The sequence below is a fragment of the Perca flavescens genome, chromosome 3 (genome assembly GCF_004354835.1).
Source record: "Perca flavescens isolate YP-PL-M2 chromosome 3, PFLA_1.0, whole genome shotgun sequence".
Lineage (NCBI taxonomy): Eukaryota > Metazoa > Chordata > Actinopteri > Perciformes > Percidae > Perca > Perca flavescens.
Genome location: NC_041333.1, coordinates 12,312,208 through 12,373,155, shown reverse-complemented (window position 1 = coordinate 12,373,155; position 60,948 = coordinate 12,312,208). Strand labels below are relative to the sequence as shown.

General features: G+C 41.5%; 2 protein-coding genes across 2 annotated transcripts in view; one reads left to right on the top strand and one right to left on the bottom strand.

Annotated features, from left to right (window-relative positions):
* The first annotated feature begins 478 nt into the window (after positions 1–478).
* Positions 479–32,671, top strand: arhgap32a (Rho GTPase activating protein 32a). Its single transcript, XM_028574499.1, has 22 exons — positions 479–775; positions 6,817–6,930; positions 7,780–7,885; positions 10,690–10,781; positions 11,010–11,094; positions 15,410–15,496; positions 15,611–15,748; positions 15,933–16,025; positions 17,326–17,448; positions 17,900–17,977; positions 19,262–19,343; positions 19,466–19,615; positions 20,653–20,755; positions 21,943–22,087; positions 22,461–22,543; positions 25,121–25,228; positions 25,402–25,547; positions 26,505–26,718; positions 27,969–28,117; positions 28,302–28,376; positions 28,488–29,165; positions 29,344–32,671. Exons 2-22 carry the CDS (start codon positions 6,842–6,844, stop codon positions 31,617–31,619), a joined length of 5,100 nt encoding a protein of 1,699 aa, XP_028430300.1. The 5' UTR covers positions 479–775; positions 6,817–6,841; the 3' UTR covers positions 31,620–32,671.
* Positions 32,672–59,070: 26,399 nt separating this feature from the next.
* Positions 59,071–60,948, bottom strand: part of cadm1b (cell adhesion molecule 1b) — a 168,269-nt gene continuing 166,391 nt past the window's right edge. Inside the window, exons 10-11 of the mRNA XM_028572906.1 lie at positions 59,331–59,459; positions 59,071–59,189 (exon numbers count right to left, since the gene is read on the bottom strand). Of these exons, the coding sequence (XP_028428707.1) occupies positions 59,071–59,189; positions 59,331–59,459 (248 nt within the window). The remainder of the gene's footprint in view (positions 59,190–59,330; positions 59,460–60,948) is intronic.

Here is a 60,948-nt window from a genome sequence, read left to right as displayed (position 1 = left end):
ATTGCCAAAATAGTTGGAGAAGAATTATCTGTCAAGCATTTACCCCCCCCCCCCCCCCCCCCCACCCCACCCCGCCCAAAAAAAAAAAAAAAAAAAAAAAAGCTCCTACAGGGACAATAAAAAAGGTCCCAGTGGCCACCAGCTAAAAGACAAAAAGCTGAATTTCACGTGCTCTCCTTCAGTGAACGGGCACAATAAGATGATGTACTGATTTACCACCCCACCTACACTAGCTGGTTATGTAATTCTGTACCAAGCATTACCTAACACCACACAGCTTGCCAGATGGGGCTCCTCGGGCTGCTGAATATGATTAACATGCATACACTCTCACACGGCTGCCTCATATTCAACTCCTTGTAATAGAAAAGGTCTGGTAACCCCCGGGGCTAAAATATCCAAGGCGCGGGCACGAGATCAGTTGTGCGCGCTCCCGGTGGTGAGTGCACATTGAGATTCGCAGCAGTCAGTCAGACAGCTATAGGCAGCCAGCCAGCCAGCCAGCCAGCCAGCTAGCCCGCCCGCTAGCCGCGGCTCCCCGGAATGACTCCCACTCCCACACACTGCCTCAGCGATGTCGCACCCGAGCATAGTTTTTCTCCTAAAAACCATCTACCTCAGATGATCATCTGTAAGCCCGCATGTGTGTCTCACAGATAAGCGTTTCTGCAGTGCGATGCTGACAACCTGTTTCCTCGTCGAGAAACTCAGCGCTGTGCCGAATAACGTTAGAGGAGGCGGCGGCGGCAGAGTGGAGCAACGTGCACAGTTACAGGTAGGCTGCCACCGAATCACCGAATACCGCGGACTGCATACACACTAGACTGCTGTCACTGCCCTCAAGGTGTCATCTTAACACCTGATCCAGTCTTTTTCTTTTTAACCGATCAGTGTGTGTGTGTGTGTGTGTGTGTGTGTGTGTGTGTGTGTGTGTGTGTGTGTGTGTGTGTGTGTGTGTGTGTGTGTGTGTGTGTGTGTGTGTGTGTGTCTTTATGGCTGCATGAAGGTGATGCATGCCCAACAGGTCAGAGTACACCGGTGGTTAACTTTTCCGGCTGTAGCCTACATTGCTGCGTTGCTCTGTTGAATTGCATCATTGTTTATTGTAAAGCCTGTATCTTAATACTTGTTTGTGTGTTGGAAAGGTGTGGGGACCAAATGATAAGTCATTTGTGTAGACCTGAATGATGTGATAGACGATCAACAGGAAATTAATTGAAATGAGCTATTTTGAGAATCGATTAGACATTTAGGTTGTTTTTCTAAGCATAAACAACATTACGTTTCTGTCATTTTATAGACCAAACGATTAGACGACGAATCGAATCGAGAAAATAATTAGCAGATTAATCTGAAATAGTCATTAGTTGGAGCTACCTACAATATATGTTGTGAAGCCTGTACTCACAGTATAGCCTACAGTTCTTGTATTCTGAAAGGACTGGGGAGTCTTACAGGTTTGGACTGGTTTTGGACCAAACATGGCCTTACTGTACTGAAATGATTGGTCGGTTAGGATTGACAGAAAAGTAATCGATTAATCGTTTCGCTCATTTTTTAACCATAAATTCCCCCAGCTTATCAATTGTGAGTGTGTGCTGCATTACTTTGTCATATGTGACAGTAAACTGAATATCTTTGTGTTTCAGAGTATTTGAGATGAATTGAGAAAATAAGTTTACAGCAAATAATGCAGCCTTACATTATATTGTGAAGCCTTTCCATACACTATGTGTGTAGGGGGAGTGTGCAGGGACAAAATAATAGTTACATGTTTGCAACACAATCACACCCTCAAAATGTATTACCACAGAGTTGACCATGAGCTTTACAAAGGTAGTACTTATTGCAGGGATGTTGTATTGGATTGCAATAGATTGCGCAGGTGACTGTGTTCTTGTATCCCTGTGTAGGAGTTTCTGTGACACCCAGTATTGCGTTAGTGAGCCAGCAGCCTACTGGCATGGCTTTATCCTCCAGAATCCCTTTCATAGTCCTAAAATATTTGTCCCACTCAGTAAAATCTCCTCTTTATTTTTACTCTAATTTGTCTGTTTTAGAGGAAGTAAATTTGGGCTTTAAACATAAAGGCCTGTACTTTACTGTAAGGCTTAGGTGACGGATTCAGCTTGTTGATTAAATATTTGGGGCTTTGTTGTCTACAACTTAATCGCCACCCTGCTGTTCTCGCCGCTTTCTACCGTTCATCTGTGACTCTGATGGTTGCAGGTCAAAGATATAGCCGGGACACCGCCCAGTGTGAGATGAAATAAAGTTAATCTCACTCTGGTAGATGAAGATTATAGGATCAAATGACCCCACCTCCTCCTCTGTTCTGCATTGTGAAAGCAGCGGCACACCGCCTGTCTGAATCCTGCAAAGTAGGAAGAGCAACGATGTCATCGTCTCGGGCAGCTTGTCTGATGATGATGATGATGGTGGTGATGATGATGATGATGGTGGTGGTGATGGTGGTGATGTGTCAAAGCTTTTGGTCAAAGGTTCCTCTAAGGCTTCATTTCCCTCCTTGTGCTAGCTCATCCTCCTGTCTGGAGGAGCTTCAAGTCACACTGGACTGGAGAGAGGTTACCATGGCAACCGCGGGCCTTTCTCCACTGCTTCTCTCTCTCTCTCTCTCTCTCTCTCTCTCTCTCTCTCTCTCTCTCTCATTCTCTCTCGCTTGTGTTGACGGCATTCCAGAGCTCAGAATGAGAGCATGAAACCAACTTTACACGGGCCTGTCACATCCTCTGAAGGGAGACTGTGTTTTTTTGTATTTGCATCAACATCAAGACATGTTGAAGATGCAAACAATGTTGTTATTATTTTGATTTATATTGATAAATGATGACATGACTGTGCGTAATTAAAAAGGATTGCTCGTTGTGAGAATTATCACCCGACTTTACAGCTCCATTCAGCTCTATGGAGCTTTATAGGGTCTTTCAGTTCATTGTTTTGGTTTTCCATTTTGTTTTTTTTTGGTTCACCCTCACAGCTCTCATTTGCATTTTCAGCTAAAAAGCTTGATACAAACTTATAAACTGACTGTACCCTACCTTCCCAGTACCAAACGGCAGACAGACATGGTAAGAAACTAGCTGGTGGACATAGTGGAGCATTTAGCAGCTAAAGAGGCAGATATTTCCCTCAGGAGTTGGTAGAGACCAAAAACAGAGCTAAAAAGAGAGAGTCAATATCGCACTTTCAGTCATCATTCATGACTGCAAATAAATGATAATGTTTCTCTGTAACTGCTGGATGTGTACTAAGCATCTGTTTCGCGAACATAGGCTTACAGCTTGCTTCTTTTGCACAAATGGCAAAAAACAAATCAGTTAGTGCAGGTTTAAGTAATTTGTTTCGCATATTGTAGCATAACAAGACCGCAAGTTACCTGCTTAGGTTTAAAATAAGGTTAAACACTTCAAAGTATAGAAACGTCTGGCCTGTGACTTGTATTTTAGGTTGCAACCAAATTCCTAATCTCTCCCTCCACGTACCGGTATTGGTAGCTGGGTTATAAAACGGGACAGCCAACAGAGATAATGACAAAGCACCCTATTATTACTCACTTTACCACAGTACCGGCTCTTATTAGCTCGCTAATGTTTCAATTATGACAATATGACTTTGTCATGTGTATATCATTTACAGCCCATGTGTACAAACAACATACCAGGGGCCTCCTTAATCACCTTTAGAGGTCCATTAAAGTGTGTGTAATATTCGTATATGAGCTATTTGTGATACCGAAAAAATTGAAATGGCAGTCTCTCCTTCTTCCCCGCTTACTTTGTCCGTCCTCTCATATGTGTAGAAGTGGCTCTGACTCATGTAGACGCATCTGCTGCTGTGTGTTTGTAGCTACAAATATGTAGGCAGCCATTTTTCATGTCAAACGCAGTTGCTGATACAGGTTTCATAAGCAGTGTGCGAGATTGTGTAGGCTGCCCTATTTATATAAAAAAAAAAAAAAAAAAAAAAAAAAAAAACGCCATGTAGGCCATGGGATACCAGGGCAACATCCTTCGGTGCTGCTCCAGTCTCCTGACATCCGAACAACATCTCTCTCTTTACGTGTGACAGGTAGATACAGTTTTGTGTAATACTTTTGGATGTGACTGATAGAGAAGAGTTGGAAAGATGATGATTCTGCCTGATTAACTGTAGCTGATTCCAAGGCCTCCAACATTAAACTGGTGTCAGAGATATTTTAGCTTCTGGTCTGACATTGTTCTATTTTTCCTCGCCCATGATGCAGCACAAAGTGTCAGTATGTGCCACCCATGTTTGTCTGCCATGGACAATGACACATACAGAGCAAGATCACCTCTTAATATCATGACCTTTTTTTTTATTTTCTTCACAATCGTGACAGCTTTCTTTTTATAGCTCAATCTATTTGGGGCATTACCAAAATAGTCTACTTCTCACGTATTGTGGTGCACCGTGCTTGCTATAACAACACTCACATGTTTATATGTTGCTCTCTGTTGTCTTCAGCCCTTCTCCCGCAAAGTATTTCCGATGAAAACAAAAGCCCGCGACTCTTTTTACCAGGCGGGCGAGCTTTTAAAGCATGCAGCCAGCGGGCCTCCTCCGCAAAGTGAAGTACAACATGTTGTTTCACTTGTAAAGACTCACTGATGTCCGATGTGGTTCAATCAGAAAGGTCAGGCATTGCACTGTGTGCCATGCAACATTTGTTTTTATCACGGAGTGCACGGAGCTGCAAGGAATCTCTGCCCTCCATTATAGCCAAAATATTGTAAGCAAGGTAAAGATAATCACCCTATCTCAATGATTGTGCAGTACAGCTTTGTTTTTGTGTTGTGTGTCGTAGGCACTAATCATATTAAATGCACTCCTACTGCTTCCAGTTCTGCTTGATATTGGTGACACACTGCTCATTCACATGACTTTCCCAACACTCCCCCCCCCCCCCCCGTGACCCTTATAAAACAGCAGTCAATTAGTTGGCTTTCTGTGGAATATGTTGTCTCTCCTCTGGCAAGGTTATGTTGTCAATTAGAAAGGAGATATAGCAGGAGATGTGGATAGAGTGGAGTCCAATCTGGCCTCTATTCCTGCCTGCTCACATTCTGCTGAGTCAGGAGGCTTTTGTGGAAGTCAGTCAACAGCAACTCGGTGAGGCTACGAGCCAGAGGGGCTGGTGGGGAAACTGCTACTACAGCCGTGGCCCCGGCTGATGAATCTACTCGTTACTCCAAACTTTTCTCTGTTGATTAGCAGACCTGCTTAGAGAAGAGGTAAAACTGCCTTCTGTTAATCTGAGGGCTTTTTTCTTTTCTTTTCTTTTTTATTATGTTGTAAGACCTCGGAGGTGTAAGGAGTGGCTTGTTTATGTGCCCTTAATCCCCAAAGTCATTGTTTAACGCTAAGCACCGATAAAACTAGTTATGGGAAGATTGTAAAGGAACATTAGGAAGAGTCTAGTTTTGCTTCATCTGCACATTCCTTCAGTTTGTTTACACCACATGAAGACAGGAGTAGTAATACTGAAATCTGGTAGAGTGACCAAGAAAGAGTGGGAGTGACAGGTGCTGTCCCAAGTTTCTCACAGATTGATAATGGTCAAAGCATGTAGGAATAAAGTCATGGATATAGGGGCCTATCCTACCCCTAGCCAAAATGACAGAAAAACATCTGATCATGTCCATATACTGTAGGTAGTACGTCATGTTATGTAGTGCTACACAGGTTTTCTGTGTGCCAGTTAGTTTGTAGCACTTAAAACACAATTATTTAGGAACATGCACAATGTGAGCAGGGTGGCAAGGTGGTGAAGTGTTAGTTGGGATATAACCTTAGAAAGATAATGATAGATAATGTTTAGTTTTTAAAGGAAAGGCAGGCCTAAAAGATTAGGGTAATAATGCAGGACCCACCTCAGTTGATATTAAAGTGGTGCAGGTTTGCAGTAATCACTTCATGTTAAACCATGCAGTTGACATGCAGTAAACCTGTTTTTTTGGGCCTTATTTACATCTATAGATCCAAAAGCTTCTGACTTTTACCAGAATGCAAAAACAACCAGGATTTTCCAATCCATTTTTAGATTATTCATTTTGTATGAAGGTGCATGTTTGGATTTTGTTGAATGAGTAAGAAAATGACAGCATCATCTTGAATAATGAAATATTAAAACCTGAGGTGTACTAACTCTCTGTATGTTATGTTAACAACATATGAAACTCAGTGGGTTTTTGCCTTACATGATACGGGTTGATTTAAAAAAAAATGTGTGTATATATAAAAAAAAGATATTATATATATATATATATATATATATATATACATTCATACACATACACACAGTCTGGAAAACAATCTGAGTTTTAATTGTTCTCATAATGAGAAAAGAAGCAAATGAAATATATTAAAAAATAACGACCCTAAACCTCCAGGGACATGTTCTGAAGCTGCTTTGACAATCTTGACATTTCCTTGAGAAAGATATGAGTATGTATTTGTTTCAAGCTAAAACCTGCCAGTGCTATGTTAAAAAAAAGAAGCTGACGCCGTCGTGAAACCATCCTAAGGATTTGCAGCCTGATGTACAGTATGTTATCACTGAAGCAGCTCCTGGCACTGTAGCATGATGTCATCGCAGATTACAGTCTGGGCTCTGTGGATCGTAGCCTTGAGAGCCGCGCACGCTGCATCCTCAAGTGGTTTGTCATCTGGCGGCTTCATTGCATCGGACTCTTCCTCCCATCCTCCTCCCATATTCTTCTAACCACCCGCCCACTCTCACTCTCTTCTTTCCCTCCCACTCACGTTTCTCTACAGCGGGCTGTTGCAGTCAGGCAGCATCATGGAGGCTGGATGTGTGGTTGCCGCGGTGATTGAGAATGCTGCCTCAGGACCCCGGGGTGAACCAGGAAGTGGTGACGTCCTTGAGGGGTATGTTAACCTCTTTTTTTTCTGCGTTTCATGTTAAGCTGAACAGAATCATGTTAAACCATATAGAAGCATGTGCGAGTGTGTTTGCCTTTGAATGAGATGAAAAATAGCAGTGGGCAGTGTAATGCTAAGGCAAAAACGTGACCCTGTTCTCAGAGTAACGCTCCATTAGGTCCAAAGCTCACTATATTTGCTATGATTTTACATTGTGTCTATGCAATTAGCTCGGTCACTGTGGATCCCATACATTGCACTGTGTGTCCGTGTTCTTTGCCTCATGTCCTGATCTCATTGCGCTGAATCACTGTGACAAATCCAGGGCCTGTCTCTCGCCTCTTTGTTGCTCATAAAAGTTGAGCTGAATGAACCTCACCCTCCACTCCCGAATACATTGAGTCACATTTCAAGTGAAGGTTTTGTGAAGCACTCCCTTGTGGGTAAATTGCCTTTATGGCTCTCTGAATAGACAAGCTTTGCTTTCCGGAGCGCATACAAAAGACACCATGGCTTTTTTGTTGACCCTGCCATGGTCAAAGATGCTTCCATTTTTTTAAATCAGTATGAAGGATTTGTTTCCATCTAGATCTATATGGTAGAATATTAGAGATTCAAGCACCACAGATCTGATACAACATGTTTTTTTTGGGCCATGCTGGTGCAATGTCATGATTTGAGCCCAAGCCACATATTGTGAATTAATCTCCCTCACTTGCTCCCCCTGCTGTATTTAATAAAAAACTGCAAATCTTATTTGAAAACCCCAGACTACATGGATGTGAGCAATATGTCATGCCACTTTTCTTGTGTTTTAATTCTTGTATGTATGTGATTGCCTGTCTGTTTCTGCAGGTATGTCATCCCATCTGCTGACCTGGACAAAGACGATGCCTTACCTCAAGCCACCAACAATAATCCTCCAGAAGAGAAACAGACACAGGAGACATCCACTGCCATGGTATACACCCACACACACACACACACACACACACACACACACGACTCTGACTCATCACTTGTACAAAACAAATACATCAACACACACCAATGGACACGTGATGTCACTTTGGACATATGGCACCCATGTAAGAGTCACAGTGATGGAGGTGAGAGACAGGTGTAAAACTGCATTGAAGGATGTCTCACCTTCAGGTTATGAGTGAGGTGGTGTGTTTGATAAGTGATGCAGTAAAGGTGTTACTACAATATTGTCACAGAAAAGTGATGGAATTACTCCTCCTCTTCAGTTTACCTCTGGTTACTCCAGTATTATGTAAATATCATTCACAGCGGCTCTTTCTTTACATCTTCACCTCTGTTGGAATTACCTTGCTGTTTTTAGACTTGGAGGCTATTGGATGAGTGATCAAACAACTGCAGCTTTTCAATTGTACTTTAAGTAGGCTATGGTTGTTTCTGTTTTTAAGCATACTTTCTAGTCTTTATACGTTTTACTTTTGATTTTCAAATTATACATCATCCTGCACACCTGTCACAAACTAATCCAATGGCAAACTGGACAAAACAGTATAAGACTTAGACATTACCAATATTAATAACAATACTTAAACCACATAGACATGTCTTAAGCGCAACCTTAATATTTACAGATTAATTTATATCAAATAATGACATGACTTGACCTTATATAACATAACATCGCATAATAGAGCATAACATATAACATAACACTAGCATAAGTCAGCATTACATCATATTAGCAAAAAATAACAAAAACATAGCTTAACATTAGCATAATATAACAAAACCGTAGCATAGTGTAAAATAACATAATCTAGGCATGACATAATATTAGCACAACATAACATAATATTAGCATAATATAACTTAACATAGCAAAGCGTAGCAAAACATTACAGTAACATAATCATGAAATAGCGCAACATAGCTTAGCATAGCATAACATAAGCAAAAGATGGCATTAGCATAACATTGCTATGATGTAACATACCATAAGCATATTAGCAACACGGTACTTTTATTCTTATACCAACTTTCAACTTTATTTTGTCCCCGGAAGGCAATTGGTTTTGCAGCAAGGTACAATAGGCAAGGCAGCTTTATTTGTATAGCACATTTCAGCAACAAGGCAATTCAAAGTGCTTTACATGAAACATGAAACATTAAAAACAGAAAACAATTAAAAACCATTTCAAAGCATTAAAACAATTAACAACAATTTAAGATCATTAAAAGACAAGAATAAAATGTACAGTGCAGTATAAGAATTTTAAAGAAAGAGCAGTTAAAAATAGGTTATTTAAAGAAAGGCAACATTAAAAAGATATGTCTTCAGCCTGGATTTAAAAGAACTGAGAGTTGCAGCGGACCTACAGTTTTCTGGGAGTTTGTTCCAGATATGTGGAGCATAAAAACTGAACGCTGCATCCCCCTGTTTAGTTCTGACTCTGGGGACAACAAGTAGACCTGTCCCAGACGACCTGAGAGGCCTGGGTGGGTCATAGTGTAGTAGCAGATCAGAAATGTATTTTGGCCCTAAACCGTTTAGTGATTTATAAACCAGTAAAAGTATTTTGAAATCAATTCTTTGAGGCACTGGAAGCCAGTGTAGAGACTTCAGTACTGGAGTGATGTGATCCACTTTCCTGGTTTTAGTGAGGACTCGAGCAGCAGCGTTTTGAATCAGCTGCAGCTGTCTGATTGATTTTTTAGGGAGACCTGTAAAGACACCGTTGCAGTAGTCAAGTCTACTGAAGATAAAAGCATGGACAAGTTTTTCCAGATCCTGCTGAGACATAAGTCCCTTAACCCTTGAAATATTTTGAAGGTGATAATAGGCTGATTTTTTAATTATGTTAATGTGGCTTTTAAAATTCAGGTCTGAGTCCATGACTACACCAAGATTTCTGGCTTTGTCTGTTGTTTTTAACATTGTCGTTTGAAGCTGAGCGCTGACTTTCAATCGTTCCTCTTTTGCTCCAAAAACAACCACCTCCATTTTTTCTTCATTTAATTTAAGAAAGTTCTGGCACATCCAATCATTAATCTGTTGAATGCACTTATTTAATTGTTGTATTGGGCTATAGTTCCCTGGCGATAAGGTTATGTAAATTTGTGTGTCATCCGCATAACTATGGTAACTTATTTTGTTGTTTTCCATAATCTGAGCCAGTGGAAGCATGTAGATGTTGAATAGAAGAGGCCCCAGAACTGAGCCTTGGGGAACTCTGCACGTCATATTTGTATGCTCAGATGTATAATTACCTATAGACACAAAGTAGTCCCTATTCTTTAAATATGATGCAAACCACTTTAGTACAATACATGAAAAACATCAAAGTCATACAATTCAGAAGGAGATGGGGAGGGGTGGGGGGCGGGGGGTACCTGAGTACCCGAGTACCCAAGTACCACTAGGTACTGGGCTAGAAGATCAACAATAGTCTTTGACATTTCCAAGTGTACAAAGCATAGCATCAATAACATCTAAAAAAATAAAAATAAAATACGGCAAAATGAGGACAAAAGCCCACAATAAAGTGCAAAGTGACCAGACATGTTGAATACATGATCAGCATCTCTTCCATCATAACACAAATTGTCAACATCAGACGGCTACCAGACGTCCAAGTTTGCGTCTTGTGTTTTTTTGTTGCTGCACAACCACTGTGTCATGCTGATCATCATAATCATCATTCTTGACTGTAGTCAAGAATCTTCTCCATCAGTCATCCTGTGACGGACTGACATTTATTGATTTCTGCTTTCCCTGTTTGGCAGGTGAGGAGTGATGACATCACAGAGCACCCAGCTGAGCCCCTCCTGCGCTCCTGCGTCAGCACGGCTAGCATGAAGGTCAAGAACATGAAGAAGTAGGTGACAGTGTTGCTGCTATTATGGGCTGTAAGACAGGGCTCTTATCCAGGCCAGTGAAATGAGGACCTATAAAATGGCGGGCGGCCTGCTGCGTCTCTAACCCTGTTCCCTCACACGTTGGCCTAATCTTTTTTTTCTTGTCCCTCTTTTGCTTTGCTTTTCTCTCCATCATGGCGTCACTGTGTTGAATACTGATGAGGGGCTGTTGTGCTGTGTCTTTTTAGGCTGACGTTTCCCAGAGGTCACTTCCCCAGGTTGGAAGAGTGTGCCCATTTCCACTATGAGACCGTGGACTTTGGCAACGTTCAGGTGAGCCCTAAAAATACTTACACTGTGACTTCTCCAGCAGAGAGTTACTATGTTTAGTAATTGTGTCCTTGGCTCAAGTTCAGTGGCCATTTTGATTAATTGCTCCAGAAATGCATCATTCTTTTATTTTTTTAGATCATTTTTTTATTGATAATAAACAGGTAAACTTCCAATAATAGTACAGTTTTAGACTTTTGAAAACATCAAAAAACCTTATACCTCACAAATACAGAACCAACATCCCCACCCTCCCCCATTCCGTATCGACCCCCTCACCGACACCTGTCCCTGATCTCTCAACCTCATCAAGAAATAAAAAGGAAACCTTGCAAACGTACAGATATATTACCTGACATGATGAAAAAAATTTGTCAACTACATTTATGCTTCATCCCAAGAAATGCGTCGTTCTTGAAATGCGATGTGGCAGTCAAATCAATATCCTTGCGTGTCTTTTCTGGACAGTCCCGCTTTCTTTATTGCATTTTCCTACTTTACCTAAAATGTCACATCACAGCTGTTAGTGTGTCATCTGTATCAGGAGAGCTATAAAATATTTATTGGTCCAGAATAATACCTCGGCATGCATAAATCATTATGTTTTCACTGTTACAGATTTTATTAGTCCCATTCCTATTAAAGCCATGATCCGATTCCAGCAGCGTGTTAATCCTCTGCATTACAGTATATTAATGTCAGACTCATCTGACCTGTTAACCTGTGATCCTTATTAGTTTGACCTAAGCTCATGATGTCAACCAGTGAGTAAATGAGTGGAGACAAAAGCAGTTTCTCATTAACTGTAGGAGGTGACTCATTTTGAATGCCAAAACCTGTTCTGACACAACAATTTGGTTACAGTAAAATAGAGCTGTAGGTAAATGTTGTGCTGTACACTATGTTCATATATTTCCGATCTTTTAGCCATGCAAACGGCACAGCTCTAGGAATGGCAATGTCGCTTTATCTGTGCCAGCTGCAGACTGAACTATCGCAACAACTATTGGATAGATTCCCTAAATTTTCCTGAAGCACCACCATGGTGACATCATTGGTTTGGAGTGAAATGTCTCTAACTATTTGATGGATTGCCATGGCGTTTGGTTACAGATATTCATCTTCCTCCTAAGAATGAATTGCATTGAGTTAAATGTGTCAAAACACCTGCAAGACTAATGACATTCCCATCACCCTCAGCTGTGCTTCATGTTTAGCGCCAATTAGCAATTGTTAGCATGCTAGAAGGTAGAAGGTAAAAATGGTAAACATTATACCTGCTGAACATCAGAATGTTAGCATTGTCATTGTGAGCATGTTAGCATGCTGACATTAGCGTTCAGTTCAAACATTTAGCTCATTACTGGGCCAAACCATAGCCCCACAGAGCCACTTGCATGGCTCTTGGTCTTGTTTTTTTTTATAAACTTCAAAGTGCATTTAGAGAAAATTTGCAAGTTGCAACTGCAGATACTTGATTTGATTACCCTGTGGGCATATACCTAATTAATATGGATATTGTGACTCTCACTAGCCAAGAAATGATTTGGACTTAAAGGTTAAGAAGTATATGTAAGTATATTGGCAGCAGTGATAATGAGAAGCAGTGATGCGCGAGTGGTTGCTCAGTCGTGTGAAAGTGGCTGTTTACCGCCTGGTTAACCTCAGTGCAGTTCAGTTTGCTTGCCAGCAGAGTGCAGCAGTCGTCTCTCCACAACCAGAAGCTGCCAATGGAGCTCAACACAAAAAGAGTGCATGAGCAGTGCATGCATGCTGTGGGGCTGAATCCCTACATGTAGCGTTAATGGACCACAATGCGCGGGCTGGACAGGTCTTAAATCCCAGGATGCTCTCTCTCTGTTGGGTAAATGTCATGCTATGGTTGCCATAACTGTGATGACTCCATTAGCAGAGTGGAGGAAAGGGAAGCAGCACAACAGTGACCTTGAAAAGCTCCACAGGGAGAAGAAAAGCCGAGCTGAGCTGGAAGAGAAAAATCAGTCTGGGGAGACAATGACACTGAAAGCTGTGCACGCTGTCTGCACACACATATACAAACACACAGTGGACACTAGGGCTGCACAATTAATCACAATTTTTATCCAAATCGCAATATGGACTAGTGCAATATCCAAATCGCAATGTTTGTTAGAGGCAAAATATCGGTCAAACCATTCTTAGTTAAATATTGTGGTGCTGCAGAGACGTCCCAGCCTAAAAATCGTATCCCACAGTATAAAGAAAAAAATATTTGTTTGGTACAGATCCTCGCAAAAAAAAAAAAAAAAAAAATGTAAATCTTTTTTTAATGAAAATGAGAATAATGATACAAATATCGTGAATCATATCGCAATCGCAATATCAGTCAAAATAATCGCAATTAGATATTTTCCTCATATCGTGCAGCCCTGGTGGACACATGCCATTATTTCTACTTCGGTTGGTTATTTTTGATTACTTTCTCAACCTAATCTGTGAGATGAGTCTTTGTTGCTTTGTCTCCCATGATGCATTTGCTTGCCTCTGTATTCACAGACTGTGGCGGCAGGAAGGGAGGGTGCTGATCAGGTCTCATGTATCCTAATCGCAGAATAGCACAAGGACACCAGACCGCCTCTGTCTGCAGCCTGTCTGACTGATTCCTCAGCAGATTAGCTTCAGTCTCGGCTTGAGAGTGGAATGAATGAGAATGGTTTTGGAATGAAGAAGGGTCGTCTATTTATCTTGTGCAGCTTTGCCTCTGTGTGATGGATGGGCTTGCGCATCTGTATGTGTGGGTTGAGCCAATTTACTGCCAACACCCCCCCCACCCTTTGTCACTGGAGAAAGGAGAGAGCGGTTAAGAGAGGGGGGGAGGGCGACGGAGGCAGGGTACAGGAGAGGGAGGAGGGGGAAGAGATGGAAAGCGAGAGGCAGGAAGGGGTGGGGGGTAAGACAGGGTGGGAAGCATCCTCTTTTCATATTTTTGGCTTTGAATGGAGCAGTGAGCGCGTGGCCATCCAAAGCCCTGTGAATAAGCATTTTAGTTAAGGCGGCACGGGACGGCAAACAGGCGAGTAAGGAGCAGCATTTTACCTCAGCTGCCGCTCAGCCAAGATTTGGCTTGTTGGAGCAGCTTACTGAGGTCCAGGACTGCGGCTGCACACAAAGGGAGAGCCACCTCCTCCAGCTGCGGATGGATATCTGACATGCCTTAGTGGCAGGTAACCTGGATGTTTATGTATTCATTTGAGCTCCTGGGGCCAGATTTTTTGTTAATAAATGACATAATGCATATGGTAGGTTTCTGCACTAAAGGTTGAAGTCTGAGCTGTGTTAGCATGTTTTATTTTGAAGTAGTGTAGTTGGAGTGTAGTCATGGAGTTGTGAGCTTAGAGGAAGTGATGCCCAGACATACCTCCAATAGTAACTTTCAGATATTTTTATAAAGCTGGTGTTTTATTTCATCATAAAGGAATAGTTGTTGATCTGTAATACTCTTTATGAGCCTACTTCCCATCATGCATTTGGTCTCCTTAGCCCAGCAGTATCATCACTCATTTCAGATGCTTAGTTCAGGCTATTATTTCAAACAAATCCTTGCAGTGAATAAGAGCTCTTTCATCGCGACTTATTCAAGAACAAATTTCTCATTCTGCTTGCTTTGTTAGCCTGGTTTGCTGTATTACCGTTGAGCAGTAACTAGGTCGCTGTGTGTTGTGTAACCGTGTGTCTGGATGAGTTGCTAACAGTTATAAATAACCAGAACTTCCCTTGGCTTCCAAGGTCTTTGAAGTCTCTTTTAACGGTAATGTCTATCAATGTAATCCCAAACTCCTGCAGGGCTTTGATCTATTCAGTTTTGGGGCATATAGAATATTGGTGAGGAGGAAGAAGAAGAAATCTGTGCTAAATCTACACCGCCTCCAAGCGATGACATCTAAGCAGTTTATGTATTATAAATGTCATACTGCAGGATTTATGGTGTAGTGAGAATATGAATCGGGTCTATGTTGGTGGCAAAGGAAATATACTGCACTTTTTTCTCAAATAAATGTTACAGTATCGTGAAGGCTGAATTTGTTCTGTTATTTTATATTATATTACCAATAAAAAATAATTTTTGTTAACATGCATTTTTTCCAGGCATTACTTACCCATAGTTCTCTGTTACTCAAATTTTGAAGGCTGTTTGAAGACTCCAACACACCGCTGAGTATAAAAGTGGTTTTATTATTTAATGGAAAAATGGTGTTCGGACACGGTGCTCTTCTTGCACACAACGTCCCATACAGAGAGGATTTTGTATTATATATTATTCTTTTATCTTCGCTCATAGTTGGACTTCGCTGATGGGCAAAGTGAAGGACCAAAGTCTGGTCTGGACTCCAAAGAGCTGGTCTTTCTGATCCAGATCACTTGCCAGGTAACATTACTTGCTACATCCAGAAAATAGACTACATGTTAAAATATCTTGAACAACTTTTTCCCCTCTCAATCTTACCAACTTTTTTTTATTTTTCCTCTTTCTCTTTGTCAGGCTCGAAACTGGCTTGTAAAGAGATCCTATGAAGACTTCCGAGTGCTGGACAAACATCTGCACTTGTGTATCTATGACCGCCGTTACTCCCACCTCACTGAACTGCCACGACACGACACATTAAAGGACACTGTTGAGGTACCGGAGAGCCACACCTCCACTATCTCTGATGTGTGATAGAAATCACTCACAGATTAGAAATGAAGCGTCATTAACATTTAGGATTGAGCTGGCAATGAAATGAGTCTACTCTGTTGCATGATGTGTGGATAATTGCTCATTAGACTTTTCTAAATCTTGACAATCTTGTGTCTCCATTCAGACAGTAACCAAGATGCTGGCCACCTACCTGTCCCGCTTCTCAGCCATTGCTGACAACAAGATCAACTGTGGTCCAGTGCTCACATGGATGGAGGTATCTTCTTATCAGCTCACGCTCACGCTTCCTGTCAGTTATTTATTAGGGGTGTCATGATTTCAATGAAAAATAGATCAATTTTGCTTATTAAATACCGAAAAGCAGGATGGGTGATTCCCATAGTATTTCTTTTCTCTATCTTCTTGTGCACGTCCAAAGAAAACAACAACAGACGTGGCGTTGTTTACCGGCTGGGAGCATGCAGCTAAAGACACAGGGTAACGCTATCTTACTGGTAGCCTGCAGCTGCACTTTTCCAGACACCGTGGCCATTGCCGGAGTTGGAGATGACAGAGAAACAACGGAACTGGAAAGTCCTCATGCTTCTCTGAAGTCACCGATGTGGCAACATTTTGCCTTCCCCCGTGAGTTCCTACGGGACTTCATGGTGGATTCAAGTGCCCCTTAGTGCATTCAATTGCAACTCCTAAACTCTGAGCAACTCGTACTGTTGTTGTAAAGTATGCTTTTGCCATTTTATCTAGTGGCTCTTATTGTTGCATTGCACCGTCGCTGCTGGGAATCGAAAATTGAATCGAACCGGGACCTTAAAATCGAAAAGGAAAATTGAATCGTGGATCTGGAGAATTGTGACACGTTAATTATTCGATCTCTAGAAATAACTAATAACTAGGTGAATTCAATATTTAATATGCACTATTTATATTTAAATAGTTAAGTTAAAGGAACAGTTAGAATGTTTTTGGGAAAACCCAGTTGTTCCAGAGTCAACTGATGAAAATCTGTATGTATTTCAAGAAATAGGTTTAGGATATTACGGCCGAAGCTCACATTTAACACATGAAAACAAAACAAATGTATTGAACAAATGTACGAACAAGACTGTAGTTTAGGAATAGCTATGTGTTCTATTTCTGGATGAACAACATGCTGTGTATCCTCATATTGATGCCAGGTTTTTTTTAGCACAACACCTGATGATCCTTTTTTTTTATTATGAATGTGGAAGTAGGGTTAAAACACTCTGTGTCCTTTTCGGTGAAATTACTGCTGCAAACAGTTTTTTTAATCCAAAATCCAACACAATTTAATTGTATGATTGGCTAGGGAAGCCTTAAGTAAATACCAGGTAAATTACTGATACTGATGGATTACATTAGTAAAACCACACCACAGTAACATATTGTGTTGCTCATGTGGAAAATACCAGTATTACTGGTCTCCTTCTATCATTTGAAATAAAGCAAGAGCAGCTGCTTCTCCCTGTGTCCAGTCTTTGAGCTAAGCCTTGCCAATTTCTTTACATGTTCCTCATGTCATTATTTTTTTTTTCCAGATTGACAACAAGGGGAACCATTTGCTGGTGTCTGAGGAAGCCTCAATCAATGTCCCTGCTATCGCTGCTGCCCACGTCACCAAACGTTACACAGCCCAGGCCACAGACGAGTTGACTTTTGAGGTAACCTCTCTTATATACTGTAAGACAAATGAGAAAAACATAATCTCACATTAATCAAGGGGGCGGCTGTGGCTCAGTGGTAGAGCGGTCGCCTGCCAATCGGAAGGTTGGTGTTCGATCCCTGGCCCTGCAGTCCAATGTCGAAGTGTCCTTGGGCAAGACACTGAACCCCCGAGTTACCCAATCGGATCGGTGTGTGAATGTTTATCTGATGAGCAGTTGGCACCTTGTACGGCAGCCTTGGCCACAGTGTATTAATGTGTGTGAATGGTGAATGGTTCCTGTACTATGTAAAAGCGCATTGAGTAGTCGTTAAGACTGGAAAAACGCTATATAAATACAGTCCATTTTGCATATGCATATTTATTTATTTATTTATATATTATGCCTTTTAAATGTGCTCAGCTGTGATCACACTTTATTCTCATCATCGCAACTCTTTGTGGCCCAGGTGGGGGACATTGTGTCAGTCATAGACATGCCGCCCAAAGAAGACACAGGCTGGTGGAGAGGGAAACATGGCTTTCAGGTAAATCATCCGCTTTGCTTTTGTTCACATTGATGTTTCATGGAGAACAATGAAATAATGTGTCTCCTCATCTAGTGTTGATAAAAGTATTTGTTAAAGTCACAGTAAAACAAAGGTCAGAGCGTCTAGCTGCAGTTATGTGAATGATTTGTTTTGAGTAAAACGATACGTGGACGGGCTTTAGTTACAAGAGGGGTTTAAGTAAAATCCTAAAGATTTGATTGAACAGCTCATAAGTGAGAGGGAACCGTTGGGGGATACGGAGCTTCGGATCTGCTGAGGATCGTTGGCCTCCACACACTCCTCCCTCACCCCGTTTTGTTAGACCAGGAGGAGGAGGATTAAACTGAAACGATTACACCATATTATTTGGAAGATGGAAGTTTCTGCCAGCTGAAAATCCAAACTCACAAATCCTACTAAGATATTGCTCTGATAGCTGACCACTAGCTAACCGTCAAGTGCTGTTTGATATGATGAGAATTGTTTTGTCGCCCCAAATCACATTTGATCGGATACATTTATGTAACTGCCCCCGAGTCCAAATTGGTTTTAGGATGTACTGAAGATGCCTATACAAAGTATGTCCTGTTGCATGCAGTATGCATACGATTCAGACATACTACTTCTTCATAACAGTGCACCTTGAACTTTGACCCTTTGCTCATATGCCGCGCAAAGCATTGTGGGTCAGAATAGCGCACACTGCAAAATCCGACCGGATGCAGTAGTACATCCGGGTATTTTTGGCATACTGCATTGACATACTATTTATTGGGACATACTTAATCTTTTTCTGGTATACTACGGTGAAGAGTATGGTAGTAGGCTATGGGTATGGGAACGCAGGGTGTGTTTCTGGTTTACAGGATTTTGATACATATTCTCAAAAATGTAGCAAGAGATAAATGAATAATCAACACAGGGTTGAAAATGTTATTTTTAACGTCACTGTCTTTAAGTAAAATGTTTTCTTTATTACATTTTGGAGTCCAGGGAATACTTTTTTTATTATTTTTTAAATCACAATAGCAAAAAGAAGCTAGTTTGTTATTGCTGTTGAGTGACAGCCTGAGACTTTCTGCACAATAAGAATGCAAACCATCTTTTTACAGCCTGAAGCGGCTTGTACCCTCATGCTCACTGACCTATTTCTCCACCTTTAGCCCACTACAGTCTGCCACAGCACTAAACACCCCCCACTGGTCCTTTTAAACTTGCAAGTGCAATCACCAGCTCTGTCTCTCATCTTTTCCCTGTGCATCTTCTTCTCTCTACCTTCAGGTTGGTTTCTTCCCCTGCGACTGTGTTGAGCTGATAAATGACAAGATTCCCCCCAGTGTTCAAAGCTCGGTGCCGAAGCCAGGTACTCTTCAGTGTGTGCCCGTCCTTCTGCTTATGATTCATTCTAGACCTGCTCCCAGGATGTGAGACTGATTGATTTTAAGTGTCTGTTATATGTGTGTGTCTGTGTGTCATCTCAATCAGTGTGTAAGAAGCACGGGAAGCTGGTAACGTTCCTAAGGACTTTTATGAAGTCTCGACCACCGCCTCAGAAGCTGCGGCAGCGCGGCATCCTCAGAGAGAGAGTGTTTGGCTGTGACCTGGGGGAACATCTCCACAACTCGGGACATGAGGGTAAATTATTACTACAACCTCTGCTCTCCCCCCCTATTTTCCATTGTGTAATTCTTACCTGCTGGCAGTTCACACGGAAATGTTTCACATTTCAAACACCCCGTAAATACCCAGATTCACTGGGTAATCCCTGATTACCCAGTGAATCTGCTGCCTGTATCTGGGATTTGTCATACATTGCTGTGATGTTTGATGTGAATTGAGTTGGTGGTGTGAATATCCTGCCAGCCGGATGAGCTTTTGCATAGATTCTTGTTTTGCCAAAATGTGTGTCTTTAGTTCTGTTTTTTTTTCAAACCTGTGGGATGATGAAGGCAAATCTTCCATTAATTTCAACCATTTATGTCATGTCAATGTATACAGTTCATTGGATTAAAGCTGCATGGGTACCTCCACATATTGTCTCAGGTTGTATATGTCTAGGCGGGACTGTAGCTAGCATTGAGGTAGTCATGTCATCTGCATTTCTTCTGGAGTTTATGGTCTACAATTAAAGAGAACTTGGATATTTTATAGGGTAATTCCAGTATTTTCTAGACTCATGAATTTATAATTAAATTATAATATTTTAAGCCCCTGGAAGCCCAGAGATATTTTCACAATTTGTGTGCACAAGATGATAACAAGATGACTTATTTGTAAAATCCTGGCTGTTTTTTGTGGCTCAATTATGAGCTGTAATCAAATTAGATTTTGGGTAATTGTTACAATCCTGAAAAGGTCAACTCAGGCAGTATTCTAAAAATATTATTGTGTGTTGAAGAAATGGTTTTTTTTGTGTTTTTTTCTATGCAATTAATCATCTTCAGATTTATCTTGCAACCGTAATTGATATTTGTTTCCTAAACATGATTTGAGTAGAATTGAAATAGTAATAGAGATTACACATATGTTGTTGTATCATGACACGTTGCAAATGCATAGAGAGAGGAACACTCCTCTCTAAAACATCCTAAATCAATGACAGCGCCGTGATCACAGAGCACTACATCTTGTTCATGGTTCAGCCTCTCGTGACCCTCTACTGCCTCCTGTAGTCCCGCAGGTTGTTAAGAGCTGTGCTGACTTCATAGAGAAAAATGGAGTCGTGGACGGAATCTATAGGCTGTCTGGGATCTCCTCCAATATCCAGAAACTGAGGTTTGTACCCATTTTGTTCATGATATAGATTAGAAATGTAACCTACATATACAGAAAGTATTAATACAATAGCTGTAACTAAGCCTATTATCAACTTGATGGATGCTGTTCTCCAAGTGAGCAGCTTCCTCTGAAATCCATCATATACAATTTGATTTGAGCTGCACAGCTCTGAATGGCTGTAAAGATTTCATCATCTATTCTGTTTGCTCCGAGGAGTTCATGAAACAAACTCATCAGTAGATTTATCGAGAGGCTCATAATCTCATTGACAGCCAGTGGAAAGGGAATTTTTCTCACATGAAAAACTTGACTGTTGCCACACCTAGATGTCTTAAAGTGCTCATAGTATGCTCATTTTCAGGTTCATAATTGTATTTAGAGGTTATATCAGAATAGGTTTACATGGTTCATTTTCAAAAAACACCATATTTTTGTTGTACTGCACATTGCTGCAGCTCCTCTTTTCACCCTATGTGTTGAGCTCTCTGTTTTAGCTACAGAGTGAAGCATCACACTTCTGTTCCATCTTTGTTGGGAGTCGCACTGGCGCTGTAGCTAGGTAAGGACTACTAGCCAGTCAGAAGCAGAGTATGAGGGCGTGCCACGCTAGCAGCTAGGCGAGCATTATAACAAAGTGACGCACGTTCATCACGGAAGTAAAGGCTGGACTACAATAGAGCTGTTTGGAGCAGTTTGTGAACAGTGTTTTCTGTTGGAAGATGGTAAGTCTCTTTGGGGAGGACTTTGGGCTTTTTCACTTTGTAAACCTATAACGTGCATTAAAAAAATATATAACACAAAATAGGAAAGGGGAAAAAGCCAAAAAGCATAATATGAGCACTTTAAGAAATGATAAATACTTTATGTGGTGAATTCTTGTTGTTTCTCACAGTTCATACCCGTTAAGGACTGTCTTGTTTACCTGCATCCACCTCACTATTCAATTGATTGTATTCTTTAGTTTCATCAGTATGTTCGTTTAGTATGGAAGTAAGCCGGAGAATTTACGAAGATATTACAATTTGAAAAATAAATAATTTGTTCACCAAGCAAATTGCCTCGTCAAAAGTAGCTTCTCGTGTTCAAATGTCCTCCTTGCTTTTGTGTTTTTGTACCGACAGATGGGCAAGTAGGATGACTCCCACGCTGTTCTATATCGTCTTCTCCTTTATGTCTCCGTCTAGGCACGAGTTTGACTCCGAACAGATCCCCGACCTGACCAGGGAAGTCTTCAGACAGGATATCCACTCAGTGGGCTCACTCTGCAAGCTGTACTTCCGAGAGCTGCCCAACCCTCTGCTCACCTACCAGCTCTACGACAGATTCTCAGTAAGGAGCAGAGCACTGGAACTGGGGCAGGGACTTATGCTGGGGATAGAGATGGGAATGGAAACTGGCATAGTGGAGAAAAAGCTGCAGAGGACACACATCCTGTTACTCAGTGATGATCAAAGAACTGGAGAAACAATCTAACAGTTTCAGCTCAGTTTGAAGTGCCATTCGAAAATGGGGTCATTGCATTGAGCTGAGCTTTCTAGGAACAGCAGGGGATGTGCCCATAAAACAGAATAGCAGATTAAGTGAGCCAAAACACCGGCTGCTCTGATAAAAAGGGAAAAAGAGAGTGGGACTGTAAAGGCAGCTCCCTCTGCTGTGATTATCAGCCTCTCGGTTATGTGCGCTTTATCCTCTGTTTTCACAGGAGGCCGTGTCTGCAGCCACAGATGAGGAGAGGCTTGTCAAAATCCACAACGTCATCCAGCAGCTGCCTCCTCCACATTACAGGTCAGGTTTAAAGCTCACTGTTGCGCCCTGGTGGCCTGAAGTGGCATTGTTTGATTTCTTGCATCGAAACCAACTGTGAGTGCCGTGATGCTACTTCTAATTGTGTGTTGAAGATAATGTGCCACCAAACACCTTTCTTTCAACCACATATAACATCCTGCTCTGACACGTGAAACCCAGGAGGATAACAGTGATAAATGACCTCAGTGGTTCCCAAAGTAGGGTCTGGGGACCCCCATGGGTCCTTGAGGGGGAATCATTTATTTTCACTATAATTCAGTTCAAAAGTAACACAATGACAGAATGTATAACTATTTGGGTCATGTGTTTCATATGCTTTCCTATCAGATGGGGGACCCTGGGACAAAATCTTATCAAATAGGGTTCCGTGGTCTAATTTGTGTCAGTTTAAGGGTCCTTCACATGAAAAAAGTATGGCAACCACATACGACCCTCTCCTGTGACTCAGGATTGCCCTATTTTAAAGGAACACGACTTATTGGGAATTTAGCTTATTCACCGTAACCCCCAGAGTAAGACAAGTCGATACATACCCTTCTCATCTCCGTGTAACGCTGTCTGACGGCTCCAGCGGCATCAGGCCAGCACAGAACGTGCAGGTGAATGGTTCCAGTAATCCTACTGCTCCGAATAAGTGACAAAATAACACCAACATGTTCCTATTTACATGTTGTGATTTATAGAGTCACAGCGTGTACAAAAAACAACGTAACATGAGACACAGCCATCTTCTAACTGTAAACAAACCGGGAACTATATTCTCAGGCGGAAGAATATAGTACTTGGGCGAAGTGATATGCTCGCAGCAAGCCTGTCTGAGAATATAGTTCCCGGTTTGTTTACTGTTAGAAGATGGCTGTGTCTCATGTTACCTTGTTTTTTGTACACGCTGTGATCAGGAGTGGATTAAGGTGGTCAGGGGCCCCTAGGCTGCTCTTTGTGTGAGGCCCCCCCCTTAATCATTGTGCTTTACTGGAAAAATGTATTCAGTGCCATACATCCACATGCAAATAATAATAATAATAATAATAATAATAATTTTAACTGACACACACACACACACACACACACACACACACACACACACACACACACACACACACACACACACACACACACACACACACAACCACCACACCACATAGGTAAAATGAGTAAACTACATCATAAAACTAACATCAACAGAGATGTAAGTGGAAAGAATACCAGATATTATCCTCTGCCACCACAGCACCAAAACAATTTCAATGAAAATGTAACTAAACAGCAAAGCAGCAGAATTCCCTGGATTCACAGTTCAACAGCAAGCTGGTAATCACTTTTAGCTTTCTAAACCAACAGGTAGGCTACAGCATCTGCAGCAGTGCAGAACACCCAGCTTTACTCAGGCAAAATCACAACATCACTACCAGTGGTGGAAGAAGTATTCAGATCTTTTACTTCAGTAAAAGTACTAATACCATACTGTCCTGCATTGAAAATGTTACTTAAGTAAAAGTATGTAAGTATCATCAGGAAAATGTGCTTGAAATATTAAAAGTTTTAGTACTGAATGTCGAAAAATCCTCATATTTTTTAAACAAACCAAACAGTACTGTCAATCAACTAGTGTTTAATGGTCTATTCATCTCAGCTGACTTGTAGGCCGTTATATTGTTGGCTAGTTTAGTTTAGAATCAAACATCACATTTTATAAATTACATGTGTTTTGTGTGCAGAAATCTTAATGTGTAAAGTAACTAGTAACTAAAGCTGTAACAGATGAATGTAGTGGAGTAACTAAAGTAAGTAGTAACTAAAGCTGTAACTGATGAATGTAGTGGATTAACTAACGTAACTAGTAACTAAAGCTGTACCAGATCAATGTAGTGGAGTAAAAAGTACAATATTTCTCTCTGAAATGTAGCGGAGTAGAAGTAGAAAGTGGCATGAAAAGACTCAAGTACCTCAACATTTGGACTCAAGTACAGTACTAGAGTACATGTACTTAGTTACATTCCACCACTGATCATTACTGAGACACAAACCACTGTGCAATATACTAAACTGTGAATAAAATAAAAATAATAAAAACAGCAGCAGCAGCACATAACACTGTTATTAACAACAATAATGAAACAGCAGCACAACATGTAGGCTACATATTGTTGAAGTAAATTCAAAATAATAATTAATTGTCTGGCTAATCCGGGGCCCCTGCACAGGTGGGGCCCCTAGGCTGCAGCCTCAAAAGCCTGTCCATTAATCCGTGCCTGGCTGTGACTCTACAAATCACAACATGTAAATAGGAACATGTTGGTGTTATTTTGTCACTTTTGTCACAATTGGGAGCAGTAGGCTAGTTGGAACCAGTTACCTGCAGGATCTGTGCTAGGCTAAGCTAATGCTGGAACCGTCAGGCAGCGTTACAGCACGCACGGAGATGAGAAGGGTATGTATCGACTTGTCTTACTCTGGGGGTTACGGTGAATAAGCTAAATTCGGTGTAAGTCGGCGTGTTCCTTTAAGTAAGGAACTCTTTTTAAATGTAAATGAAATCCCTTTCTTTACCTACAGGACTCTGGAGTACCTCATGAGACACCTGTCCCACCTGGCCACCTTCAGCCCCATCACTAACATGCACACTAAAAACCTGGCTATCGTGTGGGCGCCTAACCTCCTCAGGTGACTCTTTGAACTACTATTCCAGATGTACGGCTACACGAAAACCGTTACGTTGGCGCCCATAGCGCCAACATTGCCGTTTTCTTCTCCCGTTTCTGTGGCAGTGAACTGGGGCATGTCTCGGAGGTCCAGAGCTGTGAAATAGGTTGTGCTGTTCTGTAACTTTGTTTCAGGTCCAGACAGATCGAGTCGGCCTGTTTTAGCGGCACAGCAGCGTTCATGGAGGTGCGCATCCAGTCGGTGGTGGTGGAGTTCATCCTCAACAACACCGAGGCTCTTTTCAGCGCTAAACTCAATGCCGTCATACGTGAAAGCACAGGTAGGTCACGATAGAAACTTAAAATGACATGTGGCACCTGTTCTGAGGTTTAATGCATCGCTAACACCTAATTTGCAGCACTGCGTTCCGGAGGCACCGCGGCCCCCCCGCAAGCAATCACTGCCCTTCAAGTCAATGCTTGATATTCCACCAGCCGCGGAATATGCACGTATTTTTGACCTCGTTGGCGTTCCATAGCGTCCCAGAGGCGTGCGTGAAGCGGCTCTCCGCTAAAGATACGCGCCAGGTCTGTTTTCACGCGAGCGTTCAGATAGCCGGGCAGGAAGTGAAACCGTTTAGAGTCCACCCAATATGGTATATGTCTCCTCTACAACACCATGGACGACGAGAGATTAATCTTGGAGGTGGAAAAACATAATACGACATCACAGATCTTACCCTTTCGGTTACACTTTACTTTAAGTTTTCTACATAAGAGTGACATGACACTGTCATGAACGTGTCATAAAACATTATAAAACATTATGAACAAGTCATAAACGTTTATGATATAATTCTTTTTTTAGTAAGTGTCATTCGGTTTTGTCATGACACATGATATGGTTATGGTTAGGGTTCATGTGTCATGACAGTGTCATGTGAGTGTCATGTATTCATGACAGTGTCATGTCACTCTTATGTAGAAAACTCAAAGTAAAGGGTTACCGATCTTTTTTATCAGAAAAGAGAAAAGAGAAGGCATGGAGTTTAACAGTAGGAGTGCCTGGAGTAAAAGGTAGATACTAGCTTAATAAACACGTGATTGTTCCATTAAGTACTTGTAGAGACTATATAATCTGCAAGTCAGGCAGGCAAGACGCTCCACTTCTGGGGCGCTCCCGGTGTGGTACGGCGTGTGGCGGAGGACGGAACAAAACTGCGGCGCAGTCGGAACGCAGCACATGACGCGCCTGGTGGAAAATCCGGGTTGCACCCTCTTAAACACCTTATTTTCAGGTAACAACACCTTATCCAGACCCAAATCCCTGCTGGTCTGCTCCCCGTCCACAAAGTTGCTGTCTCTGGAGGAGGCCCAGGCTCGCACTCAGGCACAGCTGAGCTCCCCGGCCACCTCCCCCTGCCTCACCCACAGCGACTACATCGAGGTCGGGGAGGGACCCGGAGCTCTGCTCGGCAAGTTCCACACAGTCATCGAGCTCCCGATGGAGAGGTAGTTCAACGATCCGCCTGATCACTTCTTTCCTCTGTGTCGATTGAACGAATTCTTCTGCTTCATGAGCATGAGCAAACATGTCACCGTTTGTGATTTGAGTTGTTCAACAATAATGCTTTGTTTACTGTGGTGCGTGTAATTAGGCTTATTTTGTAGTGCTTGAACTCACTCAATAAATCAATTAGTAGATCTGCGGAAAAGTTAAAGAAAACATTGGAGTTTATTAATCCTTTGTCATTGGCTAAGCAAATACACATACCCAACAAAACATAACCAAAAATGTGTTGGTTACAGCTATTCAACTGTGTTGTGAGGATGTGCTGCTTCAATGAAAATTAAACAGCTTTGTGTCTTTGACGGTTGGTCAGACAAAGCAATTTACAACATTTAAAAGGTCCAGTGTGTAACGTGTTTAGTTGTTCATTATCAAAATCTGTGTTGCCCGTTCACAAACTTGTCCTTTTTCATGAATATTTACCTCCACCATCAATTCCAAATATTCCTTTTGGCTTGAAATTTTACATTTGCGTTCGCATGAACTGGGGTAGACGCTCCATATTCATGCGGCATCTTATAATACGTTAGCCGGTAAGGGACATACAGGACATACTGCTCCGCCTTTCGCGTTTTCGCTGTCACATGATAAACTCACAAGTGCTGCTAATGCTGCTAATGGGTATCGTAGCTTCCCGGCCCCGGCAAGTTTGAAGAAGGAAACATGGAGGACCACACGTATTCAAAATCCAAATTTCAGGAACAGGAGTCTTCTTCACCCAGAAAAAGAAAAGGATATTGAAAAGAGCAAGAGACCGGCTTTTTGAAGCGTGAAGGCTACCGTAGCTGTAACACGTACTTTGAACTGCGAGGTGCGAGAGAGTTGATTGCGATATATGAGCTCAACGCTAGATGGGAGAAATTCCCACACATTGGACCTTTAAAGATGTTACCTTTTGTTTTGGGGCCTTTTTGTTTGTTTTTAACAATATTCTGAAATGTTCCGCACTAAACAAATGATCAGATATATAAAATATAAAAAATATTATAATAAATATATAATATTATATTTTAGATATATATATATATATATATATATATATATATATATATATATATATAAAAAAAAATTAGTAGCAGCCTGAATGTTTTGTTGTTGTAGTTTTTTATTTATTTCTGCTTGTGTGAGTTAACTGGCGCTTTGGTTAGACGAAACAGCGAGTGTTGATGATGATTTGTTTCTTGTGTTGTAGCGGGAAGCGGCCTCCTGTTAAGGCTAAGAAGTCTCCTGTGGGGAATTGGCTCTCCTTTTTCCACCTGGGCAAGTCCCACTCTGTGTCCAAACGTAAACTGAAGCGACACCCCAGCGAGCCTAATGAGATAAAGAGCATTGCGCTGCCAGGTTAGATCACTTCTGCTGTTCCACAGCCAGCAAACACAAAACACACCTGTACCTCCAGTCGTGTACGTCGTACATTTTCTCAACTAATCCTGACACTTTGATGTGTTCTTTGAAATGTTCTTTTACGAGGTCGTGAGGATGATTTTATTGAAAGAATCTAATTTGCTCTGAATACATTTTGCAGGCGGAAGAGGAGATAGCGGCACATTGCGCTCCACCAAAAGCGAGGAATCTCTCACCTCTTTGCACAATGTGGAAGGTAATCTTTCATGGAAAAACTTCTTACACACTACAAGCGATTTATATTCTCTGTATTTCTGTGACTACAGAAGATTCAGTCTACATATGGATGTGCTTTTGTCCATCCCAGGAGAACCCCCGAGTTACCGCTCCCGCAGACCTCGTTCGACTAGCGAGGCCGCTTCTGCCGTCCGTCGAGACGACGTACGCAGCACCAGAAGTAAAGACCACCACAGAGCCCACCCACTGAACGGGAGTCATAACGGTGCCGATCGTGTCCGCGCCGCGGCACGTATTTCGCCTCCACACCAGGAGGACGATATCGATCTTTTTCCGCCCGCTGCAGGCATCTATAGTTTGGACTTTGACCCAATGTCTTTTCAGTGCAGCCCGCCCTCAGCGACGCCTGGGCTGCAACACGAGAAAGATGGAAATAAATGGAGGAAGAGCGCAGGGTGTTCCAGTGAATCAGAGCCCATCTCCTCTCCTAACAACAACTTTCGCGGCTATCAGTCTCCAGATATTAGCCCCGCTCTCGGTAAAGGTGGAAAAAAGGTCGCCTCCAAGCCGCTCTCTCCTAAACTCAGGAAGAAATCGTTTAAGACGCAGGCAGATGTTCAGAACGCATCCTCCTCTTCTCCTCCGCCTCTTCCTTCTTCCTCTCCCCCAGCGGAGAGGTGTGAAGCTCGACAGGCAGATGGAAAGGAGCCGAGAGCGCCCTACCCACACTGCAGCCCACTCAGCACAGCGAGCCAGGGGTCAGCCCTGACTGACCTCAGTCAGTCTGCACAGAACCTGCCCGATCCAGGTCAGTGCCACTCTATTATCATCATACATAATAGTTACCGTACATAGTTAGTATCCATTTAAATATTAATGCACTCTGTAGTTTCTTATGAAAGCTTCTGTGTCTTGTCCCATCATGTGTTACCATAGCTTTGTTTGTCCTGTCATACTGTAGCGTTGTTTGTCTTATCCCTCCCCAGGAACAGATAGACTTATGAGTTCAGTGTCTGTTCTCCCTCCTCACCCTCCCTTGACGAGTGCTGCGCGCAAGCTGGCGTTGGCTCTGGCTGAATCTGCCCAGAAGGCCAGCAGCGGCTCCCAGAGAAGAAACAACGTCCCATCGCACCCCCTCCAGAGACCCGAAGCTCCTCACGCCCAGGACAGACCGCCCCGGCCCTCTGTTCTCGATCTGAAAGTGTACCCCCAGGAGTGCCGCGGCCCTCACGTCTCCCCTGCTTCCCAGTGGCAGACGTCAGCTCACAGCCCTCTGAAGAGCCACCGCTGCCCTCATCCCGTTCATTTCCGAGCCATGCAGCCCGGCTCGGAGCCGTCGCAGGTCACTGACGGACAGGAAAGCGCGGGCAATTTCACACCTAATGTCAGCCCGCTCGGGTCAGGGAGCTTGGATGGAGGCAGCGCAGAGAGGAGGGACCGCGGGGAGGAAGAAGAGTTCGTAGACTCCTCACAAGCAGAACCAACCTATCAGAGCGTTGGGGTTTCAACGCCCACCCAGCCCGTCTGCTCCGCTCAGAGCCCGTCAACTTCTCCCGTATACGTGAACACCGACTCTATCAATGTATTTAATTTCCGCGCTGTTCTGGCGGAGACCTCCATACCTGCCTCAATCGAGGAGGTCATTCCACGTCCATTACAGCCCTCCTCAGCCCATCGCTACAGCCCAGAGGAGGACCGACCTCGGGGCCTGGTCGAGGACGTCTACAGCAATCATCATCATCATCATCACCATCACCATCGCCATCATCAGCCGATTCTAACTGGGCGAATGCCTGCACCTCACTGCCCTCGGCCCGATGCTCTGCCACATCACCTTTTGGGACGAAAAAGCATGTACAGGCAGTCCTCTGAAGGTCGATACAGCACTTTAGGGTTAAGGCACCCTTTGTCACCTCAATACAGACGTTGCCACAGAGATGAGCACCTTATCAGTGGCTGCCACAGGCAACCAGGCCAATGGCAGAGGTCGGAAGATAGAGTGGTCGGGCACCCGGCCATCCGGAGGGCTCGCTCCTTCCACGCCCCTCACATTAGTCACTACGAGCTGGCGGAGGCAGAAGTCCTTCCCCCTGACACCATGTTTTATGTTGAGCAGACGTCGAGCCAGGAAGTGCCCTACGAGAGGCTGATTCAGACCGGCATCCACCCTGTCCGGCAGCAGTTTGAGAACACACATGCTGACTATCGTTACAGCCCCTACTCTGAAATTAACCCAGTAGATGTCTCCGCCTATTATGTAGAGCCCTGCCGGCAAAGTAGTGTCCGACACAGTCAGTCTTACACCATGCGCTCCACAAGGGAAAGTGGACAATCGGATTACTACAACTACTCTCCTCACCACATCCCTCCTGTGAACAGGGAGCTTTACATAGAAAGCAGGGACACTGTCGTTTACGAGGCTCGAGATGCAGACCTTTTCGAAAGAGTCGTATATCAACCGGTCAAGCAGGAGAGTCACTCCAGACGTAAAAACGCATGTCCGGCGGTGTCTCCTTACGAGAGCCCCGTCTCGCCGACTGACGCGAGAAACCGAGACATAATGCACACAAGAAGCACGTCGGACCCCGGAAACGCCTGCCTCCTCTCGGCCAACAGGACAGAGAGCCCGAATGTTGCGGTAGCTTCATCCCCAACTTCTCAACAGGCAGACCCTGAGGTCGCCAGGCAGCAGCACGATCACCGGTCGAGTGCGGAGCCGAGACCGGCCAGGCGGATCCAGATCAAAGAGAGCTCCTCGCGGCAGCCACCGCTTCGCAAAGTCCCCTCGCTTCCAGAAAGGGGCTGTTCTAACCTCAAGAACACGGAGCACAATAACAGAACTCCCACACAGGGTCACGACCAGGATCGATTCATGATGACCAACGCTGTCAACAGCTACTCCGGCGCTGTGAAACCCAGCATCCTCAGGAGGCCGGGGAGGTCGCAGAGCACTCGAGAAAACCGTCACTACTATCGTTACCAAGCCAAATCCCCTCTGGATCCTGAACATCTGGGATCCTTTTCCACTCAGCCCAACAGAAGGACTCAGAGCACTAAAGTCAGGCCCACACAATATGACCACAATGAGGGGTATTACGCAGCGCCCAGACCTAAAGCTACAAGATCCGGTAAAGCCGCGGCCGGATATACGGCTGGCCAGGGCTGCATGTCTCCCCGCGGGCAGAGACTGCTGGCCAAGGCGCTGGGTCAGGAAGCTTTTTATCACGCTGCACTGAGATCAGAAGCCGGGGTCTACGACTGATTCTGACCACTGGTTTTATCCGATTCCACATTGGGGCCAAAGGAGAACAGCACTTTATCCTCTGCCAGACTGGCAGACTGTTGAAAGACTGTGTTGAAAGCGTGTTTATTTTAACCGTCTGGAGCTGCTAAAAAGTGCAAAGTGAGGCTACTGCTCATACTGTCGCCGTCACTGGTAGTTTCATATTTTGCAACGGCTTTTGAGGGAGCTCAAAGGGAACAAGTGAATCATATGCAGATATTGTTTTAAAAATGTATTTGAAAGTAACACTTAGAGAGGCATGTTTTGAGAAAGCGATGGCTTATATATTTTATTTAATGTTAAAACAACATGAGATGCCAAGCTAGAGTTATCGGTTTTATTGATATGATTTCAGTATAGGAAGGTGTATAAAATAATTAATTTTAAATGTATTATATTTGTATAAATAACAAACACCGCTAACATGTGGCCAATGTACTGTACATTTTGTTTTCTATTCTAGTCTGCTCAGACCTTAACAAGCACTTTTGAGGATAACTGTGTATGAAACACACTGTCTCCACGTGATGTACATGAAGCCTCTTGATATACAGTATTTTTTCCTTCTATATGCTTGCTTTGAATCATCGTTAAATAATAAATTAGCACTTTTGGTGGGGTGAGATGGAAGATGACCTCATGGTTTCTAACTTTTTACTTTTTTTTTTTTTTTCTTTATCATTTATAATGCAATCTTAAAATAACAATGAGTGCTGCGATTTCTGTTACGGTCAAAGCTACCATGGCGAAATATGCTACACATACAGTAAATGCAAATTAGCTCATTCAGCTCAGTGAAAAAGTGTATTTTGTATGGCATTGTGGTTTTGTCACAAAAATGAACTTTTCTTTCCTCTTTTAGGGAACTTTTAACAATGTGGTGTTTTACATAAAATATGATGTTGTTTTGAGTCATTAAAGAGGCTGTTTCAAATCCAAACACCTAGATGGGGATATTCTGTTAAGACATGTTGAATTTGTTATTTTAGTGAGAGTCTTTAAAAAAGAAAATAAAGATATATTGTCAATGATTATATAGTTCGTTGAACTCTTGTTTTGCGGGTATATTTTGGAGGGGAGAATGTGAGATGTACATGTTAGAGCAGTAGTTTCCAACCTTTTTGGCTTATAACCCCTTAATAGAGTACTTCACTGATTTAATAATGTTCCTAAATAACACTTTCAGACTCACAATGGACAGTTAAAAAATAAGATCGTTGCAGCAGAACCAGAGATATCGCTACCAATCATCTTTTTTTGTGTGTGTAATTTGACACATTCTTCTTCCTGGTCAAAACATGGCGCCTACATTACCCAGAATGCAACTCAACTGTCAACATTTGGGGCGAAGATTGAGGTTAGGCTAGAAGGGGCTAATGTAGCCTCAAGCTGCAGGCATCAGGCAGAAATGAGGAGCAGGCTAGGTCTGATAACTCCACACCCCAAGGTGTGTGTGTGTGTGTGTGTGTGTGTGTGTGTGTGTGTGTGTGTGTGTGTGTGTGTGTGTGTGTGTGTGTGTGTGTGTGTGTGTGTGTGTGTGTGTGTGTGTGTGTGTGTGTGTGTGTGTGTGTGTGTGTGTGTGTGTGTGTGTGTGTGTGTGTGTGTGTGTGTGTGTGTGTGTGTATATATATAAAATAAAAAATTTAGTTCCCGTTTATCATCTTGCCAACTGACCTCCCGGTTGGGTGCTACGATCTATGTTAAGAGTGCATGGAGTCTCACAGTGGCGTCTGCTCACCACCAGGTGGCACTGTAGCACTGCACAAATGACATAGCTCCAATTGCATTCTGGGGAGATCAAAGACTTTGATTTGCTTCTCAGACACCTCATATCTCAAAATTGAAATTGCAAAGTATCCTGACTATTTGATTGTTTGTATTGCTTTTGAATTTTCAGTGGAGGTTAATCTGAGAACTACCTGGATTTGATGTGTAAACATTTACATTAGTGTGAGAGATCCCTCTTATCCCTAGAATACAGTGACATCGACTGTAGATGACATGCTTTGAAAGCAAGTATGAGGTTACTTTTTATATACCATTGGCTTATTGCTATAAAAATAAAAAGTCCATGCAATAATGGTTTAGAGTGTGTTTGAGTGGCTGGACAATAATTGGAAGGAATCATCCAGGGTTGTCCAAAGTGCTTTGGGAATTGTTGCTTTGTTAGGAATTATTAAAGTCTCCCTCACCACCCCAGATCAAAACAGCCTCCCATTCACAGCTGACTGAAAGGCTTGGTCTGTGGCGAAAAACCATTAACAGAGCCTGTGGACTCAAAGCAATGGCTCCTGGCAGCTCTGCATTGCTCTCTGAGCAGTGAGCCATTGTTTATTCATCGCCGCATTGGCATTCAAAGTGCATCCTCACTGTTCTCTCTCATAACCAACAAGTTGCAATTTTTATGCATGTGAAGGTTGAAGGCAAATTATTTATGGGAGACTGGACCGGAGGAAAGAACGGCCTCTAGCAAAATGGTTTACGTTGAGAGAAATCTTTTTCTATAGGCTATCGAATTCACTGGATCACAGAGAGATATGCATGTATTATTCAGCGATTCAGAGAAAGAATTGTTGCCCTGCTAGACAGCCATCTGCTTTTGGGACATTGTGATGCATTTGAGACAGATACCCCACACACACACACACACACACACACACACTCATTATCACGTGCCCTCACTGCAGCGGAGGTTTCAAAGTTAGAAATATCTGAGCAGAAATCGTGTGCATGTGTCTTGACACGTCTGATCTGGAAGAAATGCTGAGCAAGTTGAGGTTCAGCAGCAAAAAGGGAAGAACTTTAACCTGTATGAGAAATTATTCAAGAACATCTGGTGTCTTCCAGATGCAGAGATGGGATGTGTGAGGCGTGTGGTGCCAGACACCAGCAGGTGCAAGGTGAAAGGCCAGCCACTTCTCCAGAGGCAGGATAATAGTTGCCCTATACATACTCTAGGAGATTACTCTTTAGAATAGCACAAAATTGTGCATTATAGACTCTTCTACATTCTGGAGGAACAATTTCAAATCCGTAATGGTTCTTTCTGTGAGTGCAGTCTGCAGATTTAGTAGTAAAATAGCACATGGCAGGATCTGTGTTGCTCTGGTTCATGGCACTTTAGCAGCGCCATAAAGAACCATTTTTGGTTGTTCATTACGGTCTAATGTTCCATTACAAAACATTATTGGAGCTTTATGAATGTACACTTCCTCATTGTTTCTTTGATGGATCTTGACTGTGAAGTGCAGAGCATATTTAAACAGTAAAAGCATGCAGTAGAGAAGCCTCTACTTCTTAAAAAAAGATATGAATCCAGCTGGGGCTTACTTAGGAATTCATATCATTGTTTTCTTCTTGTATGGATAAAGAAGCATTGTCTTTTAAAATGCTGCCACTGTAAATAGATAGCAATGTGCGATGGCTTGAAATTGTGCCTTAAAATAGATGTTTTAGTGAGCACATAAAGCAGCACTCCAGCTTATTACAAGCTAAAGCATCCATTTTTGGTGCTTCTCCTTGTTCGTGTGACAGAGGAAAAGTCTGATCCACGCTCTACACATTCTGCCTCGGTGCCAGACTGTCCTCCGTGTTGACGGTTAGGAGATGAGTTTCACAAGAGCTAAACACGTTGCCATCTACTTGTTACTTGCTACTTGTTCTAGGAGATGAGTTTCACAAGAGCTAAATGGCAGTTTCTACTTTTAGGCACGTTCCTGTTATCTTTTCAACATCCCGCTGATTATGTAGTTAGGAGAAACTGCAGCCTTCTGTGTCACAATCCCCAGTGGATTTCAGATTTCGTATCCTTCCACTGCTTTTTGTATGAAGTTGTTGTCATCGATAAGAGGAAAAAAAGAAAGTTCTTCAGAGATCATCTGTGGCTCACTTAATTACCTAGTTAACATGACAATGGGTTTTAATTTAATTACAGCCACCAAGAGAACCTTGTTAGTGCTTCAGACAACCAATTAGGCCCCCGGCTATGGGCAGAAATATGTATTTTATTCAAGTGTATCCATGGTTTCTGAAACAGAAAATCAGCTGCTTTTCAGAGGGAGCTGTGGTGGCGGATGGAGGGGAGCAGAGACGCAATGCTTGGTGATTGAATAAGTGATTAGACCTCAGGTTTACACAAAGGCTTCTCACTCGCAGTAATGGCTGCCTATTAGGGCTCAGTTTTTTTTTTTTTTTTTTTTTTTTTATTTGACATTCACATGCATATCAAAGTGACTAAGCAACCAGAAGAGTAAGCGCTGGCCCACACAATGCAGGGTTCAGTTTGTTTGGCAAATAACGCTCTTGACCTTTAACTGATAAATTATAACCAGAGAAACAGAATGTAATTATCTAAGAAGACATTACAGTTGGTATAAAAGGTAACCAGCAGTTGAATAAGCTTCAGCCATGTGAATCCATTTTGGGCATTTACTTGTAAATGATACATCTGTTAGTTTTGTGGCATGGCTGACTACAGTTCGATGATTTTGAATTTTTGCAGACATTTAAAACCATAGGGCATTACTAATGAGGAATAATGATAAAATGCTACAGCATTCAAAACAGTTCCAGGCAACAGAGAGGGTTTTTTCTCCACTAAAAAATAAAAAAGCTCTCCATCTGGATCACTGAGCATTTAGTGTAACCATCAGATAAGAGGCCAGAGTAAACACGCTCATGCTCAGTTGCCATGCAGACTGAAAGGATTCACTGTTGCTAATGGTGTTGATGCTGCTGCAGGTGGACACACACTGTGCTGATTTATGGTTGGTCAGTGACCCTAAAGTCAGACAGGTAAGACAAGTCGGTGTGTGAAAATGATATGCTAGAAAGGAAACGTACAACTGAGCAGAAAAGTCATTACAATGCAGTCGTTTCACCGACCAAAACAGGGAGCCTCACATCCTCCAGGCTCCACCTTCTGTAATTTCCCAAATATTTAATTAACGCGTTTAAGGATTTCATTTCAACGTTGAGAACGAAAGCATGCTCGGATATAATCTTTCTCTCTGACATGCCCTTTTTTTTTTTTTTTTTTTTTTTTTTGATTGGACTAAATCAAATATGCTTCAGGGTGGAGGCGGAAATATTTTCAGAAAAAAAAAAAAAAAAAGTAAAAAAGTATTTAAGGTCACAGCAACCATAAAACCACTTTGCAAGCACATTTAACAGGTAATATGGTTCAAAGTAAACTAATTACATCACCGCCTCCTCTGTGTTGTTTCTTTCATGCTTTGTTCATAATTTGGATGATGAGATTAAAGTTTGTGGTGAGCTGTATCTTCTTTAACTTAATCTAATGAATGAAATGCTCTAATAAAAAGCTCGACTGGCTTCAATTAAAAATCGATTTTGCTGTATATTTATGAAAGGTAAATAATACAGACATTGATCAACTTCACACAGAAATGCCGCAATTTTTTTATATATGACACGGAACATTTTCTTACAACACTCAACCAGACCCAGCAGGATGGGACAACTGCATTCAATAAGGGCCTTAATAATAGTATTTAAAGGTAATTATTGACATAATTGGAAGATGTTGTTCGCCCTCACAGTTGCTATAATTACTCAAGGCCAAAAATAAAATTCCTAAAATAACAGAATATTCTTGCTGCTACTACTATTCCTCTGCATACTAATTAAATCAAACCATTGTAGAAAAGTGTGTTCCATCTTGTTTCCATTAACTCGTCCCTTTAGTTCTTTTCTGCACACATTTTTCTTGTTTCAATAGCTCAGCTTTCTTTTGTTCACATCACAATGACATGGTAAGAGTGCGCTAACACTGGGTACTTACTAAATCACAGGCTCAGGCTTTCATTTTAGTCTTTGAACGAATACCCAGTGATAGCACAAGAATTATGCCTCAGACGACGGCTTTCTTTGTCACTCTGCATGTGTACGATCTGAACTGGGAACGAACACTCAGTGCCGATGTGGAGCGATGACCACACAGGCAAACTGGATAAACAGCTCTGCTCAGCATTGTTTTACCAAGCAAAAAACGGAATCCTTTGCACAGCTGAACAAATGAAATGAATACCAAACATTTCTCTGTATTTGTCTGTAAACCTCTACATCCAACTGTCTTAAGCTCCGCTGCCCTACAAAGCCAAAATACAGTAACTAGACTCTTTGGTATCTTACCTTACCATGAAAAGTATTATACCATAAAAAAAATTGTCATTTTTGGCAAGAAGAAAAAACAGCATGAAAGAACTGAGAGGGCTTTGACTGCACTCCAGCTAGTTTAGGCTAGCTGGTGAGATTGTCGACTGTTTCATGAATTGAAAAATCAAATGTGATGCTCCAACAATATAGTTATTGAGTTTCCTAGATTAGATTTAGCGCTTTTATAAGGGGCTCAATCGATTAAAAGCGGATTACCTGTTAAAATCCACCTCTCTTTGTTTGATTTTCACTTACAGTGTACAGTACATGTCATACCCAAATAGAAAAGGCCATAACAGCAGAACTGCAAGGTCAAAATGCACGAGGCTGCATGTGGAACCTTAATCCTTCTAGTTTCTGAAAAAGTGCTTGTTTAGCTTGTGATTAAAACATAACCTTACATCAGTTTCGTTTGGTCCTTCTATAATCGGTCATATCTGAATCACAATAACTAAGACATGCTTAATGTGACACTATGCAAAACACCAAACTAACCTTTTACACCTTGTCAACATCTGTATAGAGCTCTAGGCCTAACCAGAGTGATAGAGAAAGACATGGCTCCTCTGGGCCTAACCTTATGGGAGCTGGGAGTTTTCTGTATGGGTGGCACTGCTGCTATCCCCGAACATCTCCAAAATCTCTTTAAGTGACCAAACTGTGCTAAATGCCTAACTCACTTCAGTGACATTGGAGGAAAAAATGCATACTGAAGCATTCAGATGACTATACATGATTTTACATATATTCAAATGTGTTGATCAATTTTTTTTTTCTCACAAAATACATATATACTGCTAGCTCTGGAAGGAGGGACTTACAAAATCATTTAAACTGGCTCTAATGAAATACACCTATCCATGCTGTAGTGTAGACTGTTGGAAAGGGAATTTGATTGACTACCTTTTATTATGATTGACATGTTGATAACCAATGACAGCTCGTTCTAACATGGCCGCTCAGAGGCATGACGCAGCAGCCCATTGGCCTTCCACACTGGAAGCGCTTGCTGAATTTCAGGGGCTGTCCCGGGGTGTAAACTTAACAGAAAAAGGTGGGGATACTTTCTATGTGTAGCCGGAAACTTAAAAAAAACAAAACAAGCACACCTAGCCACACTGGTTGAGGAAGAGAAGAAGAAAAAAGTTAGGAGAACCAAAGCCGATCTACGGAAAGCCGTTCCACTCCCTATCCAGCCCCATTGTACCGGATTTGGTTGCAGTTCCACTAGAGTTCCACTGGGGGTGATCGCGGTCCAGTGCAAAATGAATGGGACCCTATGGAGCTAGACGGCTAAATGTGTATCTTTTGTCTGAGTGTCGTTGAGAAACCTCAGATTTGATTGTAGATTTTGCAAGTTCAACATGGGTTATAGGTCAAAAGTTGGCGATGGCGCCATTTTGTTGCTACGAAGCAATCACCTCTTGTTAGCATTACACTGACCGCCATTTTTTTTTTACGTCACTTGACTGCGAATAACTTTATATCTGAAGCGTTTAAAGACTCTTTTTGTCCATTGTTTATTTCTAAAGAAACACGACAATGTATAAAAGGCTCCATTACCTTGTACCTCACGTTATAGTTCCGTAGCAGACGTTTTTGTAAAAATAAGCTAACGATTGCGTCATAACCAAGTGACTTACTGTTGCACAGTAGAGGAATTACCGTACAGTACAGGAGAAGCTCGCAGGCAGTTTCGACTTACGTTAGCTGTTTAGGTTTAATTACTAATGTTAACTAGCATGTTAGTTAGCAATAATTAGCCTGTGCTTATGTTATCTCCTTACATACACCTACGCTCTCCGTCTCTGTAAGATTGGAAATGATTGAGATTTCTCTTGTCACAGCTACCAGAACACTTACAACAACTTTCAGACACGTTGCTCACGTCACATTTACGTTGTCTCCGTCAGTTGGAGGCTGCGCAGTAAAGCAAGAGATCACCGGAAAAGTGCTTCTAATAGCCTTCACTGGTCTCCGTCCAGAGCAACGGGGTCTATTGGTCCATTATATACTGTCTATGGAATATTTCGGCGTGGTCTTTAAAACATTAGCAAACCTCTTTCTAGCATCTGTATTGATAGGGAGAGCCTTACCTGTTAGCTGTGTTGTCGATGCCTCGAGAGAACGAAGGAAGGGAATCCGAGCTTGCCGTAAAGCAGTATCTCCGGACGTATATGTGTATGACGTCATTGACATTTTGAAAGGCTTTTTAGAACAGAAAAGCGACTTTAAAAAAATCTAACACCCAGCAGTGTGTATTTTCTTTGCCTCCCCTTTCGAATGCAACATTCAAATTACTAGACAAAAAATTATATCCTGAGAAAAGTGGGTTTTGAGGGGTATAGCTCCATAGAGTCCCATTCATTCTGCACTGGCCTGTGAGCGCCCCCTATATGGATTTCTGGTGGAACTGCAACCAGTTCAGAGGCGGAAGTAACGAGGGAGTGGAACTTCTTCCTTTATTAGTAATTCTTTGGGTGAACGAAGTTAGCAGACAGTTAGCAGACAGTTAGCTAGCTAGTGACACTACAGGACGATATTCAGAACTTGGATTCATTGTTATGAAAAAAACATTTAGATTATTTTCATGGGTGGACCCTTACGGACTAGAGGAATATAAATAAGACAAGAATGGACTCAGGATTTAGCGTTTAGGACCAGCACACAGGTAATCATTATTCCTCCTCTCTTTTCTTCATTATCATGAACACTAAGATTATGAATCATGCTTTGGTGCCTATGATTTCCGTAAGATGAACAGAAGGAGTGAATTGCGGAAAACCGATCTAACGATGTGTAACATGTCCGTATTGAACTGTTGTGTTTTAATTAGGGCTGTCAATCGATGAAAAAAAATTAACTAATTAATAGCACAATTTGCTGTAATTAATCGCGATTAATTGCTTTTTTAAATTGAGACTGAAGCTTATAATAATGGATATTTAAATGCTAAATCATTTAACTTTGCAAATATGAAGAAAAAACCAAACAAGGAAAGGTTCTGCTAAGTTCAGAATGTTTAATATCTTTCAGAACAGCAGCAGCAACAATTTGGCTTATTTAGTCCTGCTGAAGGCTGCTGGAAACGGCTAGAAACTGTCTGACTTGAGAGCAGATTTTTGTCACCGTCCCCGGCTGCTGTCGCCTGCTCTCGTCTACTTTACAGGCGAGGCGCAGTTCATCTCCAACGAGCCGAGAGTTCAGGCGGCGGCAGGGCAGTCGGGACTCACCTGGAAATGCCGAGCGGAACGAGGTGACTAGTCTCTCAAAATCTGACGGAAATCTTCTAAACTGACCTTTGTTGAGCTGAAATGAAGACAGATTCAGCAACTGCACGGCCTATTTCTCGCTTAAAATGTTTTCAGAAACATGTTCCAGTGAACTATTTTAGTACAATATGAGATCGTATTCTGAACGGCTGCCATGACAGTCTGGCTCTCAATAGCCGGAGAAAACAAACCCATGTGACGCGTTCGTCCAATCAGCTGCCGGTTTTCATTACTTGGGCAACAATACAGAGTAGCGCCGCCTGCTGTTATGAAGACGTATTACGTTTCTCAGCCACCACATGAAGTAAACAAACACAGCTGCGTTAATTTCGTTAATTTTTTTTAACGAGTTAAATATTAAATTAACGCAAAAATTAACGCGTTAATTTTGACAGCCCTAGTTTTAATGCTTAATGTGAAACCCTCTGAGTTTATGTAATCGGTCGCTGGCGACCCTGTTGGTTTAATGAGAGAAATGTGGGTTTTTGACTTAAAACCTGACTTAAAGGTGCAGTAGGTAAGACTTATAAAACTAACTTTCTGTCATATTTGCTGAAACTGACCCTATGTTCCAGTAGAACTACATTAGGCAGGTCATTTAAAAAAAAAAATCTGGCTCCTCTGGCACCACCTCCAGCCTGTAGTGCGATTTGTTCAGATGCACCAATCAGGGCCAGGGAGGGTGTCTAACTGCGTGTCAATAGGCTCGTTCGAGATGAGCCAGATCTGCGCAGAATCGATCACCGGCGATCACCGCCCAATGCATGCCGGTTAGATTTCTGTCCGGCTTGATCCCGACTTGCTCTGACGTCATGCACACGTGGGCAACGATAATCTCACGAGACCAAGGCGGCCGCAGTTCTGAGACGCAGGTAGCGCAGTTGCTTTTCACCAACTGCAAGAGCCAAGCGGATGCAGGCGGACCCACTGCATGCTGGGAAACGCCGGCCTCTCAGCTGATCGAACAGCTGATTGGTTCAGAATCGACTCAACATGATGACGTTTTATATAAACTTCTTATTGATTTTGAATCGGAGGGATTTTAACTGCTATTTGTCAGATTGAAAGGCTTATTCTGTACAGAACACCTGTTGTGAGGCAGAGATAGTTAGGTTTAGAAGTCAGAGAGACTAAATCTGTTCAGATTACAGATCATCTACAGTCGGTTGATAATTAAAATCAGCAACAGATCACATGTAGAGCATTCTGACAGCTACTCTGTCATAATAAAAACAACTGGAGACTGTGTAGGAGCTGATATATGGGTCTGATAACATTTTATTAAATCGGAATCGGACCACAGTGTTTGTGTCACTTCGTGTTCAGCCTGAAGGCAGCTGGAATCAGCTGGAAAACTGTCTGACTTTAGAGCGGACTTTTGTCACCGCCCCCGCTGCTGCCGCCTGCTCTCGTCCTGCTTTACAGGCGAGGCGCAGTTCATCTCGAACGAGCCTATTCACTGCTCATGCACACGCATTAATTCTCCCTTGTGGGGGGAGGGGCTTATGAGACCGTTTGGCCTCTAGCAGAAAGGGGGGAGGGGGAGGGACTGAGAAGTTGTCGATGTTCAAATTCTTTGGCTAAGTCCTGGATCTTCCCAATCCTACCTACGGCACCTTTTTAAAACCCACCCGTCCCTCGGTAAAAACCCACTTTTGAGTGCGGTTTTGAAAGAGAGAGGAGTGATGGGGAATGTCTGAGGTGTTTGGGGGAGAGAGTTGCAGAGGGAGGGGGCAACAGGTGAGAGAGGGGTGAGGAGGTTGGCATCAGTGGATCTGAGGTTGCTGTGTGAGAGGGGTGAGGTGGGTGAGGTGGGGGAGCAGAGGTTCTGAGGTTGCAGTATGTCGGGGCAGAGGGGGTGAGGTTGTGGAGGGGCTTTGCAGGTCATGGGGAGAATTCTGAACTGGATTCTCTGTTGAATGGGGAAGCTAGTGAAGGCTGTGAAGGACTGGGGTGATGTGATCTCTGGTACTGGGGCGGGCGAGCAGACGGGCAGCTCAGTTTCGGGTGTAATGTAGTTGTTGAGGATTTTGTTGGAGGCTGTTGCTGTTGTATAGTACAGCTAGGTACCTCAAACTTCAAACACCTTTCACTCTCAGCGTTGTTACTTTCTCCTGTTTCTTGGAATTGGAAAAAAAAAATCAATTTTGATGCTCCAACATCTTAGTAATTGAGTTTGTCTTTTACCACATAAGACCGTAGCTAGGCTAAATCGAAAAAATCAAAACTAGTCCTGCTTATTGCTGCTCTGCTTATTGCTGCTCGTCGTGTTTGAATGTTTTCAAGAACGTGGCTGTGTCAGTGCTGCTTGGCTGTGTTTTGTTGCTCGCATGGCTGAATGTGGATACTGTTGATGTGTTACTGTACCAATGTCTTGCTGCTTCTTGTCGCTTCCGCATGGCTTCTTAAGAATGCTCATTTTGTTGCCGTTGCTGCCTGTTGTCTCCTGTCTGTAGATGTTAACCCAAACTAATGTCTCGCTGTTTTCTGTTGCATCTGGCCAAAGATGGAACATTAGCTGGCTAACGCTGGCACTTTGACAGAAATGTTAATTGATGTTGCGTCGTTTGTTTATACAGTAAATAATAGAGTTTTTGAAATGAACCGTTGCATCGCTGCAGTGATAGACCATAATTGATTATTGCCTAATGATTTCACTTTTTGATATTCCGCTTGCTGCTTTTTTTCCTGTTTGTTTTTTTTGCCTTTTGTCTGTTGTCTGCTGTGTTCAGACTCCGCTACATTCAGGAAGTGTCTTCTTTTTTTTTTTTTAAGAGCAGATACAGTTTTAAAAGGGCAGTTCAGATGTATCTGATTTTTGTTGATCAAAACCACGCGTATATATACATACATACATACATACATACATACATATACATATACATATACATATACATAAACACACACACACACACATCATAATGTGAGGAGGTGTTGCATCGGGACATTGAAACAATTTGAATCGTTGACAGGATAATCCTAATGGAATCGTGAGACCAGTGACGATTCACCCCCTTATTAAATAAAAATCCGAAATGGAACCGATATTTAGAACCGGATGTTCATTTTCAGTAGCAAAAATGTCAAAATTTTGATTAACACAAATTCCAACACCGAGCTTTATTAAAATGCCTCCAAGCATACACTACCGGTCAAAAGTTTGGGGTCACTTAGAAATTTCCATTCCACTCCATTACAGACAGAATACCAGCTGAGCTCAGTTGCGTTGTTTTTTTAACCAGCGCAGCAGTTTTCAGATTACATTATGTGCTTACATAATTGCAAAAGGGTTCTCCATTGTTTTCTCAGTTAGCCTTTTGAAATGGTATCAGATTAGTAAACAGAAAGGGACTTTGGAACATTGGATGAATGGTTGCTGATAATGGGCGATGTAGATTTTGCATTAAAGATCCAGACTGATCTCATAAAGTGGCGTATGTATGACACGCCAATTCGTATGCCGTTTTTGCGTGTTATCAAGATGCATAATGCCTTTTTAGCATGTTTATTAATGCCCTTCGGCCGTCATTGACCTACATTACGTGTGGATTTTCACCGTAGAGAGTAGTATGAAAGGACGGATGTCCGCGGAGGGAGGTTGGTTGGAGTGGTGGATGGGTAAAACACAGGACTTTCACCCTGGAGAGCCGGCGACGCCACGTGGTGGGTACGTTTACATCTGCTGTATACAGGGTAGACATACACGTGGATAGCTTAAAATTTGGCTTTAGCAAAGTGGCGTGTATGTTTACGCAAAGTCATAATGCCATGTTGAAAGATCAGCCACTTCTTTCTACAACAGTCGAGAACCCTTTTGCAATTATGTAAGCACATAATGTAATTTGAAAACTGCTGCCCTGGTTAAAAAAACAATGCAACTGATCTCAGCAGGTATTCTGTCTTGAATGGAGTGGAATGTGTATTTCCGAGTGACTCCAAACTTTTTTTTTTTTTTTTTTTTTTTTTTTTTTTAAGATTATTTTTTGGGGGTTTTCCCTTTTAACATACAGTGACAGTGGATAGACTGGAAAGGGGGAGAGAGACGGGGGATGACACACAGCAAAGGGGCAGCAGGCCGGACTTGGTGCACCGCTGCAGGACCCAGCCAACATGGGGCGAACGCTCCCACTGGGTGAGCCAGAGGCCGCCCCGTGACTCCAAACTTTTGACCGGTAGTGTATGTTTACTTGAATGCTGCAAAAGAAAACTTTTTTAACATTATCTTAAAATAAATAAAATTATTTCTTCCATGCATTCGTCAACATAGAGGGATAAGGAAACTTTTACGATTCCAAAAATTATAAAAACTGTTGAATATCACAGCCGATGACTAGCCTAGGCCATCCCCTACTTTTTAGGTTTTTTAGATAGGCTAATGTCTGTGAGAATTATTAATAATTTTAAAGTTTTTTATAACTTAAACAGTCAGGCTTAGAGCCTTCAAACCTTTTTGTTTTAATCAACTTATGGTTTCTAGTTACTGCTCTCTCTCTTTGTAAGGCAGTGCAGTGTTACTATCTTAAATTCTTATTTCAAAAGAGAGTGACTGCAATGGTCACAGAGCATGAAGCAGATCATTTTTTAACTTATCCACATCTTCCAAAATGGAATTGGATGTTAAGTGCAAGCTGATGAACTTCATCCCATGATGCCTTTCTTTCCAGGTGGAGGCCCTGCGTTTGAATTCAATGCACATTTAATTAGAACATGTAACTTTTAATTACCTAACTAATTAATTTAATAAGTGAAAATAGACTCAGAGTGATAAATTATTGAGGCGGCAGTGTTCCTGCCGCAATTCACCAGCTCAACAAGCCTCCCTGTGACTGACTTCAAGGCTGTGCACAGACAATTTCTGTTTTTAAACAGGCTGTCCCCCAAAAATAGAACACTTTCATATGCTGACAACAGAAACGCACACAAAACATAAGTGGAAAAACAGCCATAGAGGCGTTGCAGTGCATCAGAAAGAAGTTGGGTGACTAAATAAACTTGTAATGCAACAATAGCATTTTTTTTTTTACAGTTATCTCAAAAAGATAATCAGGAACAGCTAGCTAACTGTTTTTAAATTAAAAAAAAAATCGACCTTAAATGAAAAATGAATTATGCATCAACAATGCTTAATATGATCGAAAGATTACATGCAGACGTAGCAGAATAAAAGATGAGAGGAGAAGATTGGGAAATGGTTGCCTTCCTTGTTGTATCTGGGTGGTGGCTGTGAAGCGGAACGTCAGTGTGAATTTGGCAAAAGAGAACTTGTCTTTTTGCTTCTGCAGAAAAAAGTCACCCTGAAATGTGGTAGAAGGAACTTCAGAGGATGCTGCTTGAAGCTTAGGCTCAGCAGATAATTACAGATTTCCTGTCTGAAACCCTTCTCCCCACCCCCCCCACCTATTCTTTGTTTTGTATATAGTTTTTTCCTAATTAATCACACCTAAAACTTCCACATCAACATCCGGCACATTTCCTCCCTCTGGTAAACATCAATCTCTGATTACGTATCAGAGAATTAAACATCAAGCAGCAGCATCGCTGCCATTAGATCCTATAGTGCTGTTCACAGCATCTTTCAGGTTTGGAGTTAATCACCTCCCAAACACACGCGTGCGTCGCTTCTCCCTGACACTTTCATACAGGATTAACAGGCTGGTTGTGTGTGCTTTAATTAATGCAGATTTCTCTGGGTCATATTGTAGCAGCCGGAGATAATTGTGTTGTGGTTATCGCAGGCTTCAGGTGCTTGTCCTTCATCATTGTTTGAAACAACTAGCTCATCAGTTTCACGGAAAATGACTTGGCATGTGCTCCCCCAGAATGGCTGTTATAAGAAGTAGAGATGGCCCAATACCATTTTTTTGCTTCCCGATACCGATTCCGGTACCTGAACTTGCGTATCGGCCGATACCGAATACCGAGCCGATACCAGCATGTCATATATTTTATGTTTTAACAGCTGTATACTACTATCCCTGTATGGATGTGATATGATTTCTATCTTTGTTGTCGGTCCGGCTCAGGTTAAAATCTTTGTGAAACATTAACATACAAACAATGAAAGCCACAGAACTTTCTTTTATTCTCCAGTTTGACTGCAGTCAGTTATAACGGAAAAAGAACAAAAATAAACTACTTTAACGTAGAATTTCTTTAGGGCTTTATTATGTGGTAGCTGATCGGTGCATAAACTCCAGTACTTCCCGATACCGATACCAGCGTTTTAGGCAGGTTTTCAGTATATAAATACTTAACAAATTAAGAGTTTTTTTTTTTTTTTAAAGATAACTTTTTTGGGGCATTTTAGTAGAGGTGCATGATATAATCGTTATCGTGATATCACGTTGCGCAATATTATATTGAAAGTGTCTCAATAAGTATACAATATTTAGTTTATTTCGTGGAGCGCTGCGTCCCGTCCGTTGGCTGTGAGGCTTAGTTGGGTTTGATTTAGAGTTTGCTTGAAACGCTCTAATGATCGTGTTTGATTGGCCAGTTACCGTGCCACTTGCACATGTTAGTGCACGTCAGCGCACGGGTCCACTACGTGACAAACCCTATGGAGCGTACCACGTGGTAGACAACAAAATGGAACGAATCAGAGAAGAGAAAGAAGAAAAGTTGTGTCCTGTTCTCTATTTATTTTATACTGTCCAACCAGTAAAACATGTCCTGTTCTGTAGACATGGTCCTTATTTATTCATGTTGGACCAGTCCAATATAACAGTCAGTTGAAATAAACCTTGTGTTGTAAGACAACTTGTTTTATTTGTTATGAATCTATTGTGATCTGTTTTCCTATACATTTTTTATAATTTTACATATGTTTAAAATTATCAATTATTATCGATATCACAATATCACATTTTGTCAATATCGTGCAACCCTACATTTTAGGCCTTTTATTTTTATAGGACAGCTGAAGACACTTGTCGGAGTCAAACCCACAGCTGCTGCGTTGAGGAGTAAACCTCTATACATGGGTGCGCGCTCTACCAGGTGAGCTACCCAGGCGCCCAAATGAAAGGAGTTTATTTCACATTTTATTCAGAGCTTACGTGCAAAAATGGAAATAACGTGTCGTGCAAGGATCAGAACATAAAGAAGCATACAAATGGTATTGTCGTCCCGCGGTTTGGCCTCTGGTTTTTTGACATTGTAATAGAAAGGGTATAGAAAAGTATACACACTACAATTGGAGCTGTAACAATTCCAAATTTTGCTATACAATTAATTGTCTGAGAAATAATTGCGTTTAACAATGTAAGCCTTCTTTTAGCCAAATATCAAAAAATATGTATTACTTTTTATAAAAATTAACGTGTTGAGTAAAACATTTTTTCTAACTGTACCCCTTCCCTTGTCATTTTTGTCAAAATAATTATAAAAAATATATAGTCCGAATAATACAATTAGGCATATCTAACAAAATCAACAATTACCAGTCCTACGCCCTAAGACCTTAGCTAACGTTAGCAATTAAATGTGGTTAAACAATGAAATACGATTATGTAAAAAAGAAATTGACATTTATGTAATTGTTACAGGCCTAACTACAGTAGACATTTTTATATCGTTTTGACTCTATCTATCTATCTATCTATCTATCTAGCCCAGCCCTAAAAAAGCATTGCATTAAATGCGTGGCTTGTGGTAGACGTACAAAAGAAAACGTGACCAAACCGACCTAAGCATTGACAGTTCAGTCGTATAAAAACTATATACTTTTATGTAATCAATAGTGTTAGTGTAAAGAGTTAATCTGACGGGGCTGTGAAGCTACATCAGGCACACAGACAACAGTAGCCTATTGCACTACTCTGGTTTACTCTGGCATTAGACTTGTACTGCATTTCTTGTACTTATTTATTTATACTGTTCTTGCATTTTAACACACTTAATCATAGATCCCATTTTTCATCATTATTATAACTAATGCAGTGTCCATTCAAAACGTGCCTGTTTGGAACAGGCTGATTGCTGTTTGTAGCTTTTTCCTGAACTATTGTACCCCAAAATGACTTACAGAAGGCCCTCAACACACCTTACATGCAACCCCACTGTATACTACTGACTTTGTGTGCACTTCTACTTCACTTGTACTTCATTGTACTAATACATTTAGCCCACAGCATTCGGGGATGGGAGGAAAACGTGTTCTGGTTTATGGCTTTTCTTTAAACTAGAGCTGTCAAAATTAACGCGTTAATTTTTGCGTTAATCTTTTAATATTTAACTCGTTAAAAAAAATTAATGAAATTAACGCAGCTGTGTTTGTTTACTTCATGTGGCGGCTGAGAAACGTAATACGTCTCCATAACAGCAGGCGGCGCTACTCTGTATTGTTGCCCATGTAATGAAAACCAGCAGCTGATTGGACGAACGCGTCACATGGGTTTGTTTTCTCCGGATATTGAGAGCCAGACTGTCATGGCGGCCGTTCAGAATACGATCTCATATTGTACTAAGATAGTTCACTGGAACATGTTTCTGAAAACATTTTAAGCGAGAAATAAGCCGTGCAGTTGCTGAATCGGTCTTCATTTCAGCTCAACAAAGGTCAGTTTCATTTCATTTCATTTCATTTTTTATTTATTAAACAGGAAAAGATTAAAGACAATTGGGCCTGACTCAGTGTAAAACTGATTTTCAGCAGGTTCCTGCTCTGCAGAACATAAACACCACATACACAACAAAACTCCTAGACAGAAACAGTAACAAACATACAGACCAAGAGAATGAGCAGCAGGGCAAAGCCATAAAGCTGACTTAATGGTCGCAGGTAAACCTCTCCATTAAATAGCGAGCAAATGTTAATTTAAATGATGTTATTGACGTTAAAGTTCTGATGTGCTGTGGAATGTCATTCCAGACTTTAGTGAGCACATAGAAAAAAGATCGCTGTCCATAACAGTTTCTAAAAGCCGGTAAAGGCAAAAGTCCATTTGTAGCAGATCTCGTAATGCGCTCGGACCTTGAACTGGGTTTTGGAACCAACGTAGACAGAGCAGCTACAGTGTGACCATTTAAAATTTGATAATACAGTTTTATCCCAAGGCTTAATTTATAATTCTCAAATGTCAAGGCATTACACAAAGATAGTGCAGTACAGCGGTGAGTCCATCCAGGAAGCCTAACATGTAGCTTATAGGCTTTGTTATAGAGTCTTATTACTGGTTCAAGAATCTCATTTGTTGTAAGTGACCAAACAGGTAAACAATACGACAAAGTGGACATAATGATAGCATGAAGTTTAGAAGATTTTCGTCAGATTTTGAGAGACTAGTCACCTCATTCTGCTCGCCATTTCCGGGTGAGTCCCGACTGCCCTGCCGCCGACGGAACTCTCGGCTCGTTGGAGATGAACTGAGCCTCGCCTGTAAAGTAGACGAGAGCAGGCGACAGCAGCCGGGGACGGTGACAAAAATCTGCTCTCAAGTCGGACAGTTTCTAGCCATTTCCAGCAGCCTTCAGCAGGACTAAATAAGCCAAATTGTTGCTGCTGCTGTTCTGAAAGCTATTAAACATTCTGAACTTAGCAGAACCTTTCCTTGTTTGGTTTTTTCTTCATATTTGCAAAGTTAAATGATTTAGCATTTAAATATCCATTATTATAAGCTTCAGTCTCAATTTAAAAAAGCGATTACTCGCAATTAATTAGTTAATTCTTTTTAATCGATTGACAGCCCTACTTTAAACCAATCCCAATCGTCATGGGCGGTGCTAAGCTCCGCACAGAGCCGCTGCAAAATAGTGCAAGAGATAGTCTAGCTAGCTGTCTCAATTTACCCTGCAGGCATCTGAGGAGCAGTCAACAATAGTCCTCATCAATCCACCGGATTTAAAATTCCAACCCAAAGAAGGGAGAAGGATTACGGAAAATACACGCATCCGGCGGAATTTCTTGCAGCACCGGAGCGACTCCAGAAGTGGAACGCGAATGATATAGACTACGTGTTATGTGACGTGTTTTGCGCATTGCGGGATCGTTTGAAAGGCACACATCCATACACACACACACTCAGAGGTTCCTCGATTTATAGTTAGATTTACACATTTACTTATTGTAGTATACATTCTTCTTTTCCATATATTGTTGTCATAGTATAATGTACATATTTCTCATTTCTTATAATTTCTCTGTTTATATTCTAGAATGGGAGCAACTGTAGTGTATCCCAATTTCCTCTTGAGGGATCAATAAAGTATTTCTGATACCAGAGCGATTAGTCCTCCTTGTTCACAACTGAATCCGCCAGGTAATAACAAGTAAATAAGAATGATGCTAGTCCTTTTAGTATTTGTGCTAAGCAGAAGCGAACATAGTGTGCAGACAGAGCTTGTTGTGTTTGCCTTTTGTTCACCCACTATTTATTCCCACATCATTTAATTATACCTCAGCCAAGCCAAGTGCTACATGCCATCAATCTCAATCAATCAATTAGCCGACTAAACAAGCCATGCTCAGACATTCGTTCAGTCTCAATTTCCCCATTGTGCTAATTACACTTAAACATGTCATTCCAAATTAAAATTGAACATTTAAATGGATTAGTATTATCTAACTGAAACATCACTGCTTCGACATTCATGCCTTCATGTTGCACTGACAGCTGGCACAGCCCAACAGCAAATGCCTTGTACCTGCTTTGAATTCAGTTTCAAGAGTTTAAAAGAAATCACATAATTTGTCATGTTTCAAAAATACTATAGGCAGGTTTTTTTTTTTGTCTTTTTTTTAATGGTCCTTGAGGGAAGCATTATATTTCAATGACTGTATGAGTAAGGGAGAAGCATGTCTGGTTTGTAAGGTTAAACTATTCCCATTAAAGTTTGAATAATGTTATTGACCTTTTTACCTGGGATGGATCACTTAAAGTAAATGGGAAATGGTGTCCCCGACAGAATTACGATGACAGAATTGATTATGGTTATGAACTAGGTCTTTTGCCTCGAAATGCCTATCAATTTGTCAAATTGCTAACCTCCACGTGTTCAGCTGGAAATCCTAACAGGGGCCCCCGAGCCCGTCGCTGTCAGTCATCGTGCCATTTAAAAGCTTTCCCGCCTCTATCTGTACCGCGGTGCTTGTGTCAGTCACTGATGGGAGCTCCGATTGCTACTGCTGTTGCTGCACATCTAGCTACAGTATTTTTTTTTGCCTCCAATCGAGATCTTTCATTTTTGGGAGTTTGACAAGTATCAGCAGCTCAGGATAGAGTGAACCGGTCCAATCCAGCTAATGTCTTCAGCACGTTTAAACAGTGTGTGAGTGTGAATTTGACACAAACAAGTTAATGAATTCTGCCGCCTGCGTTGTCCGTGCAGGATGGGACTACAATTAGAGCTGGACAATATATCGATATGATATCGATATCGTGATATGAGACTATACATCGTCATTGATTTTGGATATCGTAATATGGCTTAAGTGTTGTCTTTTCCTGGTTTTAAAGGCTGCATTGCAGTAAAGTGATGTCATTTTCTGAACTTACCAGACTGTTGTAGCTGTTCTATTATTTGCCTTTACCCGCTTAGTCATGTTATCCACATTACTGATGATTATTTATCAAAAATCTCATTGTGTCAATATTTTGTGAAAGCACCAATAGTCAACACTACAATATCTTTCCGGTATCGAGGTATTTGGTCATCAAATATTGTGATATTTGATTTTCTCCATATCGCCCAGCCCTAATTCAGCGTATAAGCATAACAGGCCGCTCTTATAAGTAAGTAGCTAATTAATTTAATTTTTTTAGGGCTGTCAAAATTAACGCGTTCATTTTTTAACATTTAACTTGTTAAAAAAAATTAACGAAATTAACGCAGCTGTGTTTGTTTACTTCATGTGGCGGCTGAGAAACGTAATACGTCTACATAACAGCAGGCGGCGCTACTCTGTATTGTTGCCCAAGTAATGAAAACCGGCAGCTGATTGGACAAACGCGTCACATGGGTTTGTTTTCTCCGGCTATTGAGAGCCAGACTGTCATGGCGGCCGTTCAGAATACGATCTCATATTGTACTAAGATAGTTCACTGAAACATGTTTCTGAAAACATTTTAAGCGAGAAATAGGCCGTGCAGTTGCTGAATCTGTCTTCATTTCAGCTCAACAAAGGTCAGTTTAGAAGATTTTCGTCAGATTTTGAGAGACTAGTCACCTCATTCCGCTCGGCATTTCCGAGTGAGTCCCGACTGCCCTGCCGCCGCCTGAACTCTCGGCTCGTTGGAGATGAACTGCGCCTCGCCTGTAAGTAGACGAGAGCAGGCGACAGCAGCCGGGGGCGATATTACGAATCCCACTATGGCCACGCCAAGACCCGCCCTTCAATAGCGTTCACACACTACTATTGGCCAGGCGTCCATGCTTACATGTACAGGTCCTATCCCCTGACCAATCCCCTAACCCTAACCTTAACCACTCGAGGTGAAATGCCTAACCCCAACCAATCGAGCTGCTTTGTAGGGCGGGTCGTGGCGTGGCCATAGTGGGATTCGTAATTTTGCCAGCCGGGGACGGTGTCAAAAATCTGCTCTCAAGTCAGACAGTTTCTAGCCGTTTCCAGCAGCCTTCAGCAGGACTAAATAAGCCAAATTGTTGCTGCTGCTGTTCTGAAAGATATTAAACATTCTGAACTTAGCAGAACCATTCCTTGTTTGTTTTTTTCTTCATATTTGCAAAGTTAAGTGATTTAGCATTTAAATATCCATTATTACAAGCTTCAGTCTCAATTTAAAAAAGCGATTAATCGCAATTAATTACAGCAAATTGTACAATTAATTAGTTAATTTTGTTTAATCGATTGACAGCCCTACATTTTTTTTTTTTTATGCATACCTACAGTAAGTATATCAACTGTAATATTTTTGGCCAAATCCAAAGTATTTGATATTTGATATTCTCCATATCGCCCAGCCCTAACTACAATGAAAAACCACGTTACTCAGTCACAACAGCACAGCACTTTAAACATTGATATCTTTTTTTATTAAGACAAGTACTCTTCTGATTTTTTTTTTTCCTTTTGTAAAAATGTTGGTGTGAACCAATACAAAATATGCATGGTCAAATGAGAAACATCCCCTTCACTACACAAAAGAAAGAAGGGAAAAAAAAAAAAAAAAAAAAAGTCAACAAGAGAAATTTAAAATTAAACAACAAAAACAACAATTTAATAAAACAACCAAACCCCCGCCCCCTCTCCCTCCCTCCCCCCCCTCCCTCCCCCTCTCCCTCCCTCCCCAGGCTTTAAACGAGTTCCATCCAAATATCCAAGGCATGTAACAGATCATTCATAAAACTTTATGTCACAGTAAGTACATCATCTTTTCATCTATGAAAACGTATGCATGGATTGACTGAATGCAAGCAGATGCTTGATTGACTGTGGTCACATCCTATAATTACTAAATAACCGATACTGTATGAGCAAAGTGTTAAGGAGGTGAAAGAAGAAGAAGAAGAAGTTGAATGTCATTGTGAATTTGTTGACACTGACTGTACATCATTTTTGTCTGCTTAACAAATCTAGTTTTCTTTCTTTTGTGAACTAGGTCTATGCAAAATAATATTTAACGTTTACTGTAACAGTGCACCATATTAAGAACACATAAACATGTACAAATGAGAAAAAAAAAACATGTACATCTTGGTGATTTCTTCACTGTTTGAATAGCTGTGGTACTACAGTATATACTTAGGGCCTTTTTTAATTTGCATTCTACCTGAGATGCAAAAAAACACAACCATTAACACTCATGAACCTGAGAGAGTGAAAACAAACGTACTAAATATCAAATATTTAAAACAAATGAACACAATTGGATTAGAATGATGCTTCCGTTTACGTTCCTCGATTTTTATAAATCAAGTCATTTTTTTTTTTTTTTAACCATTGAAGATAAATATCAAACCTCAAAATAAAATAATTCATGCACATAGCCTAACTGTTTCCATGACACCACAACTCTAAAATCTGGGGGGGAAAAAAAGTACTTTTTATTGGAGCTCATTATAGCTTCTAGTACTTTTATTCCTCTCTGACATTACTAGCGAGCTTTGCCCTTGAAGCTATCCAAATAAATAACAAAGGAAGTGAAGCAGAGAAAATAATTATGGCCAAATTGAAATTGTTTTGCAATCACTAATTAAGACAATAAATACTACATCGTGGCATACGACATTCTAGTCATTGGAAGCTGCCAAACCACCCTGATAAACAAAGAAATACTGGTTTTTTTTTGTTTTTTTTTCATTTCATCTTTTTTTTTTTTTTTTTTTTTTTTTTTTTTTTTTTATGCTTCAGGTCGTAATCCTGATGCGAGTCTATGGTGCGTGAATACAGACAACCTGGATGAGTGTTGGCCCTGTAAGTTAGAAAGGACAGAAATATACAATATAGACTGTAAGAGTGTACATGAGGATACTGTACGATACTAACCATATGCCTCAAAATCAAAGAAGGCACTAAATTAAGTCCTTCAGTCATCTCCTATATAGTGATAAGTATCAAGAGGTGGGTTTAAGGCAGTGGTTATCCTTTTTTCATATTACATTTACAATTTTTTTTTTTTTTTTTTTTTTTTGTCTTATTCAGGCAATGCAATGAAATCACTCACTAATTACCGAACCGGATTTTACTCTTCTAGCTGTGACAGACTCTGAGGCATAAAGCATGCGTGGTGTGCACACTGCATCTCTGTCTGCAAGCGCAGGATCTTCTGATTTGTGATAGTAGGGGAGGGAGGGGGGGTAATTTGTAACAGTAGACGGCTGCTGTGTGAAGGTTTGAGGCTGCAGGATGACAGTAAGAAAATGATCTTTCCCAAACCAAGTCTAAAGCTCTATACAAATCTTTGTTAACTTGGGAGGCCAAGAGTCCTTACAAGTTATCAAAGACAGCCCAAAGGTAAAATGTCTTTACAGACAGCAAGGAAATATAACCAATTCATGTTTGCAGTGATTGAATGTCTTTTATACTTGAGTATGGGCAAGGGCGAGAAAGTACTGCATGTGGCCTTAGGATTTCTAAGGCCAGGAAAACCACCTGCTACCCATATTCACGTGTACATAGTTTGACAACTTATACATCGCTGAAAGGAAACTTTTCCATTGAAAGTATTACAATCTTTCTTCCTTTTTAACACCGTACAATCAAATACAAATACAAAACCTTGAAAACTAAAATAAACCAAGGCTCTGGAGGCATTTCCAGTTAAATGGTCGATGTACGAATTATCAGATGGGAAAAAAATCAATTATATAGAGATGAGCACTCTGCACAGTGGACTTTCAGCCTTTGCTGTATAGAAGTAATATTCACTGTATATACTATGCACACACTCGCTAGTTATTATATTTGGTCCAGGGTCGATCGTGTGGGTGGCATGAAAATGTGAAGAATTTGTATGTTTTTAAACCAAAAACAAGCACAGCAGGCTGTATCAATATCCAACAAATTATACATTTTAATTCGGTTTTTATGATCAATGCAGCAGGAAGAGTTGCTCTTTTAGGTACTACAGAGTGTATGTCCTATATGCTTAAAGTAAAGACTGACCCTAAAACTCACGTAATGTCTTTTGGCTCTGTTCTTATTAGACATTTTCAGCCATGTTTTTGGTCCAACCATCAAAAGGATGAAAAGAAAAATAATTCAGACAAAAATAGCTACCAAAATCACTCTGGAAGGAGGCAATATTTTTTTAAAGAAGTAGTTTGACATTTTGGGAAATTCTCTTCTTTGCTTTCTCTAGAGTTAAATTAGAAGATTGAGGAAAAGATCAATTCCACTCTTAGACATAAGAGTGACATTGATCTTCTCTAGGGTTGTGCCGATGGACAATCTCATTGTGATGGCTGGCCGACATCACGATGGAGAGCCACCATCGTGATGCCCCCTCCACCCCCGTCAAACACAATAACCCTAGTCGCGGGCGCTGGACGGGAAATTGACAAGCGCGTCGGTCTTAAACTAGCAAAGACACAAAGACAAGACATAGGGCTCCTTAAGTGGAAGCTACTTTTTCCCCCTTAACGTGCAAGCTATTTGTGAAAAAGACCATCGCTTTGAGCAGACTGCTGATTGGCTGTAGTGATACATTCTCTCTCTCTCCCTGTCAGTTGTAGCTCGCTCTACCTTCTAGTAATGGTGGACACAGAGGTCTCGAGTGAGAGAGAAAAAAGCGTTAAAAGTGGAACGCTATCACACTTTCCTTTCTCCCCTCATTGGACTAAGTTTGTCAACACTACTCTGTGCATGCATCAATAAGTAAGTCTGAGGTCCTGTAGGTACAGGACGATGTTATGCAGGATTTATGAATGTAAGTTAGCAACAGTAGGCTAATTCACAAGGGTGCTATTTTATGTGTGAGCTAATATTGCGCATCTGTTCATGTGCGCTGCAAGAGTTATGTTTCTGTTTACTGAATGCGTTATTCAGTGCAAACATAACCGAGAATGTAGTTTAAACTCAGTAATGATGGTATGTTAGGTTATTACTGTCGCTCTGTTGAAGGCAAACATCCCACTGTACTGTCGTTACGCAGATCACGGACATCTGATTGATTTTACTGCACCGTACTTAAGTGAAAGTAGGTTGTAAAACCTACCAGCAGGGCACCATTTACAGAGGGCATTTAAATGGATCTCTAATCGTTTCTATGTTAACTGTTGGCCCATAGTAGTAGAAAAAAGTATTTATGTAAAGAAATATGAGCTATCACCCCCCCCAGCCCCGATGACGATATCATCGTCCATCACCATGTTTTACTGTAAACATCGTCAACTGCCTATTTAGGGGACATCGCCCAGCCCTAATCTTCTCCTCACTCACACAGGCCAAGAAAGCAAATGAGCGTATTTCCTAAAATGTCTAACTATTTCTTTTTTAAGATTGGATTTCAGAACCAGTTGTTTAGCGAATGACAACAACGAAAAACAAAAGAAAGCAGATGCCCGGTAAGCGTTATCCGCTATTTACCGCTGTCCTATTAATCGGCAGGAAAAAAAACAGATACAGAGTTTGAAAAAAAAAATAATAATAATTCAGATTTTCTCTGTAGAACTTTTTAACTCTATATCATGGCGCATACTGTAAGACAGCTGTTAAAATGTCGAACTGGACCCCACAATACCTACTAAAGAAATACTACACTGACCTCACATCTACTAATCAGTCAGGTTTTCTTGAAACCAGCGAGGGACCAGTTGTACTTTTTCGGTTTGATGTGAAATGGTACTTCACAGCACTCCTACTTCACTTTCAAGAACAAATACATTCTATGATGAGCATGATTACTCACAACTGTTTACATTAGTAATCAACACAGTGAACCTGATGTCAAAAGAAGGGGGGGGTGAGCAAAGTCTGCGCTGAAAATATATGTCTGTGATGAATTTGAAGGGGCCGTTGGACTTTGACCCAGCAGGGGGGAAATGTGTTGACGCTGTTCCGGTTACTGAACTCTGGAGATTACTCAACAACACCAAAAATGAAAGCGTGTATGAGCTGGCTCCTCAGATCTGGGTACATGAGCTAAAAGCTACCTGCAGCACACATAGACAAACACCAGGTCCATGTAATCCCCGAAAGCCAAATGCAACAAAGGATCAAGGTGGAGTACATTGAAGAAAAAACTAAAACCCAATCCAACAAGCATGTTAAAGGGGGGGGGGGGAAGGCAAAACAACAAAATCAAGAAAAGAAATAGAACAAGGCACAAAATTGTCTGTAAAATAATTTGAACTGTACAGAATAGGCCCCGGCAGTCCAGAAAAGGTCGGATAGGAGACTCAGCAAACACCGCTTCTTACCGCTTGGCCATGCCAGTCTTGCTTTCAACTTTGTTCTCTTCCTCTTTAAATCTGGCCCTCCCCGCCCCCAAGCCTTCTCGTAACCAATCGGAGTTAGACATAATGCTCCTTCAGCACCACCTCCATCAGCATCCCCACCCGTCTCTCCTGGCCTGTCCAGTTTAGATGTAGTACTCCTTCTTCTCGTCTGTGTTGTTGTGTCCGCCCTCCGCGTTGATGATGGCCGTGTCTGCGTCGGCTGCGTCGTCCGCCCCTTTGGCTTCATGCGTGAAGTAAGTTCCTGCAAACGTACGGACAAAATGAGCCCCCACACCTCCTCCGCCTCTTGTGCACTTCGATCCTATTGCGCTCCACTTGCAACAATAAAAAGCACTCGACAATGTGTTCATGATCAAGCATGATTGCGCTGCCAATGCCTTACCTTTGTGTCTGGCAAAGTATCGACCAAGCACAATAAGTGCACAGAGGATGGCAAACATCACCACGGCAACCACACCTCCGATGACAGCATGGTCGATTTTCTGCGGTGCCCCCTCGCCGGCTCTGGAGTCTTAAAAAAACAGGGACAATAACCGTAAATAATTTTATGATCAGTAAACCGTCCACTCAACTGGCCACTAATACCTTCACACAGACAGGACCACACTGGAAGCTGGGGCCATTAAGTCATTAGGCTGCCAAAATAAACAAAATTTTAATTTTTTTTATTTTTTACCAAAAGCATTTAAGCATGACCCATCCAGAGAGGAAACGCTTGAATAGGCTTGCCATCTTATGTTGTTTACCAATAAAAAAAAATGAGATGATACCTCAGCACAACGTTAGTCCATGGAGATGGCATATGGTTCAGAATTTGTAACTAAACATCCCACAAATAGGCTATTAAACCGTTTAGTTCCTTCTCACTGAAAAAATCATGCAAACCACTGCCAATAGTTCAGCTTGATAATACCCAGAATGAGGCTGTTTACTAACTGAAAGGTTTAAGTTGTTGAAATGTAACGTGAATTTTCACTGTTTTAAACCAAAACATTCTAAATGTGTGCCAGTTAATTTCCTGTTGCAGCCCAAGAAAGGGGTCGGAGAGGCACTGGAGTGTAACGTGTACCATGCCTTGCATCATAACATAGACTAGGGCTGGGCAATAGGGAGAAAATCAGATATCACAATATTCCTGACCAGATACCTCAATATCGATATTGCGGTGATATTCTAGGGTTGACAATTGGTGCTCTAACACAATATCTTCACACTTAGATTTTAGATAAATAATGGACATCATGTCTAAGTGAGGAAAAGGCAAAAAATAGAACAGCTAGAACAGTCTGGTAAGTTCAGAAAAGTACATCACTTTACTGTAATGCAGCCTTTAAAACCAGGAATGTCATATCACGATATTACGATATCCAAAATCTAAGACGATATCTAGTCTCATATCACGATATCGATATAATATCAATATATTGCCAAGCCCTATCGTAGACCCAACTAATCGATGATGAAATTCATTTTTATAATCAATTTTAATCGATTTTATTTCCAACTCTCAGGCAAGAAAGTGAAATATTCCTCTAATAAAACAAAAAAACGCATTACTTTAACATGTTTTAAAATGAAGTCTAAAGTCTCTCTAAGTCATAAATCATACATTTGTGATGTTCTACTGTGGAAGCAGGCTCGTTATATGGCCGTTTTCAGTGCTTCATATAGCCGAAATGGCTGCTCGAGCCCCTTGAGTGAGCAATGTTGAAAAATGTTTTAAGACAGTTATTTCACCATGAAACCATAGACACTGTCTGCAATTTCATCGCGAGTTCACACACTGTAAAATACATTGTGATTTAAGAGGCCATTTCTGGAAGTTATAGAGCTCAATCATCAGAAAAAGACACAAGTCTGGAGATGAATTGGCGCCCGGAGTCCCCATGCAGAGAAATACGTGGCTGCCTCAGGTGTCACGGAGTATCACTGTCTAGCATTTAGCCAGATTTATCCGTGCACCACAGTAGAACAAGGCAAAATCTGAAGCTTTTAAATTT

What these genes read in the sequence shown, in the direction of transcription:
- arhgap32a (XM_028574499.1), top strand. Translation starts at nt 6,842, where the DNA reads ATGGAGGCTGGATGTGTGGTTGCCGCGGTGATTGAGAATGCTGCCTCA. An exon ending in CTCTTTGCACAATGTGGAAG is followed by an intron (nt 28,377 to 28,487) that starts GTAATCTTTCAT and finishes TGTCCATCCCAG; the next exon opens with GAGAACCCCCGAGTTACCGC. An exon ending in ACAGAACCTGCCCGATCCAG is followed by an intron (nt 29,166 to 29,343) that starts GTCAGTGCCACT and finishes ATCCCTCCCCAG; the next exon opens with GAACAGATAGACTTATGAGT.